The 62,666-nt window shown below is 48.0% G+C and overlaps 1 protein-coding gene across 4 annotated transcripts; it reads left to right on the top strand.

Moving 5' to 3' along the window:
* The first annotated feature begins 4,253 nt into the window (after nucleotides 1–4,253).
* On the top strand, nucleotides 4,254–62,426 carry FAM131A (family with sequence similarity 131 member A). 4 transcript variants are annotated; one of them, XM_081862734.1, is made up of 6 exons: nucleotides 4,470–4,605; nucleotides 23,279–23,418; nucleotides 39,783–39,876; nucleotides 46,575–46,757; nucleotides 56,000–56,128; nucleotides 61,471–62,425. In XM_081862734.1, the coding sequence occupies exons 1-6, from the start codon at nucleotides 4,575–4,577 to the stop codon at nucleotides 61,995–61,997; spliced, it is 1,104 nt and encodes a 367-aa protein (XP_081718860.1). In that variant the 5' UTR covers nucleotides 4,470–4,574; the 3' UTR covers nucleotides 61,998–62,425. The 4 variants fall into 4 exon arrangements, with proteins under 4 accessions (XP_081718858.1, XP_081718860.1, XP_081718859.1 ...); XM_081862733.1 differs by lacking the exon at nucleotides 4,470–4,605 and adding an exon at nucleotides 4,681–4,748; XM_081862732.1 differs by lacking the exon at nucleotides 23,279–23,418 and having other exon boundaries at nucleotides 4,254–4,605; nucleotides 61,471–62,426.
* Nucleotides 62,427–62,666: the final 240 nt, after the last annotated feature.

The following is a 62,666-nucleotide window of genomic DNA, read 5'->3' as shown; positions in this document are numbered from 1 at the left end:
CCATATAACACCAGTCTTGAAAGACCTACATTGGCTCCCAGTGCGTTTCCGAGCACAATTCAAAGTTTTGGTGCTGACCTTTAAAGCCCTAAACGGCCTCAGTCCAGTATATCTGAAGGAGCGTCTCCTCCCCCATCGTTCTGCCTGGACACTGAGGTCCAGCGCCGAGGGCCTTCTGGCGGTTCCCTCACTGCGAGAGGCCAAGTTACAGGGAACCAGGCAGAGGGCCTTCTCGGTAGTGGCACCCGCCCTGTGGAATGCCCTCCCACCAGATGTCAAAGCGATAAACAACTACCTGACATTCAGAAGACATCTGAAGGCAGCCCTGTTCAGGGAAGTTTTTAATATGTGACATTTTAGTGTACTTTTCATCTTTGTTGGAAGCCGCCCAGAGTGGCTGGGGAAACCCAGCCAGATGGGCAGGGTACAAATAATAAATTATTATTATTATTATTATTATTATTATTATTATTATTATTATTCTGTCACGGATGCTTTAGTTGAGATTCCTGCATTGCAGGGGGTTGGACTAGATGACCCTCGTGTACCTTCCAGCTCTATGATTCTGTGAGTCTATGAAATCCAGACTTGGTGCTCACAAACAAATATTAAAATAAGACAAATGTGTGAGAGTATTTATGCATTTATCATTCCATTCTTGTAGTTTTCCAATAATTTGGATTTTGTTCTTGCTATAAGAGCTAGGCTGCAGGGTAGCTGTCACTGATTCAAGAAATTCCTAGACTGAAAAGAGACAATCCAGCTACATGAGGAAAGACATATTCTCATTTGAGTCAGAGATATATTTTTATGCTCTCTGTTCTACCTCTAACATGGCAGGAATTAACAATTAGGCCAGAGCTGAACAAAACCTATTGAATTTCCTTGCAAAACTAGCAGTATTTTAATAAAATGTATTTATTAGGAATCAGCTAATTGCAAGAGCGAATACATTGAAAATAAACAGGAAAGCCATAATCTAGCATACAGCTAATTGTGCTTAACCCCATTATTACCGCATATTACTCAGGTAATACCATGGTGTCTCTGCACATGAAGAGAGGTCTAGAAGTATTTTAAGCATTTATGTTTTGTTCAGCGTGTTGTGGTTTAAATAATGTTGGATTATTCTGTAATGAAGGGCAATTTATGAATTTGGTTAAAATAAAAACCAAAACCAACAACAAGCTGTGTTAATAAAAGCCTGACAAGAAAGACATAGAACTAGTGGGTAAAAGTTGTAATTAAGCATCACTACACAAAAGTATCACAAATTCTTCAGTTAGGGCCTAGTTAGCCATGACAATGAGTCACATTGCCATGATTAACTATGAATATAGCAATAAGCCAGAACCACAGAGGTGCAAGGAGTATTGCAGTTGTATGACAATAAAAATGTCTGAACAGGGAAACCTGTTACTTGCATATTACAATACAAATATTTATTTTTAAAAGTCATATAAGCAAAGAATCCACCAAATATACAGTCTATAACATGGGTAGGCAAATTAAGGCCCAGGGGCCGGATCCGGCCCAATCGCCTTCTAAATCTGGCCCGCGAACGGTCTGGGAATCAGCGTGTTTTTACATGAGTAGAATGTGTGCTTTTATTTAAAATGCATCTCTGGGTTATTTGTGGGGCATAGGAATTCGTTCATTTCCCCCCTTCAAAATATAGTCCGGCCCCCGACAAGATCTGAGGGACAGTGGACCCGGCCCCCTGCTAAAGTTTGCTGACCCTTGGCCTATAATCACTGTGAAAACCAAACCAAATATTGTGGTTTCTTCCAATAACATCCAGTTTATGATTTCTACTAATTCCATGTTCTATTGGCAATCAATTCTGTCTCCATATTAGTATGTGGCTTGTACACCAGCCTGAAAAGATATTGTAGGTGTACTGAAGAATTAATCCAAATGCTTTATTGATCTACGCTCCACTGCTGTTCCATCAAAGGAAAAATCCCAGAAATGTTATTGATCCAATTTGTTTCTCCTTGACTCAACAGGGGTTTGAGCAATCTCACACCTGTTTCATACACACAGACTTATTCATGAACATGAGAGAAATCTCATAAAGAACTAACAATGTATGCAAGCAGTGATGGGGTTGCATTTTGTCTTCCTCAGAGGCTACCATAATTCATTGAGGGTCCTGGCCGTAGACATAATATTATGGCTTTGCCAGCAATCTTCTTGGCTCTCAGGTGGGGTCCATTAGGTGGGAGCCCCCAGCCTGCATTCTCCTTCGGTCTCAGATATTTTAGCTGCCTGTATTTAGCAGGCACAGTGGGAGTGTCTCTCACAGAGTTCTCTCTAGAAAGTTTGCAGGAAAACTCTGCGAGCTTCAGCTCCTATCATGTGCCTATCTAGCAAAACACGAATTGTTGGTTTGACTGCATTTTAAATATCACCCAACTGGGAGTTCTAAGGAGTTGTTATTTAAATAAATAGTGAAAACTTTGGCTTCTTGGGAATATGATACATTCCACATGACAATGCATTGTGTACTATGCTGCAAGGCCACTCCTGATGCCACTTCAACTGCAGGAGCATAGAAGGCTGACTTGTACAGAGACCATTGATTGTTCTAGCTCAGGCAGTGGCTTCAGGACCCAGAGAGTTGTCTTCCCCAGCCCTACTTGGCAGTGTCAGGAAGTGACCTAGGGATCAGTGGAGGCTGGTCCATTTGAGCAAATGGGGCACTAATGGCCACAAACCTCAGTCTGCCATCAACCAACTTTCACCTGCCCATCTTACGGTTCTCAATCAGTCCAAAGTGGTGGCTCTGGCTGTCAGCTTCCTCCTCCTTAGCATCAGTGTTTCCCTTCTAGAACTCAGCAGAGAGGAAGATGGGGACAAAACTTAAAACAGCTGCCTTTGCCTATCATTGGCTCTGGCTCCACTTATAGCTTATCTCTCTTCTTTCTGTCCCACCAGTACCAATGAGCACCAGCTACCACTACCTGAGATCTTCTGTATGCAATGGCTGTATTCGAGCACTGAGCTACACATTTCCATGAAGTGGAGTTGCAATGCTAATGCCAAAGCCTGATGCTTAAGGGCAGCTCCCTTCTGTTTTCTGTGTATGATTGCTTGGCCTCATTAGCTACTGCCTGCCTCATGGGGCTAGAAGGAAATGAAATTTTAGTTCTATCTCCCTTGTATCAATGACCATCATACATGTTGTCTTATGAAGTAACGTACCCTGAACCTTATGAGGGGCTGGCAGAACTGGCAGACACTAGACTACAGTGGCTTGGTGAAGGAGAATGTACAATTTGGCACCACCACAGCAGCATTCAGAAGGAGAACAAACTGTCAGGCCATGAGGCTTAAGAAATCTAGTACGGGACTTTTAAAATATTTTGCCAAGGGTGCTCAAACACATGACTTCTTGCAAAGTGTCATCCCCCCAATAGATGTTGATGAGTTGAAGCTTTGGCACCTTTCCTTTTTGGGGTACCATGTGCTGTGTTAGTGTGAATGGAGAGATGTGTCTTTGAACCAGAGGCTGCCAACTGGTGTCATTGCTGTATATAGTAAACAGCCTCCTTAGAACAGATGCTTTGCACCATTCCACACAATGCCCACAATGCCCTTTGGCTGAGCAGCAACCACATCACATATTATTGGGAACGAAGATTATAGAAGGAGCCCTGTGGCCATATGAGAGGGGGGCGGAAGAGTTTCCAGCAGAAAAGGATACTTGCCATAAGGTTGGGAGAAGGGGTCTTGCCTTTTGTGTGTGCTTGTGCATGACAAGGAGCAGGAGAGAGGGGTTGCCATGCCCGTTGCATCTTCTCTTTCAGGCATCACGAACCCATCTTGCTTGTGAAACTTGGGTGGGGATGGGAGAGCTGGCGTAGGTGATGTGAGAGCAGGGATTTAAGTCTCCCCAACCTACCTGCAGGACCCAGGAGCATTAGCACCTGCAAATTACAGATGGCAAACCTGGCACAGCAAGCCATTGATCCGCCCACCTAAGCAAAATCGGTTAGCTTCTTCGGCCCGCCCAGCAATTCAACAGACCCTTGGTTCCAGGTTCTAGTTCTGGCGGCGCTGGCCAAGGTGCTGAAATCGGCGGCGCCCGCCTAGAAGCCAGCTTTGCTGCTGTCCAGGGTGCTGAAGCCAGAGCGCTGTTCTTGGTGCTGAAGCCAGCTGCCTGTCTGCTAGCAGCTCGCTCGCTCGCTCTCAATTCTCCGCCAGCAGCAGTGACGTAGTCGAACGTGCAAGCGGCTCAGCCCCAGTGTCCCTGAGACGCCAGCTTCTCGAGGGGGCAGAAACTGAGGAGGAGGAGGAGGAGGAGACAGAGAGAGCCAGAGCGGTTCCTGGAGATCGTGTGTGTGTGTGTGTGTGTGTGTCTGTATGCGCGCGCGCTTCCTCCCTCCCCCTAATCTCCCCTCTTCTCTGTGTTGCCAGATCAACCCCACCAGCCAACGGGGGGGAAAAAAGAGAGAAGTCGCTTCTCCAGCCCACCGCCCGCCTACCAGCTCACAGCCCATGAGGTACTGTGGCAATGTGTGCGGTCTGGAGCAAAGGTTTACTGCCATCCTAAATTGCCCCCGACGATTATGGGCTGTATTGGCTCCAAAACCACCATCGGTAAGATTGCTTCTACCTGGCGGCGGCGGCGGCAGGGGGGAATGTGGGAATGAGGGAGTGTGTGGTTGCACCTCCGATGTGCCAGAACCAGCCGGAGTATGGGGGGATGCAGGTGCCTGGATCGTCCCTGGAGAAGAGATTGGGTGAGGCGGGGGGCGGGGGCTGCAGCGGAAGAGATCGCTTAATCGTTATAGCGTGTTTGTTTTCTGGAAGAAGGGCAGCAGGGAGCGTGAGCCTGTTCCCCCCCCCCCGGAGGGGGTAGAGAGGGGTGTGTGCATGTGCGGGGGGGGGGGGAGGTGCGTTGAGGCAAGGCAGGCTCCGCTCGCATGCTGCCTTCAGGAAAGGGCGAGCCTGGCGCCTCGGCTTCCTTAGCGTGGAAATCACGGCCGAGGTGTCGAGGCGGATGATCGCTCCGCTGGCTTCCCGGGGGTTGCTTGGCGCCGCAGCCTTCCAGCAGTTTCAGGGTTGTTTTTCCTCCAGAGCTTGGAAACATCCTCCCCTTTCCTCGGCTCTCTCCCCCCCCCCCGCCGCCCCCCGCCTCTCCCCGCACCCCGCGCCGACAGCAACGGCCGGAGCCCGGCGCAATTAGCATGCGAGGGCAGACTTGCTGTTGCCAAGGAACCACTCTCCTTAGCAGACCTTCAGCCTCACCGCCCCCCCTCCCGGCCGCCTTCTCGCCCCAATCTCAATTCGCATCCGAGAACCAGGAAGGAGAAGGAGGAAACACACCCAGGATTGGCCTCCTGTGTTAGAAGCCTGGCAGCCGGTTCAGCTTCTCCGGCTTGGGCGCAGTAAAGATGGGGGAAGAGGCAAGCAAAGGCTTCGGTCGACGCTTGTGAGACGAGTCCGGGTCACAGTCTGGAGCAGGAGCCTCTGGCTTTGCAGAGACACTCGGTGCAAGTTGCGTGGAGGGAGCAGGTCAGTTTCACAACTCGGCAGAGGAAGCCAAGGACTGCCAGGGGGAAGGGGACGCTATTCTTGAATCATGCTTTAGGGAGACGGTGTGTGGATCTGGCGAGCAGGACCCCCAGGAAGTAGTGGCAGAGAGGGCTAGCCTGCTGCCTTGGGCAATGCATCCCATATGGCGTTATTTCTGCTTGAAATTTGCTCCTAATCCCTTTTCTCAGGGGCTATACGCCCCCCCCCGCGCCATACACACACCTAGTTGTGAACAGCAGGTCGCTTCAACCCAGAGTCTTGAATTCATTCCTGGGAATAAAGTTCTGTTTTAAATCAATGGGATGCCTGTCGGCTATCTTCCCTGACCTCGTGCCCTCCAGACGTTTTGAGACTACTACAACACCCGCCAGCTGCTGCCACCCCAGAAGTTGTTCTCCAAAATATCTGGAGGACACCGGTTGGAAAGGCTGGATGAGAGTGCCTAGAGCTGGGATGCTAGATAGAGTCCAGGAAGCAGTAGGAAGAAAGTTTTCAGTAATGGGGAGAAAGAAGACCTGTAACTTAGCACAGCATGTATGCATTATGCGTTTGAGTGCTTCAAAACCTCCTCTTCTGCGCAGAGCAGCTTACAGAAAGATTAAATGTCATATAACAATGAAAACAGAAAGAACTATGAAAAATAACAACAATGCATTAAAAAAAAAAACAGTAGAGGAAGATGCCGTTGCCACACAAAACTGGCAGCTCTAAAGGCCTTTTAACCTGGCCCCAAACAGATATCAAATTTGGTGCCATGTTAAAAGGCCTGTGCATCTCTTCAACTGTGGGGGACCCAGGTCAGAGCTTCTGAGGATTATGTTAATACGTGGGCAGTTTTGTGTCTTGTGTGCTAGAGAAAGTGGGTGATATTAATAGCAGAAACTGACAATGCTCATAACAAGCACACATGCCCTGTTCATCTTTTGGGAAACTTCCCCTTCAGTATGTTTAGAGGCCTGTTCCATGTCCTGAGGCATTTCCCCTCTGAATATCTCGGGTGCTGGGTACAAGCAACAGGAGGGAGGGTGTTGTTTTCGTGCCTTGTTCATCAGGCGTTTGGCTGACTGACTGTTGGGAGCGTAATGCCTTTCTTTGTCTGCTCCATCAGTTGTAGCTTTTGCTTGCATTGCCTGTTTGGGCTAATAGGATGTCATTTTTGTCTCTGGTCCAGGCTTCTGTAATGTGCTTGGATGTGTCCACCTGTCTGAACTTCTCCTTTAATACCCGGGTTGAAGGCTCCAGAAAGACCCTCTGTTTGGCAGCACTATGCCAATATTGATCGCCCCCCACTCAGCAGTGGTTGGCCCTTGGGACTGGTGGGGCAAAGTGCAGGGAGGTGACAGGTGACAGGCAGAGGCATCACTAGTTTTAGTTTCTCCCCCATCCTCCTTCCTGCTGAGTTCTTACAAGGGCAAGACTGAGGCTCAGGAGAAGGGGAAAGCTGACAACTAGATTTGTAAGTAAGAAGGCAGGCAGGTAGGGGTTGTTTGGAGGCAGGTGGAGGTTGGTGAGGCAGTCCCCTATTTGCTGTAATGCCCAAATCCTCCTCCTCCTTCTGGATACCACATTCAACAGCAAGTTCCCTACATCTCTGTGTTCTCAGCCAACATACATGCAACCTTCGAAGAAAGGGATCCTACCTGTATATCTCATCATGCTTAAAATTACCACCTCCTGGGTTCCCTTACTGTGGCCAGTCTTTAATATGCTGGTGTGGTGGAAGTAGTTCTGTTCAGTCTGGAAGTCCCCCCCCCCCGCAACCCCCACACTATTATTTAATTACATGTGTATCTGACAGGAGTGAGCCAGCAGTAAATTACACTGGGCAAAGTGTAATAAAACTCTTTATTAGCAAACACAGGATCTGTGCAGCAGTGCCAGGCCTAATAAGCCCAGCAACTCATCTCTGGCAGGTCTTGTCCCCATGAAGCAGTAGCTGAGACTGAAGGTCCCCTCCTCCCCACAGCTGCCTAAATCCCCTCCTCTCCAAGGTTTTCTCCAAGCAACCTGAGACTATGCCTGCACAAAGCTAACTTCTCCCTTGCCCCTTTCATGCCTCTTCTGGTTCTGGGAGACTGGGGGAAAGGGGGCTTGTAGCAGGAGAGGGAAACACATGTGCCTCTTCACCAGCTGGACTCATCTCTGCCTCTTGGCCTCCCTTCTCTCCTGCTTCTGCTTCTGTTTCTGCTTCTGGACTGCTCTCTGTCAGAGACTCCCCTCTCTCACTCAGCCCTGTTACCTGTTCAGCTTCTGACACCTCCCTCCCCAGTCTTCTCCCTTTTCTCCCTTGGACCACTTATTATAATCTCACCACCACTTCCTGAGTTCTGAGCCTTCTTCTCTTGGGGTATTCCCAGCTGGTTCCTCCTCCCATTCCTCTGCCTCAAACCAATCAGTGACCATATCTTACTCTTCCAATGTGGGCTCAGGGCAGTATATATGGCTTTTTTATCCTCTGGAGAATATAACATATAGGCTGAGAGAAAGTGGCTGACCCAAGATCAGCACTTCACAAAGGACAATATTGACCCCACTTAGTTCATGTTCAACTGAGCTCTGGCATTGAAAACAGCTGTTAGGACCAAGCCTTGGAAGATTCTACATCCTAGGGTTTACAAAAAGTCCAGTTCACCTTATCCCAGGTGTCAGCCCCTAGACCTGTCAGTTCAATCTTTTCTTGAATGCCCTTATATGGGCATACAGTATATACACTGTGAATACATATAGTGTAATTCTAAGCATGCTTTTTCGGCAGTAAGTCCTGTTGGCTTCTGTGTGACTTAGTCTCTAGTAAATGAGCAAAGGACTGTTGTCCTAAATTGGTTTTAATACTCATTCCCTCTCTCTGGAATCCTGGAAGCTGCAGTCTATAAGTCGGCAATTCCAAAGCAACAGTTACAGGTCACAGGATTCTTTGAGGGCAGCTACGACTGTTATGCTGGTATAATTATCACATGGAAAGTTGTGCATATGTGCCCTTAATAAAACTCAATGTTCCCTAAACAAGAGTAGGCTTTGCTCACCCAACCCCGATCCTAACAATGTTAATTTGAGAATAAGTACTGCTGGTTTCAAGGGGACTTACTTTCAAGCAATATCACTTAGTGCTAGACAGACCTATACACCTTCCATGATAATACTCAGAATTTAAATAGTGCCATAGAATATTGAAAGCACTTGGCAAACATTAGCTCAGTCATCTGCACAAGGTTGTTGTTTAGTTGTTTAGTCGTGTCCAACTCTTCGTGACCCCATGGACTAGAGCACGCCAGGCACTCCTGTCTTCCACTGCCTCCCGCAGTTTGGTCAAACTCATGCTGGTAGCTTTGAGAACACTGTCCAACCATCTCGTCCTCTATCATCCCCTTCTCCTTCTGCCCTCCATCTTTCCCAACATCAGGGTCTTTTCCAGGGAGTCTTCTCTTCTCATGAGGTGGCCAAAGTATTGGAGCCTCAGCTTCAGGATCTGTTCTTCCAGTGAGCACCCAGGGCTGATTTCCTTCAGAATGGATAGGTTTGATCTTCTTGCAGTCCATGGGACTCTCAAGAGTCTCCTCCAGCACCATAATTCAAAAACATCAATTCTTCGGCGATCAGCCTTCGTTATGGTCCAGCTTTCACTGCACAAGGTAGCTGGTATTGTTATCCCCATGTTATGGATCAGACAGGATGGAGTAGTGACTGAAGCAGAAGTGAGGAGGAGGTTGACAAAGGCAACCTATTGAGTGGAAGGCAAAGGCAAGATTTGAAATGGGGACTTCTTGATTTCTCAGCTCACAATGTAATCCTATGCATGTTTCAACAGAAGTAAAATCTACTAAGTTCAATGGGGCTTGCTTCCTGGTAAATGCATTTGCACACTTTATTTATTTATCTAAAAATATATATCACATGCCCTATGCCACTTCATCTTGGGGAAGGGCATGTAACATATTTAATGCAATAATTACAAAATAAGAAATAACCAGCGCTGGCCTTGATGTAAAAATGCTTCCTTGATGCCAGGGCAGCTGACCTAAGAGGGGAAGGTATTCTGTAACCAAGGTGCCATCCAGGAGTGGGAATCACTGAACTCAGTGGGACTTAACTGGGAGTAAACATAGGATTATATGATGTCTCCTAGCCCTCTTGCTATAGTAAATGCAGCTGGATTTCCTCCGTAAGATTGAAGCATAAGAAATGCTTGGCACATCCCAAACCAGAATCTTTCCTCACAATATTTCCAGAATCCTTTGTTTAGATTTGCTGGGAAAATGGAATCCCAGACCATGAGAAAATGAAGCAGTCACCACTAGCACCTCAAACTGGAATGAAGATATCCAGTGAAATGGTCCAATGCAGCAAAAAGCACCAGCAATGCTGACCACGCCATGCTTGAATTTACATATCTTTGCCACCATGAGACCTAGAAACTTGCTTAATTGTTTTGGAAAACAAACTAGTTTCTTCATTGTTTTTGACCAGGGCTTTGAACTGCCAAAAGAGGGAGCGGAGGAGGAGGATCCACGTAGCCTGTGGGTCCATCTGCCTAGCCCATCTGTAGTGTGAGTATTTTAGTGTAGGAGCTTCAAGGCAGATGGATGGGATGTAGAAACCATGCTAAGCTCACCAGAAAGGTGGGTGGATATGAGGGAGAACCTCCTGCGCACATTTCACAGCCCAGAAGCTATTGGCATTTTGCTGTGGGTGGAATTATTTGTTTCTTTAAAGAAAGAAAAGAAACATTGTTTTTCCCCTTGGATTTTTATTTAGGAAAAAAGAATTGAACGAAAAAACCCATTACCAGTTCTCTCATGATGAATTTCGGCTTCTTGTTGTGAGCTGGTGATTTCCTTAGGGTCCTGGCCAACATTGAGCTTTATAGAAAAGCTAATTTGAGTGGTGAATGGAGGCTGTTGACTTATGAAGCTAATGCCTCATCCTGAATCAGACCATGGGGGTCTACTTCCTGATATCCTCTTGGACAGGCGACACCAAGGATTGAACCTGAGACCTTCTGCATGTGAAGCATATATCTACCACTCAGCTCCATTCTCCCTTGCAATAGGAAGCAGCAACCTTATACCAGGTCAGGTATCCATCTAGCCTAGTATTCTCTGCTCTGACTGGCAGCAGCCCTCTACAGATGCAGGCAGGAGTCTTTCTCAGTCCTGTTTCAAAATGTCAGGGAACGAACCAGGGATCTTCTGCTTGTAACCCATCTCTCTTGATACGCTTCATCTGGCTGCCAAAGTTATCGCTTCCTCAATGTACCCCTTCTTTGGAGAAAGGACAGGGAAAATGTCTCAGGGGGAGCCAAGCCAATTGCCCCCACCATTCGGTAAGCTAGTTTTTCAGTTTGTGCAGAACGTGCAGGTGGACAAGCAACAGCAATCCCCAAAAGCAGCAGCACACTCTCGCAGCCCCCATAAGGCTGCTTCTTGCCAGCTGGCTTAAAACACACCGTTTGTTTTCCTTCTTTCCCTCACTTTCAAACAGGGGAGGCAGGGTATTCATAGTTCAACACTAATTCAGGCAGGTAGGGAGTTCCATGAGGCACACATACCAGTCATCTAAGAGTCAACTGGTCATTCTTTAGATGGAGATCTTGTTGTTCACTCATACAACTTAGTGTCAAGTAGTACAAAAACCTGTGTTTGGTGGTGGTGGGCACTGCCTCTGTTTTTGGACAGGAGTCGATTACTGGCAAATTCAGGTCAATTTGGAACTCTTGTGCAACAAACAAAATTTGACTTTTTGTGATAAGTTAAAGTGCAGGGAAGATGCACGGACAATTGTGGAATAACACCTGCTTATTCCAGTGTTGTCCAACCTCCCAGGAAACAAATCAGAATGAATGCTCAATAAGTAGCCAATGTTGTCTCATCTCCCTGCAGACAAGTCAGACGATCAATGTCACCTCAATAAACAGGTGATCTGGAAGTGACCTGCAAATATTTAGGAAGAATTCAGAAAAATCAGTAACTAGGAACGTTGGAGAATTCAGTTGGAAACAGGAGCGGAAATTGCAGCAAATCACAGGTCTGCCCGAGGTCAGGAATGCAAAACATTATTAGCTGACTTTTTTTATCCCACGAACGTTTCATAAATAATTACATGGTTTCCCTTCCCTTGAAATTCACTGAGGTTAATGACATAAGTCATTACGTCCTTAACTATATGAGTTCCACCCACAACAGACAGCGAGGCAAATCGCCTAGGTTTTAGCAGAAGCCGATCCATGATGGAATGGAGACATAGGGCAAGAACTTGTGTGGAGCAGAGAGGCTGAGAAAGAAGGGATGAGGGAGGGGTATGAGGAGCACACAGCAGACCATTCCCTTTCCTACCCTTGGTGTATCCTTTGACTCCTACTGCTTTGGGAGACCATCAAAACCCTCCCCTTTGCAGGTGCCGTATTAAAAGCCACTCTGCAAAGGCCTCACTGGCAGCCCCTTTAATTCCCCCTTGCGTGCTGCTGAACCCTACAATTGTGGGGAAGTTGCTCAACCCCTTAGTCGTGGGCGCGTCATAACAGCCCATTCTGCCACTTCAGAGTCCTTTTCACTTTCGCTCACAGCAGTGTGTCCCTGCAGAGGTGTTAGGAATCCTGTTCCTTAGCAATCAGTGGCACAGGGCACCGTTTTGTTTTTTATGGGCATTGTGTGCGTTGAAGTTCTCCTCCTTTATTTCAGCTTCACTTGTTGCATCTTGTGATAAATTACTGACTTCATTGGTCAGTGGGTGGGTGTGTTTTTCTGTCTCTTCCCTGGCAAGAGGAGTCCTTGGTGTGATGGCACCAGAAAGAAAACCCTCTGCAAACATGCAGCAAAATCCCAAGCTGGAGCAATATACAGTCTCCCCTTTGCACAGAGTAAACATCCTGTGTAACCTTTCCTTTCCACAGAGGGTACAGGAAAATGCACATTCCTGCTTCCCATTGATTTTTTTGATATTTTTTTTTTAGCATCTCCTGTGAAACAGAGGGACCAGTTCTGCTGACTTTCTCTCCTTTTGCCAAGACTTTCTGCTAAGTCTCTCATTTCCCCAGCCTGCCAGAGTATCAGCATGAGGGTGTTCAGACATAGCTTTTGTCCCTGAATCTGTTTAGCTGAAACCCAACCGTTTTGCTCAGGAGTGGGTCTGGTCTCTTCCCATGCCTTTGTGCTGATGGGAAGGTGTTCATTATAGTGACCTGGTGCCCTCTAGTTCAGTTGGTAGAGCATGAGATCTCAAGGTTGGTGGTTTGAGCCCCACGTTGGGCAAAAGATTCCTGTATTGCAGGGGGTTGGACCCTCGTGGTCCCTTCCAAGTCTATGATTCTAAGGTTCCATCTAAGATATTTTGGACCACAGGTTCCATCAGCCACAACCAGCATGGTTATTCCATAAAGGTACTATCAGGCACCAGGCCATGTGGGAAGAGCCCAGGATAGCCAAAGATTGGGGATAGCCAAAGTGATGCCCTGCAAATGCTGTTGGACTTCAGCTCCCATCATCCTATTGGCCTGCTGGCTGGGGCTGATGGGAGTTGGAGACCAGCAACAACTGGAGGGAACTATGTTGGCATAGATCCTTTCTATGCTAGTGTGCTCTTGGATGCTGGAAGGGATGCAGCTGGTATGGGAAGGAATCACAGCGTGGGAGTTCCCCACACAATCTAGGCTTGGAAGGAGCTGGGATGTCATAAGGTCCCCAGCATCACTAACCTGGGGTTAAGCAAGGCTTTCCAGGGGACAGAATGGAGGAAGGGCAAATCACCCACCCTGTCCTTTCAATGTGAAGAACCTTTTAATTCCCTTCCCTTCCTCTTTGGTGCTCTCTCAGGCCTGATGGATGCATTCCTCTTGGAATGGGGTAGCCTGCCGTCAGTTGCCTGCGGTCTGCTCTCCAGCAGCTCCAATGCTGTGGGTGCAGAGGAACGGTGTGGGTCAGCCAAATGATGTGGCCAACAGGGCAATACAAGAGTAGGATGGAACCAGATCATTCTGCCACCCACTCAGGGAGTTCTTGCCAGCCTTTGCTGGAGCTCCATGAGTCAGGAGGACACAGCAGGCAACAAGTCCCACACTACTCCTATAACTTATGGACTGGATCACAGAGAGGACAGGACATAGTTTCAAGGGGATTCAGTGCTTCTTTAACTGAACCCATTTTCGAGGCTTGAAGCTGGAGGTCTTTGCTGGGGCTACCAGGCTTTCATACTACTAAAGAAATCTTGGTTTGTTGCAAGAGTTTCAGCTGATTGATTTCCCAGGCACATTTGAATAAATGTGTGTACAAGTAAAAACAATAGTTCTGAAGCAGAAAGCATACTTTTTTTTTTTAATGTTGTGTGTGATATGTGTTGTCTTAGCAGGAGCACATCCTTTCTGTATGTAAGAGAATGAGGCATGACTCTTTAAAGATGCTTTTTGCCTTCTGCATTTTCCTATACGTGCCCATAAGTACTCATTTTAATCTGCTGCCTCATTAACCAGGGTAGGGTTGGTTGTTTTTTTTTTTTTAAAAAAAACAATGCGGCCTTCTGCTGTGTTACTGGGAAGTTAGTCTCCCTGCATTCAAAAGGGGTTGAGCATGCCAGGGGTTGCAGCCCTGGCCAATCAGAAGTTAATAGACTGCAGCACAAGTCTTTTATTATTATTATTAATCTGCGCCATTGAAATGCAATCTCTATCATTTCCAGGTAGAATTGGCAATTTGTCCTGCCTGGAGCCCTGGAGAGCAGCTGCTGCTTAGTGTAGTCAGGGGTCAGCAAACTTTTTCAGCAGGGGGCCGGTACACTGTCCCTCAGACCTTGTGGGGGGCCGGACTGTATTTTTTTGGGGGGGGGGAATGAATGAATTCCTATGCCCCACAAATAACCCAGAGATGCATTTTAAATAAAAGGACACATTCTACTTATGTAAAAACACACTGATTCCCGGACCATCCGCAGGCTGGATTTAGAAGGCGATTGGGCTGGATCCGGCCCCCGGGCCTTAGTTTGCCTACCCATGGTGTAGATAGTACTGAACTGGATGTACCAATGTTCTGACTCAATATAAGGCAGCTTCCTCTCTTCCTGCCTTATGCTCCTTTCTGGACTCCGGGCAGGGCAAGCGTTTTCAGTCCCCTTTGCTAGCTCGGGGTACCCTCCCCATTTTGTGTCTCATCTATTTCTGGCAGAGAAAGGTCACATTGACACCCCTGTTTTTTGGCACTGCTGCAGTTTCAGCAGAACCCGGCCCTCCGGACTGTCCTTCTCATTGTTCATCAGAAATCTTTGCCTCCTGTCCCTTGCCAGTGCTGACGGCAGCCCCGGGACCGGTGATTGCTGCCCCTGCTCTTGATTGATGCTGAGTCTCTGGTTAAAAAAACTTTGACACACATTCTTTGATTTGTGTGTGTGTTTAATGTCTCAAAGTGGGAGGGAGAGAATCTGTGCTATTTCTGCAGAAGCTGCTGGCACCCCCCACCCCCTGGCATGATGGCAGCACGCTCGGAAATTAATGGCTCGCCTGTTAGGAACGCAGTGTCCCTTTCATGGAAGGGAGACTCACGCTGCCGGATGCAGTCTCTTCTTGGAAGGAAATCCTGGCTAGATTCACACATCCTTCCTTCCTCCTTTTCTGCACCTCTCTCTCTCTCTCTCTCTCTCTCTCTCTCTCCATCTCTTCCCTTCCCACTGACACAAAGTCTGTTTCAGTCTGTGTGCACATTACCATCCACTCTGGGACCAGTGAGCTCCCAGTACTGCTGGCTGTAGAATCCGCATTCCCCACAATGCAGAACTGGCTTGTAGTTTCTTGAGAAATGCTGTTTGATGCTTTTCCCACTCAAACCAGCTTCCAACTGGTTTGAATCATAAGCTACACTCATTTCACTGTTCAAAGATCCCCCTATTTTCCATGGACAGTCCCGGATTTACAGAAGCCATCCCGGTTTCTGATTTGATCCCAGAATGTTCCTGTTTTCCTTATGATGTCCCTATTTTCATTGGATAAATGTTGGAGGGTATGGAGTTATATGACCCCCGAGGCATCTGAAGGCAGCCATGTATGGGGAAGTTTTTAAATGTTTGATGTTTTATTATGTTTTTATGTATATTGGAAGCTGTTCGAGTGACTCAAGAAACCCAGTCAGATGAATGGAGTATAAATAGTAAAATGATGATGGTGATGTTGATGATGATAATGATAGAATGTCCCTATTTTCATCAGAGAAATGTTGGAAGGTATGGGTTCAGCTGAGGTGTGTACACTTGAGAAAGCCATTGCACATGTGCAGATGACTGCTTCGTGAATAGTTGTTTGGGGTTTGTAGGTGTAGGAAAAACCAAACTGGTAACGTCCCTGCTCTCGTTCTGGAGTGTGGGAAATGACTTCGCAGCAAATGGCCTTTTAAGCCCCTAATGTGTACCTAGCCTTAGTTTCCATAGAATCCCTGAGCCAGAGGGACGAGCCTCCCTTTCCCACGACAGTGACAATGCACAGCAAATGCTGCCTTTTGCAGGAACTTTGCCCCATTTATAGTCAGTAGATATTTAAGGCTGCTTTGCATGTTCCATAGTTTGCATGCTATATTGCAAGAAGTTCTTTGGCCTGCGTTCATTCATGCATTATCTCAGCAGTATGCTTTTCGCATATCCCAGGAACCGAAACCACATGGGAACATCTCTCTGCTTAGTTAACCATGAGCACGAAACAGTATCTATGTGATTTGGGCTGAATTTCACTTGTAAGTTTTATTGACTGGAAGGGAACTGGTTTCCACTATCCCTTGCTTAGGAGCTGAGCAACACTGTGAAGACCCTTGCATGATGTATTATTGGGGGTTGGACTGTACCACTTCAGGATGCAAATGGATGTGTGTGTGTGTGTGTGTGTGTGAGAGAGAGAGAGAGAGAGAGAGAGAGAGAGAATGATTATGCTCATTGATCACACTTCCTACCAAAGTATAGGAATGTAGGAAGTTGCCTTATACCAAATCAGACCACTGGTCCATGTAGCTCGGTATTGCTTACACAAACCGGCAGCATCTCTCCAGGGTTTCAGGAAGAGGCTTTTCTCAGGCCTACTTAGAGATGCTGGAAACTGAACCAGAGATCTTCTTCATGCATAACAGCTGCTCTGTCACTGAGCCACGTCCCTTCTCTCAAAATCAGCAAGGCAGGGGAAAAAAGCTAGCTTTGAACGTTCCCTTTGACTACTTTTGCATGCACAGTGATCCTTTAAAAAGACAACAACATTTGTGTGTGTGTGTAAATGTTCATATTCAAGCATTTGTTCCATCTCCCTGGAGGCTGAAGGGATACAATCCATCAAGAGCTGTACCACGTAATTCTGTAGTAGATCATGTACATCAGCAGACAGGCTGGAGACAGACTGTAGTTTGTGAATTTAAAAATCCAGACGATGGCAATGCCTTTTATTAGGCCAGCCGGAATGTCACAGAGGAAGTGCGCAAGCCTTTGGGTTCTCCAGAACTCTTCATCAGGCTTGATGCTGCTGCACAGAGCAAGAGGAAGGGCAGAGGAAAAGAGCTGGTGATGCCTCGGAGCTGGTGGCTGGTCAGAGGCTTAAGACGCAGCAAGGGAGGAGCCAGCAGCAGACACTGAAAGGAGGATCCACGAGGTGCTATGCAGGTCTCATTGCACCTAACACTGCAGCAGAGGGAAAAAGGAAAACATACCCTCATGTTTGAAAAAATAAAAATAATGTATTATATGTTCCTTTCCTACCCCGTGGCAGTGTTAGGTGCATAGAGCCTCACAGAGCCCCTTTTCAATGTCTGCAACCTGCAATCCCATCTAAAGGCTCTGACCAGAGGCAGACCCCAAGCCAACTTCCCTCCCCCCCAGCTTTGCTCTGGCCTGATGAAGAGACCCGTGGACCTGAAAGGTTTGCACATTATTTTGGGTTGGCCTAATAAAGGTATTGCCCTCATCAGTGGCAGACTTTGGGCTTTCACATTTTGGAGGCACCCTGTCTGATGCCAAAATCTGGCACCCCCTCCTCCTCCTCCTCACACCTTCCATTCTATATCATTGTTGCATTTCCAGATAATTTTTATTGGTGTTCATGTAAATATAAGGACAACATATAACTACAGTAACTTGTCCAGTGGTGCATTCTTGCTAAGTTTAATATGCTGTACACCGTACACGAGCAATATGTTAATTTATGCAATGTCGATTTGAATATTCCCTCCTACACCCCTCTTGGCTCAGTGCCCAGTGTGGGTGAACCCATCGTTCTCCCTGAAATCCACCTTTGCCCTCATTTGGTATTTAGACTTATATCTTATGGGCAGGACTTTACTTTCATTTTTAACAGAGCTTGAAAGTTTGAAGTGATTTGAGAGAGGTTTCTTTTTCATGGGGGTGGGGAAGGAGTGCAGACGTTTGCACACAGAGTTTATTTTGCCCTGAGGTCACTTCTGGTCAAAAGTGCTTTGCGGGGTTTCAAACAATATAGAAACTGCCTAGAGGCAGGAGTGGCAGGTGTATACACACCACAAGCAACAATCGCCTTTTAAAACAGCCTTCTACGCGCTGAAAAATACTATTCATAGCACTAAAAAAAACCCACTATGCTATCTCAAGTATAAATAGGTACGTGTGGGCAAGTATACGCTGGTAAACGTATTTCAAGTGAGTAACTTTTGTGGCATTAATTTCAATTCTTATTGAAGAGGTCCAGAGGATTCTAAGGATGTTTCCAGATGGGGGCTGAATATTGTTGTTAAAATATTGCAAACAGGTCATTGGCAAAACATAGCTATTCTTTAAATTCTTGCATTTCCCCTGGGGAGAAAATGAATTAAATAGGGAAGGGGGAATATGACTGTCATCTTGATGCTGGCAACAGACTTTGTGTGGAATCTGCAGAAAAACAACACCCCCCCCCAACCTTGCATTAAAGAGGAGCAGGGATCGCACAATGAACTGGCAGCGCAATAAACCTCAGCTAGATGGACAAGAAGAAGTCGTTTCTGCATTGGGACTGTGGCAGAAGCAGGCACAGGCAGCCCCACGGAGACTCACAGGCCCTCCTGCTGCATGCAGGGATCTGCAGGAGAGCTGGCATGCAACGGCTAAGACCGGCCAGAGCCTTGCTCTCAGGCTTGCGATAACAGGTGGACCCAACAGGCAGCTGGAGTGAGAGCCATGAAACAATTATTATTAGTGGAACGAGCTGCAGCCCAGCAGCTACCTAAGCATTTTTGTTATGGGATGCATGCACTGTTCCCATGAATGCTGACTGCTACAGAATTCTAGACAATCTGGGAGCAACAAATCCTAGCCTCTCTTTCTCCATGGGGAGTGTGGCACACACATATCCACTTGGGTCTTTTAGCCGTATATTTTGCTGTATTCAGGGACTGTTGTTTTCACGGAGGGGGACGGGCACAGATAGAATGGAACAGCCAGGATCCTGAACAGCAGCCCTCTCCACTGCAACGTTTTGTTGCAGGTACCACTTTTGTGAATCACAGGGCTGGACTGACTCAGCGGTCACTCTGACTTTCTTCGCCAGCTGCCAACCAGGCTGTCTTTGAGACCTTGCCAGAAAGGGTACGCTAGGCACCTGCAACTCCTGTCATTTACCCTCAGCATCAGATTGCCAGAAGTCCACATTTTCTGAAAACGGAGGGCTATTGTTTGGAGGAGAACACCACCACCTGATTCTCCTGGAGAGAGAGAGAGAGAGTGTGGCATGGGTGCCCGGGGGAAAACCTGGCAGCGCTCAGAGGCGGGAGGTGTGGATGTGTGTATCCTGTTCCTTTTGCTTGCTTAGGAGAGGGAGGCTGGCAGACACTTTCCCTTGGCTTTATACTCTGCGACTCTCTACACATCTCCCGACAAGCTCCTTTAGCAGTCCCCGAAGACTGAATGCAGTTCCTGGCACACAGCCCCATGCAGCCAGCCACTGTCTGCAGGGCTCCTTCGGAAAGCCCCAGGAAAGAAATCCGAGCAGCAGCAGAATAATGGAGCAGAGGAGAAACTTAATTCCTGCTTTCCCTGGCAGGTGAAAGCAGCCTAGGGAGCTAGGAGAGGTGTGGGGTCAGCTGGTAGCCCCCCACTCCATTCCTGGCAGGAGCTGCAGAAAGCAGAGGAGAGAGGGAGCAGCTTAGTGGTAAAGGATCTGCCTTGCAAGCCAAAGGTTCCGGGTTCAATCCCCCAGCATCTCCCGAAATCCCAGAGAGACGGTGTCAGCCAGTGTAGACTATACTGAGCAAGATGCACCAGTGGTTTGACTCAGCGTCAGACAAGTTTGCACTGGGTCCTGAAAGGATGCAGTTAACCACAATGGGTGGCGTTTGCTGTTAGGCATACTCAGAGCAGACTCATTAAAACCAGAGGACTTTAGGTAAGAAGCTAATTTATCTCTAGCCAGCTTGCTGGTTCATCTAGTCCAGGGCCCCCCAAACCTGGGTCACCAGCTGTTGTTGGACTACAACTCCCATCATTCCTAGCTAGCAAGTGGCCATGGATGGTGGAAATTGTACCCCAAAACAGCTGGAGGCCCAAGTTTCAGAAGCCCTGGTCTAGTCTAAATGGTGTTGGACTCCAGCTCCCAATAGCCCTAGTCAGCATGGCCAGCGGTCAGGGATGATGGGCTTTGTAGTCCACCAAAATATCCAGAGGGCTACAGATTCCCCACATGTGCTCTATTCTATGCTAAATGGCAGAAGCTCTCCGAGGATTCACACAGTGCCATCTTTGAGATACCACGGATTGGAACTGGGACCTTTTCCTGAGTACAAAGTAGATACTATACCACTGAGCCACAGTCATTCCTTGCAAGCAACTTGTTGATTTAGTTCCAATGGCTTGACTCTGCATATGACATGCATTTAAAGCACATCAAAAATGTATTTAAAATACCTTCCTCCCCTCGGAGAATCTTGGGAACTATAGTTCATTAAGGGGGCTGGGAATTGTAGCTCAGCGAGGAGGAAACTGCCATTGCCAGGGTTCTCTGGCAGATGTTGTGAGCTTTAAATGTGCATGGGATGTGCTTTGAATGTGTGATATGGCTGTAAAACCTTACAGTTATTCCAGTGAGAGAACAGAGGAATTAAATTCTGGTAGCAAAATCTTTCATCTGGAAGCCAACATGCTTTGCTCTAGGCAGTTAATATCTGCTTTTATCCGTTGGTATAACAGATGTATTTTTCCAGTTGTATTTTATTAAATATAAAAAATTCACATATATATATATATAAATATTCCAATACATAACATTTGTGTTTTGTTTTGTCTACTTCCCACCCCTTTTTCCATGGTGTTTTTTTATTTCTCCCCCTGGCTGCACCCTATCTTCTGTCTTTTATACCATAACAATGATACGATAACTTCTAATTCCTTCAGTTGCTCATAGTTCAAATCCTGCTTGCGAATTCATCGTACTATAATATTTCTTTAGACAGTCCGGAAAAAAGCTTCCATTCTTCCACAAAACAATCATCTTTAGGTTCTCCTATTTTAGCTGTTACCTTTGGCAATTCCACATAATAGTCAATCACATTACTTATCCATTCCTTTTTGGTGGGAAGGTTGCTATAACACAGGTAAAAATAGATCTAGGATGGGTACAGGGAACTTCAGAGCTGTGGGCCATATGTGGCCCTCCAGGGTGCTCCATGTGGCCCTTGGGTCCCTCTCAAGGCTGTGCCACTTCCTAGCATTGCTTTGCAACTTCCTTGACTGCAACTTTGCCTGGCTTCAAGGAGTCCTTGCACTCTGACAATGCTACTTGCTTGCTTGAATGGACAATAGAGAGGGGCTTGTGAGTGGAAATCTGCCTACTTCACTGAAGTGAAATGTGCATTCCTTCCTTCTCCCAATATTGTTCTTGGCTCTGCCTGCCACGGCCATGATTACGCAGAAGCAGAATGTTGCCCTCGAGTTGCAAAGGTTTCCCCACTGTTGATACAGAATGTGCCTGTGGATTGTGACTGGGGGAGGGGGGGGGAGAGAGACAGACCCCACGGTTTGTCCATGCTTCAAAATTCCTGCTTTTTGTCAGAATTGGAATCAGTGTGGTATGCGCTGTGGTCTGAACTACTGGGCCTCTTGGGCTTGCTGATCAGAAGGTCAGCGGTTCAAATCCGTGTGAAGGGGTGAGCTCCCGTTGCTTTGTCCCAGCTCCTGCCAATCTAGCAGTTCAAAAGCATACCAGTGCAAGTAGATAAATAGGTACCACTGTGATAGAAAGGTAAATGGTGTTTCCGCGCGCTCTGGCTTCCATCACAGTGTTCCGTTGCACCAGAAGCAGTTTAGTCATGCTGGCCACATGACCTGGAAAGCTGTCTGTGGACAAACGCTGGCTCCCTCGGCCTGAAAGCGAGATGAGCGCCACAACCCCATAGTCGCCTTTGACTAGACTCAACCGTCCAGGGGTCCTTTACCTTTTCTACCTTTACCTTAAATAAAGACTAGGCAAGTGAGAGTTCAAATCCCTCCCCTCAGCTGAGAGCATGATCTGGAGGCAGTCGCTGTCTCTCAGGCTAGCCTACCTCGTAGGGTTGTTGCAGGCATAAGAATGAGAGGAAATCCACTTGGAACTCCTTGGAAGAAGCATGGAATGAAAACGAAGCAGGTGCTTGGAATCCAAAGGCAACCAAATGCCCATGGAAAGCTCACAAGCGGGGCATAGCCATTGCCCTTCTCTTGCTGCCCATCTGCAGCTGGTTTTCAGGGTCAAAGATCCTGGATGTGCCATGAAGCCAGCTACCCACCACCAGGGTCACATCCATACACATAAAGCACTCTTTCCCCACTGTAAACAGTCAAGGCTTCCCCTGGAGAATCCTGGGAACTGTAGTTTGGGGTGCCAAGAGACCCCTCACATAACTGCAACTCCCAGCAACCTCAACAAACTACAGTTCCCAGCATTCTTTTTGGGAAGTGGGGAGCCGCGACTGTGAAAGTCGTATAAGAATGCTTTCAATGTGTGTGTGCTGGTCCCAGGGGGGGGGGTTACCATGAGGCGTGGTCAGAGTCCGGTCCTGGGTCGAGGGTCTGGAGTCTGTCCACCAAGGGCAAAGTGAGGTCCAAAGCAAGGAGCCGGGCAAGGTCGGGAACTCTGGAAGAACAGGTCTGGGTGCTGGCAGAAACAGGTTTCCAACGACGTTGCTCCCGCAACCTGGGACCGGGCTGACTGGCCTTTATCTTCTCTGAGGCCAGGGGCGGTCCTGGCCCACAGGTGACCAGCCTCTCCTGGCCTTAAGGCGAGCACTCCTCCTGAGAGAACCCAGTTCCCTCCGCCTCTCTGCCCTGAGCCTCTGCAGCTCAGGAGAGGCTGGAGGGTTACTGGACCCAGGGGGAGGCTCACCTTCCCCTGACAGGGCTGGGAGAGGCGCACCTGTAGGCAATGGGTCCTCAATCACCAGAGTGGATTCATCTGGTGTCTGCTCCTGAGGATCCAGCACAGGTGCAGGCCCTTCAGATTCAAGGCCCTGCCCCGGCTCAGCTGGCCCTGGAGGCGGGGACTCCTGTGCAGGCTAGGATTCCTCTGGTTCAGCCTCTGAATCAGATTCCCAGGCCATCACAGTGTGTCTTTCGGATGTGACCACAGTCTTCTGACCCACTTTGAAAGCCCATGCCTGCTGCCACAATCTCCCAGCCAGGGGGTGGTTCCATGAATAGATTATGTGCTGTGCAATGTGACGAGCCTGATTTTGGGTTGCAAAAGGGAGACCGCCTGCTTTTGCTCACTCCTTCTTGTTCCCCGGAGGTTGACCTCACTCTCTGCTCTCCCCTGCAGTGGCTGTGGACACTACTTTGCACGTGGAGTGGACCGAGGCGAAGTCCCTGCCCGCCCTCTCGCCCCTGGGCCACACCCGGACCTCCCTAGTGCGCAGGCTGGTTCGCCAAAGCTCTGTGGACAGCCAGGATTCTCTCGAGGTGCCCTTTTTCATCACTCTGCTTCTAGGCTGGCAGGACTGCGGGGGGAGATAGATGTTGCTGCAGCAACAGCCTTAAGGTGCATGTAGCTTAAGCTGCCGCATGGTGGGAGCTCCTGCGTGGCACGGGGGCGGGAAAGAAGGGAGACTTGTGCGCTATTGGTCCATTGGTTCTGTGCTTGTCAGCTCCAGCCTCCCCCGACCTGATGCTCTCCACTGGTTTGGGACTACAACTCCCATCAGCTCCAGGGTTGTTGGGAGTTGTAGTACATTTTGGTTGCCCTTTTCTGAACATTTTCCAGCTGTACAATATCCCTTCTGAGGTCCTGTGACCTGAACTGTGCTCTGCATTCCAAGTGTGGCTGTAGAACTATAGATTTGTATAACATCATTACGATATTGGAGGTTTCGTCTTCACTCCCTTTCGTAACATTCCCCAGCACGCGATTCACCTTTCCCAAAGCTACTGAGTATATTATTTAGCATTTGTACTGTACCACTAACGCCCACAGTGTTCCACACTGAAAAGTGGTCCCTGCCTTGAGGAGCTTACACTCTCAAGCTTTTCCAAAGGAGAAGCGTCTATCAGAGGAGAGGAAGACAGGGTGAGGGTAACAGGGAAAAGATACAGGCTCAGTTCAGTTGTGTTTCGTGCACAGCAAAACAGGGTGATGTGTGTGTGAATGCGCAAAATAAGGAGTGTGACAATTGAACTTGTTGGGATGGATTTGGAGGGTAGGAGAGGCTCTATTATTTATTAATTAGCCTTCCTCTTATTCACTTGAGGAAGATTAGTGTTTAGTTTAGCAGAGTTAAAAATATATCATCCTTTGCGGTATTAACATGGAAACTGGAGACAAAGCTGCATGGCTTTGTATAATTATCCAGGATGCCTTTGGCAGTCTGGATTCTCCCTTTATTATCCCTCTAAACAAAACAACCACACAGAAGTCCTTAATGTAAGGATATAAAAATATTGTTTACTTACATAAAGCTGCAGACTCAGTTCAAGCAGAAAATAGCAATGAAGTAAGGCAGGCAAGAAGACAGGGCGAGGGTACCAGTGGAAGGAGGCATGTTCAGTTTTGCTTTATACACAGCAAAACTGTTATATGCATATGTAAAATAAGGAGGGAGAAGGTTGACTTACCTTGCTTCTGATGGCAAAGCCCTTCAGAATTCATATTTGAGAATCAGGTAGGTAGCCGTGTTGGTCTGATGCAGTCGAAATATATATAAAAATTAAAGAATTGTCCAGTAGCACCTTAGAGACCAACTAAGTTTGTTCTTGGTATAAGCTTTCGTATGCATGCACACTTCTTTAGATATGTGCATGCACATGAAAGCTTATACCAGGGACAAACTTAGTTGGTCTCTAAGGTGCTACTGGACAATTCTTTAATTTTTTAATATATTTCATATTTGAGAAGTCGGTGGTTTCAGTAGGATGAGGTTTCTGCCTCTCCCCACCCCCCACTCGCCTGCATAGCTTCTGCATTTTTACCAGGAGCAAATTATGATGGAAATTCAACTGGTGCAGCCTGACCAGGACATGAGATGCATTGATGGGCAAAGGTATACCTGTTGAATTCTTAAATTTTACTGTCCTTTATGTTGCTGGTTTTGTTTGACCTTGATAGCGCAGTTGCTTAAAGGTGCAGAACATCTGTCAGGAAGAAAAGTCACCCATCCTACCCAATGCAGTCAGCTGTTAAAGATCAGGCCATTAAAGAATCTCATCCTGCACTTCCTACTCCCTGGGAGCTGTCCCTGTCTGACTTTAGCAGCTTCAGGGTTTTTTACACACTCCAGGGGGGGCCTTCTTTCAAATGCTGGGATTAATTCAATTACCTCGCCCCGGGTGGTCCCTGCTCCTAGCATTCTAACTAAATGGGTAATAAGTCGAAAGCAGTAGGTCTCTGATTTGGCCTGGCCAGAATTATGACTTTTCCAATGACTTGCTCACAAGGGAGCCAGGAAGCACCAAGGGTTGTCAACTGACCAAAGCAAACCCCTGGCTGGCCTGCTCCTACGCCTATTAACAGCAGCTTGGTCTGCAGACACTGGCGAAGCTTTTCACAGCACGGAGCATGAAAACCTGTAAATACTCACAGGTAATAGAAACACGGGACACGGGTGGTGCTGTGGTCTAAACCACTGAGCCTAGGGCTTGCCGATCACAAGGTTGGCGGTTCGATACCCTGTGCTGGGGTGAGCTCCTGTTGCTCGGTCCCTGCTCCTGCCAACCTAGCAGTTCGAAAGCACGTCAAAGTGCAAGTAGATAAATAGGTACTGCTCCGGTGGGAAGGTAAACAGCGTTTCCGTGCGCTGCTCTGGTTCGCCAGAAGCTGCTTAGTCAGTCTGGCCACATGACCCAGAAACTGTACGCCTGCTCCCTTGGCCAGTAAAGCAAGATGAGCGCCACAACCCCAGAGTTGGCCACGACTGGATCTAATGGTCAGGGGTCCCTTTACCTTTACCTTTAATAGAAACACAGGTAGCTGCTTCACATTGGGTCAGATTATTTGCCTACTCCCAACAGGTGGTGATTCCTTCATCATAAGAACTCAGGGTGGTTCACAAAATAAAATGCAAGATAAAACACAAGTAAATAATTAAATCGAAACAACAGAACAATAACCCCTCCCTTCCCACAGACACATTTTATAGGCTGTAGAATATTAATCAGCCAAAGGCCTGGTTGAATAGGAACTTTTTGGCCTGGCGCCTCAAAATGTATCATGAAGACACCAGGTAAACCTCCCTGGGGAGAGCATTCCACAGACGGGGAGCCACTACAGAGAAGGCCCGTTCTGGTGTTCCCGTGCTCCAGACCTCACGTAGAGGAAGCACACGAAGAAGGGCCTCAGATGATGAACGCAGAGTCCAGGACGGTTTATATGGGGAGAGGCAGTCTTTGCGGTATTGCAGAGCCATTTAATGCTTTCCAGATCAAACCCAGCATTCTGAGTTTGGCCCAGAAACTAACTGGCAGCCAGCGCAGTCAGGGCAGGATCGGTGTAATATGCTCAAACCGTCTTGTCCCCGTGAGCAACTTGGCTGCCCAATTCTGCACCAGCAGAAGCTTCTGAACTGTCTTCAGAGGCAGCCCTACGCAATTGAGGCTTGCCCATTGGGGTACTGCCCCACCAACTGCCCTTTGTCTGCAACCAGCCCCTGCCGACCTGCCTTCTTACAACCAAGTGCAGCAGGTGGTCCTGGCTGTCCATTTCCTCCTCCCTTGCAGAACTCAGCAGGGGAGAGGATGGGGGAGAAAGCAATAATTAGCTGGCTCTCTCTGTCTTCCAGCTCCTTGGGTACCAGCTGCCACTGCTGGAGATGCTCAAAGCTGTGCTCTATCCACTTTGTTTTGGTAGTTTGATGGTCCATTGGGTGTGTGTGTGTTTCAGATGAATATCCGCAGGGTTGGATTTAAGATTGCTGTTTCAGCAGTGAGAGGGTACTCCTGAATCCTGCAAAACAGGGGTGGCTACCCTGTGACCCTTTATATGTTGTTGGACCCTGCTTTGTCTTTCTGAATGGCTTTGCCCTGCTTCTTAGTGGGGCAGAGCATCCTGTTAGAACGGAGCCATCCCTTTGCTCCATGTCTCTTGGAGGCCTCAGAGAAAGGGAGCCCCAATCTTGGATTTGCTCCTCGGGTACTATGACAACACCCTCGAACAACAGCGCTGATGCCGTGTGCCTGAAAATGGCAGGTTTTATAAGCGAGCCGGTTTTGTTATTGTTTCCCTGGCAGTGCTGCTCAGAGTGCAGGTGGGGGGGTGGGGGTGCTTTCCAGAAAGCACCGGGGGGGGGGGGGAATGCAAGAATGGCAAGACCTGTGCGGCTGCTACCATGCAGCCAAGTCCCACCAAATGCTGCAGAGATGGGCTCTAAGGCTGTGCTGCTAATTGGGTAGCATCCAAGCAGCCTGCTTGGAGAGAGCAACTGCGTCCCCAAGACTGGGTTCCTTTCACCTTTCTCTCTCGCCAAAGCAAGTGGCGTGTTCTGAGGGACAAGCCAGCTGTTGGTCTGCAGTCAGGATAACTTTATGGGAAGTGGCTTAAATCTCGTCTAAGTTCTCAGGAGGTGAGAAAACGAGGCCAGGTGCTGGTTGGTGAAAGTGGGGCAGAAGAGCCATGGGGCTCTCTGCCTGGCCCTTAGCCACACACACCCCTCACTCCAGGCCACACCCCTCAACAAGTCCCGCACCACACCATCCCTATTGTTTTTGCCTGGCTGTGTCGTCAAACTGATTATGTCTCTTGCTCATCTGCACAGAGGATGCATTGCTCTCTCTGTGTGTGGACTCAGCTATACAGCTGCAAATAAAACGTTTTAAATGTGTTATGAAGTGCAATACACATATGTGACACTAGATGGCAATAGTGAGCTATGCCAAACTCAATGTATTTTTCAAAGTTTTTTTAATAAAAAAATAGTATTTTCACAGCGTTTTTTGTATGTGTGTATCCACCTGTGTGTGTGTAGAAACAAATTTCACCAAAGTAAAATTAACATTCATTGCTCTGCCAACTTTAGCCTCTGGCTCCGACAACACTGGCATATGGCGCTTGCAAGGTTGCCCAGAAAGAAATGCAGCCCTCAGGCTGAAGTAGATGTGTCCGCCCCCTTGTAGAACCTTAGATCACATGGGAAACATGTCTCTGTGCCCATGTAAATACACCCCCATACCCAAGCAACTGTATGGTCCCTGTAACTGTTCCTTTAAACAGCAGGAGGATAGCAGCAATGTTCAAGTTAGTTGCAGCAATGAAGAGCGTCACCTCAGCTGATGATTTCTACATATCAAAGCTCTCTTAATAGCTCAGGAGCAGCCTAGGGGTGGATCTACACACAGGGGAAAAGACCCTATAAATCAGTCAGAAATAAATCATTATAACAAAAAAAAAGCACTATTGAAAATCTCAAATAATTTATTTTTGCTCTCCATCGCTATCTGGTGTCGCATGTTTGTAACACATTCAAAACACTGTTTTTTTAAACTAATGTAGCTGAGTCCTAGGTTGCTGCTTTTTTTCTAGGTTGCTGGAAATCCTACCAGGCCAGTATCTAGAATTGCCAGCATATTTGGGCAGAGGGTGGTGTGTGTGTGGCTGGGGAACCCAGTCAGATGGGTGAGGTATAAATAATAAATTGTTGTTGTTGTTGTTGTTGTTGTTGTTGTTGTTGTTGTTGTTGTTGTGTGTATGAGAGGAGAGAACCAAGCCCAGTTGCCAGAATGTTTTGTGTAAAAGCCAGAACATTGCAATTATTGCCAGTATGTTCTGAACAACGGTGAGAGCTTTTGCATGAAATTTAACTGTAAAATTGGTGGAACTCCTTGCTTCAGGAGCTTTGGCTGTGTCCCACCCCCTTGCCACTCTGTATTTTGACACCTCTTTAACAATGTTGCAGATGGGGGGGGGGGGTTGGTGGTGGGGGGAGCTATCTGTTGCTTGAGTGGGAAAGCGAGGCTTTCTATTGTGTTAATTTTTCCTCTACTGCTTCATTTTTGTTCCGCTGTAATAATTTTTTATGGTTATTGTTTGGACTGTGTTTTATTAATGATGTGAGTCACCATGAACGCTCCCTTAAGAGCCGAAACGGCCGGATAGAAATAGTTATTTATTTGCTTGTTTGTTTACTTGCAGATCTGATCCTCTGCTCTTTAGTATACGCCCAGCGAAAGAGTGCCAGCAATACTAAAAGGATAAAATAATTTAGAATGTGAACGCCAGATTGCAGTAGAAAAATCTCTTTAGGAAAATTGTTTTTAAATTGGGTGTGCATTTGCTGCCTGCAAGTACACCCCAAGTAGGGTGCCTGAGCTCAGCCCGAGAGCACCATTTCACATGCCCGGCTTTGAGGGACTGCAGAGTGCACGGGTTCAGGTTTTCCAGAGACACCCTACAAATGCGGCAGAAGGCAAATCCTTTGTGGACAGAAAGTCCTGGGTTCAATTTCTTAAATGTCCAGTTAAACATATTGGGGCATCGATGAAAGACTTTGAAGCGTGGTTGCAGCTCCAAGTAGACATAAAGGACTCAGTGTTTCTCAAACTTGGCTCTGTGCTGTTGGACTACAACTCCCATCATCCCTAGCTGGCAGGACCAGTGGTCATGGATGATGGAAGTTGTAGTCCTACAACAGCCGGAGAACCCAGTTTGAGAAACACTAAGCTAGAATCTAGTGAATAAGGATAGGTCCTACTGCAGGATGAATGCGCTACACAGGGAAGTTGAGGTAAGGCAGGCGTGGGGGACCTTTGATGCCCCCCACATATATTTTTGCCATCAAAACATCCATAATCCTGACCATTTATTTCACAAAGTTTATATACATACTGCATGATTGTAAAAAGAAGCCCTCAAAGCAGTTATGGCTGGCTGAACTGGTCCCAATTGGCCTTGCTGGCTGAGGCTGATGGGAGCAAGAAGTCCAACAACATAATGGAGAACAACAGGTTTCCCCCTCCCTGTGCGGCATAATGGTTAGAGCAGAGCATTCCAAACTTTTCATGTCGGTGACACATTTTTAGACCCGCACCATTTCGCAATGCAGCAATTTAGTTTTACTAGCAAACCAGAGCTTAAACTAACCCCTTTCTGGTGGGGAGTGTTTGCATGACACACCTACACACTGCAGCTGGCACACTAACGTGTTGCGACACACAGTTTGGAAAGCTCTGGGTTAGAATGTTGGATTGGATGTGGGAGTGCAGGGTTCGAATCCCCACTCAGCCACTGCTCAGTTTACTGGGGTGACCTTGGGCCAATCACCATCTCTTCGCCTAACCTACTTCACAGGGTTGTTGTGAGGATGAGATGTGGAGGAGGAGAACCATATACGCTGCCTTGAGCTCATTGGAAGAAAAAGGTGGGATAGAAATGAAATAAAAAAGAAAGAAAGAATTCCTGGCAGACACCTTAAATGCAACAGATGCCTGATTCTTAAATGGGGTTTCTCCCAGAACCAGAGCCTTAGACCCAAGTCCTGCGCCCACATGACTGGACGCTGCTCTGTAGATGAACATTCCTTGCCCACAGAAAGCTAGCCTGCTGATGAGCCTTCATCCTGATATGCTAGCTTTCTGTCTGAGAGGATTTTCAAAAAAAAAGAGTGGTGCAGCAGAGCATTCAGCCATACACAGGGCACCCCCAGCTTGCAGCCTAACTGTCCAGAGGCAAGCTTGCCACCCTGTGGAGAACGAGCCCCAAGCCCCTATCCCCTTGACCCCCTCCCCTTCCTCCCCACACAGCCCCAAGCTCCTGCGATGTCCTGTCTCTGTGGCTCGCTCGTTATACTACGTCTCGTGCTGCGCTGACGTCAGTACAAAGCCAGGCCTGTATCCTGGGAGAAATCAGTCCATGGTGACTGGTTGCCATGGAAATGCACCTCGTTGCAAGCTACAAGTCCAGAACCGCTTCGGAAGGAGCCCCTGGCGGTGCCTGCGAACCGCTGGCGCTGATGCCGCGCCAGGAGGGAGAAGCCGGAAGGGGCAGGTAAGGGTCCTCTAGGAGGGTCACTCTTCCCTTGCAGAAGGACAGGCCAGGATCTGGCTCCAGGAAGGCTTTTATTCCGTGCAGGAGGGACTTGGGGAGAGGTAGGATGGAGCCTGCAAATAAACCTACATGCAGCCATGAGAATAGGGTCCAAAGTGCAGGGCATCCCCCTTGCTTTTCCTGGCTGCACATATAGGCACGTGTCGTGGGGACGGACAGCCGATTAAACGTTTCTCGTAGCAACTTCAGCGCACCTTATCACCCGTCTCCCTGAGCTGCACCTGTTGCTTTGCGCAACCCCTCATCCTGAAGACGTTTACATGATGGGCTGCTGCTGCTGACCTCACTGCAGGCTGGGAATGGGCCCTGCGTGGGAACTTTGCCCCATTTGTCATGCACGAGAAGGCGTCGTGTGCTTGTGCATGTGTGCGCGAGGCCCAGCTTCACAACTCCACAAAGCCATCATTTATGTAGCGTTTGGGGCTTTGCGTCCTACTTCGTAATTAATTTTTTTGAATAGTTAATGTCGTTCTTGTAGTTTTCACTTATTTATCAGAAGCTACCCGGAGATCTTTATGTGACGGGGCAGGCGAAAAATGCCTCAGAAGCTAGGTAAATAATAGATTGTGCCGTTTCCTGGGTGAGGGGTTCTTTTTTAAAGATATGGTGATGGTACCGATGGATGAATAGATCTCCTGTTTGCTTCATTTTTATTTTTATTTGATCCAGATTGGGGGTGTGTTCTCCAAATGAAAATCCTCCTTGCAGGGACCATTTTCTTTGTAGACATGTATGGGAGTTCTTTCCAAATAGAAGACGGGACAATTTTCATTTGTAAGATGGCACAGCACGAAAGGGTTTAATTCCCTTTAGGAAGGGCTGCAGTCAGTGGCAGAAAACCAGTCCCTCCCAACCAACTCCCAATATCTTCAGGTACGGCTAGGAGTGTCCCCTGTCTGGAATACTGGTGAGCCACTGCCTGTCAGTGTATACCAGGACTGGATCTAGACCCATCCAAGAAGCATTTCAGTTAAAGGCGTTGCAAACTTTGTATGAGAAATCGGGTTAGCCAAAACGGAACTCCATATCGCCATCTGGTGTCACCGTGTTAGAATGCACAAACAACGCATATAAAGCGTTCTTTTCTTTGCCGGTGTAGCTGAGTCCCACCAGATGTTGCTGAACTACAACTCCCACTGTCCCTGGCCATTGATCACACTTGCAGGGGCTGATGGGAGATGCAGTCCAGCAAAAGCTGGAAGAGCATACTCTGTGTAGACAATATTGAACTAGATGGAACAAAGTTATGACTTGGCTACTGTAAGAACAGGATGCTGACCCAGGTGGGCCATTAGCCTGACCCAGCAGGCTCTTCTGCTCTCATGGTATAAGGCATGGGTAGGCAAACTCAGGCCCGGGGGCCGGATCCGGCCCAATCGCCTTCTTAACCCGGCCTGCGGACATTCTGGGAATCAGCCTGTTTTTATATGAGTAGAATGTGTGCTTTTATTTAAAATGCATCTCTGGGTTATTTGTGGGGCATAGGAATCCGTTCATTATTATTTTTTCAAAATATAGTCTGCCCCCCCCCCCAGGTCTGAGGGACAGTGGACTGGCCCCCTGCTGGAAAAGTTTGCTGACCCCTGGTATAAGGAAACTTCCTATTTTGCTTTCTCCACCATTCCTGATCTGGATCCCCTCTCCCTCTGGCTGCAAAGTTTAATCAGACCTGAAAGCTTTTTATTTATGTATCACAGTTCTCATGTCTAGCTTGTCTCTTACGTTCAAGCACACGGCTGTTGGTTAGAGGAGGAGAACTATCAAGTATTTTGTATGTTGAAAACTGGGAGGAAATGAATAGTCAGAAATTGTCAGTTTGTGAGCACTTAGAAAAGGATGCTGCGATTACTAAAACCCGGCATGGGTTTCTCAAAAACAAGTCGTGCCAGATAAACCTCGTTTCTTTTCTTGATAGAGTTACAAGCTTGGTGGATCAGGGGAACGCTGTGGACGTGGTGTATCTCTATTTCAGTAAGGCTTTTGACAAAGCCCCCTCCCCATGATATTCTTGTGGAAGAGCTGGTAAAATGTGGAGTGGACGAGGTAGCTGTTAGGTGGGTTTGCAGCGGGTTGGCTGACCGAAGGCAAAGAGTGCTCACTAACAGTTCCTCATAATCCTGGGGGAAAGTGACAAGAGGGGTGCCTGCAGGGTTCTTCCCTGGGACCCTTGTTGTTCCTCATCTTTATAAGCAACTTGGATGAAGGAATTCAGGGGATGCTCATGAAATTTGCGGATGACACCAAATTGGGAAAGGTAGCTAATGCCGCAGAAGGCAGCTGTCTGTAGCATTTGTAACCTATTCTGTTCTTTTGCTACAGATAATTAAGGCACCCTTGTCTTGTGGGTTTGAGCTGACCCAAACGTTCCACAAGTTTCAACCCCTGAGCTGTTCTTCCCAGACAGAGGGTGGGCACCACTACGTTCCACACAAGAGAGAGATGCACGGCTTAGCTTCATTTTTGCTAAACCTTCTCTGCACCACTGCAGACGCTTCTTCCAGGGCCCATGTGTCAAGATACTTTAATGACTGAAGCATTACCCATTATTGTGCTTTCTGTTTTCCCTTCCATCATCCTCAATCGTTCTGCCACACAGAGAGAGAGAGTAGGTGTCTTGTTTCCGTTGCGGTCCCTGATAAAAATCATCACAGCGCCTTGTGCATTATACCCAGCTGCCTCTCCACCCCAGGGACTGGCAGCTTGGCAGGTACAAACACGGAGCACCTCGGCTCCTTTCCTTGCCACTTTCTGCACATCAAGCTGAGCAGCCACCCACTCCATCTTCTTGGGCTGCTTTGAAACAGCAGGGTGCTTATACGCAGGAGGGGCTCCATCCCCAGTTCAGCGCTGTGAACATCGTGCTGTAATTTATCCTTCCCTCTCCTCTCTTGGCCCTCCTTCTGTTGTCCTCTCCATTGTCAAAATTTAGATCGTAATCTACCCGGGGTCAGGGACCTGTCATATTTTTTTTTTACTTATGCAACTCTCCAAAGAGACACATACAGTGATATTATTAAGTTGTGGCAGTGTGGAGTGTTGTTCTCTTGACATCTTCAGTCACTCCATTCCATTCCCCCTTGCCACTGATTTTCCATTCTCTCTCACACCACCCCTCGCAGTCAGGAAGAATTATGTGCCCTCTGAGCATGCTTAGTCCCAAATGGACTGTTAAGAATCCCCCCTTTCCCTATTTTGGGGTTGGGTGCGAAAGTGTGGGATGGACACATTGGTGACGCTGATTCCCATCTACATGAAAATCTTGGATTTTGCCACCGATTGTTACGGACAGTTCTTGCATCGGTCCCTGGAGTAATTTCTTTGGCAGAGGGCAGTCCAGACTCAGAGGCAGAATAAGAAAGGGGCCAGCGGACACAGATGAGACAGGCTGCTGAAGAATCCAGGGGATCCCCCTCTCCTGCTGTGACCAGCTCCCCTCTCCCCTGGTCTCCCAGAACACAGAGAGAAATGAAGAGGGCATAGCAAGGAGAGACAAGATGACAGAGCCTTAGGCTGCTGGGGAAGGAACAGAGGGAGGAGACTTAGGGAGCACTGGGAAGTCAGGGACCTTCAGTCCCATCAACAGCTTCATTGGGGCCAGACCAACTGGGAGGAGGTGCTGTGACTACTAGGCTTGCTTGTGTGCAAGGGTCATTTGCAGCTTGCTGCTGCTGCAACTCATGCATTCTTTACCCGCTATTGCAAATCATTCATGAAAATGGATCCTTATGTCAGCCTCTTTGAAATCAAGAAGGTGCAAAGGGTCTCATCTTGATCAGGGAGCCAAACCCTGGGTAGATCCAGGCTTCTCTAACTGCGTTGCATAAACCAACAGTGCCAATGAGAGATTTTGCACACTGCAGTGAAATATATGATCAGTAGGTGGATAATCATTAATGGGAAGTTGACACATGAGATGAAAGATGTTTTGAACATTGCCCAGGCAATATGCCTTGCCCTCAAGCAGAGAATATGCACAGGGACTGGCCAATCTGCACATAGCCAGAATGAGACTCTCCATTTGTGCACATTGCTCTCTGGGGTCACTTGTCCATGGATTAAATGGGCTGTGGGTTAAGTCTCCTGGCCGTGCTCTGAGTGCATGCCCATTCTCCCCTCTTGCATGTGAAGGTGTGCTGGTTTCTATTTACCTTTCCCACTCAGCTAAACCACCGAGCCTCTTGGGCTTGCCGATAGGAAGGTTGGCGGTTCGAATCCCTGTGACGTGATGAGCTTCCATTGCTCTATCCCAGCTTCTGCCAACCTAGTATTTCAAAAGCATACCAGTGCAAGTAGATAAATAGGTACCGCTGTGGCGGGAAGGTTACCTTTACCTTTACCTAACCATAACACATATTTTTGCTGGCTGGTCAACTTTTGTTAAACTGATCCATGATAAACTCTCAGTGAGTGTCCCTGGAATTAACAGAAGAAACTCAAGGATCCTTAATCACTAGCGAAATCTTTTTCCTGGTCGCCTTCAGAAGGGGACACCCTTTGGAGCAGAGGTTCCCAAAGTGGGTGGTACTGTCCCCTGGTGAGTGGTGAGATTACCTAGAGGGTGCTAAGAGGCAAGGGAGCAGCAGGGGGCCAATGAGGGTTTGGATGACTATTGAAATTTGAGAAGCTGCTAACTTGGGATCAAGTTCATCAGTTTACCTGAACTTATTAAACTAAATAGTTAGCAGTGCAATTGAGTAAGAACAGTAAAGAGCTGTTTAACAGTGGAATGGTCTCCCTCAGGAAGTTGTGGACTCTCCTTCCTTGGAGGGTTTTTAAAAAATGTATTTTTTAAAAAGATTTTCTTGATTTACAAAGGTATGTGCAATGTCTCTCTCTCGTATTTTTTCCCCATGTAACTTTTTTGTTTGTTTGTTTTTTTACAAATTGGTTTCATTTGTTGAGACATTAGGAAGAACAGGGGGAAAGAGGTGGAGGGGGGCAAAAGATGAGTGGGGGTGGGGTCGAGTGGTGATGTTTCTATTTTACTTTATATATGTAAATATATAAATATATGTAAATATATAAATATATATATTTATATATATTTATAAATATATTTATATATAAATATATAAATATATATAAATATATGTAATACTTTATATTACTTTATATAGTGCCACTGTATTCTGCTCTGGTCAGACCTCACCTGGAGTACTGTGTCCAGTTCTGGGCACCGCAGTTCAAGAAGGACACTGACAAACTGGAACGTGTCCAGAGGAGGGCAACCAAAATGGTCAAAGGCCTGGAAACGATGCCTTATGAGGAACGGCTAAGGGAGCTGGGCATGTTTAGCCTGGAGAAGAGGAGGTTAAGGGGTGATATGATAGCCTTGTTCAAATATATAAAAGGATGTCACATAGAGGAGGGAGAAAGGTTGTTTTCTGCTGCTCCAGAGAAGCGGACACGGAGCAATGGATCCAAACTACAAGAAAGAAGATTCCACCTAAACATTAGGAAGAACTTCCTGACAGTAAGAGCTGTTTGACAGTGGAATTTGCTGCCAAGGAGTGTGGTGGAGTTTCCTTCTTTGGAGGTCTTTAAGCAGAGGCTTGACAACCATATGTCAGGAGTGCTCTGATGGTGTTTTGTGCTTGGCAGGGGGTTGGACTCGATGGCCCTTGTGGTCTCTTCCAACTCTATGATTCTATGATTCTATGATTCTATGTGGGGTTTTGTGTCAGCGTTGCTTGTGCAGGTTCTCTGCTGTTCACTTGTGTTCCTTTGGTGGTGAGAGAGGTTGGGGTTGGTCCAGGGTGTGGTTATTCATTTGTGGTTGGCTGTGGTGGTCTTTGTTTTCATGTGTGAGGGGGGTGGGTGGGTGTTTTGGATCAGGTTAGCCATATTGATTTGTATGCTGTTGGTGGATTATTGTCATTGTCTTGTTGGGCTGTGCATGTGATCAAGGGGAGCCATACCGGGGTGAAGGCGTCTTCTTCTATTTGTCCCTGTGTCAGCTTCAGTTTATTGGTTAATTTTTCTAGTAAGGCTGTTTCCCATACTATTTGGTACCATTGGTCCATGCTTATTCCTGACAGGTCTCTCCATTGTCTGGTTATGGTGTTTCTGGCTGCTGAGCGTAGGTGGGTTACGACTTCTTTGTGATGTGAGTGGGCATTGTTGTCTTGGAAGAGGCTTAGTAGGGCCAATTCTGGGGTGATTTCTAATTTCCTTGGAGGTTTTTAAGCAGAGTTTGGATGGCCATCAGTCATGGACACTTTAGCTGAGATTCCTGCATTGCAGCGGGGTTCGACTAAATGGCCGTGGGGTCCTCCCCAGCTCTACAATTCTATGGTTCTGTGATTGTTACTATTTTGAGTTTTAGAATCACAGAATTGGGAGGAACCCTGCAAGTCATCTAGTCTAACCCCCTGCAATGCAGGGATCTCAACACACAGTCCCCCCATCCAATTTGAAATCATTTTTTGTGTTCTCTTCCTTAGTGGGTCGTGCAAATAGCTATCCTGAATAATGCCCTTTGTCGTGGAGGGCAGGAAGCACTGGGAATGAGTTTATGGAGTTGGGGGTGGTGGCTAAAAAAGTCTGGGAATCACTGCTTCAGAACTTCTTGGCTGGGGTTGAGAGGCAGAGAGAGGGAGAATAGAGTGCCTAACTTCTGGCTGACCAGCTTAGTGCCCTCCAGATGTTTCAGTTGGACTAAATGACCCTCAGGGACCCCTTCCAATTCTAGGATTCTAATTCCCATCATCCGCAGCCAGTATGGCCAATGATCAGGGATGATGGGAGATAATAATAATAAATAAATAATACATTTTTTATTTATACCCCGCCCTCCCTGGCCAGAGCCAGGCTCAGGGCGGCTAACACCAATAAAATTACAATAAAACATAATGGGGGGGGGGGAACCAACCAACAAAAAACCCAGTTTATTAAAATATGGGTTAAAATACAATTTAAAATGCAGCCTCATTTTAATAGTAGCCCATAAATCAAAACCATAAGGGGAGGGAAACATAAGGGTCAGACTGAGTCCACACCAAAGGCCAGGTGGAACAGCTCTGTCTTGCAGGCCCTGCGGAAAGATGTCAAGTCCTGCAGGGCCCTAGTCTCTTGTGACAGAGCGTTCCACCAAGTCGGGGCCAATGCTGAAAAGGCCCTGGCCCTAGTTGAGAGCAATCTAACCACCTTGTGACTTGGGACCTCCAAAGAGTTATTTGTGGACCTTAAGGTCCTCTGCAGGGCATACCAGGAGAGGCGGTCCCGTAGTTCAGAACATCCAGAGAGCAGCATTTAGGCTATCCTTGGTCTAAGCTGGAGTTAGCTGAAACTGGGTGGGCAGCCCTATGGAGGGGCTGCAACAGCTGTTCCCCGGAGATCTGTTGAGTGTAGGAGCCCGTTTGCTTCCAGCAAGCTGTGCTTGTACATCTGTATACTGATATTACAAAAACAGCTTAAGTCTCTCCAGGGCTCTTCTGATCTAAATGAAACAAAACCCTGTTAACCCTGCCACTGTGGATTGTCCCAGGGAAGTGAAGCGGACACAGAACTATATATTCAGATTTATGTATTTTAAACAGGGTTATGACCTTTAAGCAGTTTAATTAATAGATTAATCAATTAAAGCTTCAATTGGTGAATTAATCAAGGCTCTGCTTTGCTTAGCAAAGGCATATTTTAATCAATGGGGCCAAGGGTTCACAACATGTTTATTTATTTCTCCTTGTGCTATTCTGGTGTGCCCCTGTAGGAAGTATGGGCGAGGTTTCGGTCCTTAAATTTAATCTGTTGATCAATCAGCTAAAGTGATTAATCAGCATCTTTCTTTTGTAATTGGTTGGTCCACTTGGTATTGAATGTGGTTCATAAATACAATTAACAGCTGACCCAAATAAACAAAACCAGGACCAGGTCAAGTTTTGATTTGGGACTTTTTCTTTGGGGCTGTTGCTGATCAACATCTCTTTTTTTAAAAAAAAATCCAAAGACGTACACTTTAGGCAAACAGGAAACTTTTGCACTGGACTGCACCCCTACTTCCTGGTACCCTGGGTGCATGTGGTGCTGTGGTCTAAACCACTGAGCCTCTTGGTTTGGCGGTTCAAATCCCCATGACGGGGTGAGCTCCTGTTGCTCTGTCCCAGCTTCTGCCAACCTAGTAATTCAAAAAGCACACCAGTGCAAGTAGATAAATAGGTACCGCTGTGGCAGGAAGGTAAATGGTGTTTCCATCATGGTGTTCTGTTGCACCAGAAGTGGTTAAGTCCTGCTGGCCACATAACAAACGCCAGCTCCCTCAGCCTGAAAGCGAGATGAGCACCACAACCCCATAGTCACCTTTGACTGAACTTAACCATCCAGGGATCCTTTACCTTTCTTAAAAAAAACAACACCCCCGCCCCCGGAGTATTCTGGCTTCACCCCCAAGGCCCACCCAGCTACCAGAATTTTTTATTTCCAGAGTTGTTGGTGAGGCTTATTCCAGTGGTTCTCAAACTACCCCTCTCTGCAGACCAGCCTGAAATTCCTGGTGGTCTTGCCAGGCCACTTAATGGTTTTTCTGCCTGCCATTGATTTTGCCACAAATTACAATGCACTGAGCTAGATGCTGCATGATATTCAGCTGTATTTTTATTGCTGCTTTTATTTTTTACACATTGCATTTTATTGTATAACAGTTTGAATTCCGTAGAATATCCTCCTTCCTGCTCTATGGAAAAACGAACCACGCTATACGCAGACACACAGGGAGGGCCACAGCCACCCACCCCTCCTACAACTAGACATCTGTCTGAGCCCTCTTTGAGGCAACCTCTGACCTCACTGTCCTTTTCTCTTGAAGGTAAATGTTGAAGACACTGTCGAAATGTTACCCAAGTCCCGGCGAGCGCTCACCATCCAAGAAATCGCGGCCCTCGCCCGGTCCTCATTGCACGGTAAGCGGCTAGGAATGGAGTTTGATGAAAGTGTCTCCATTTTGGGGGGAAACAACAACAGTGGGCCTCATTTCAGTCACTGTACACTCTGTATTTCTTTCCCAGTGGAAGCTGAAAGCAACGAGCAGCATCCAAGCAACAATAAGGCAAGCGTAAAACTCATTTAATCCCACTGGCTCGACTTTCCTTCTTGATGGGCTGCTTCCAGGTGTCTTGTTTATTGAGCACCCATCCTGATTTGTTTACAGGGAGATTAGATGACTAAGCAAGCGCAATCCTATGCTTTAAAGTATTTCACTGTCACTGCAAAAAGACTATTTTATTTGGGGGGGGGGGTGGATTTTTAGTGCAAGATGTCCCAATCCACTATAGGTGTGCAAAATTGAATTTGACGGCTTGTGATTGAATCCTACTTGAAAATAGAGACTTACTGTGGATACACACCGTACATTTAAAGCACATTTCATTCCCAGAGAATCCTGGAAACTGTGGTGTACAGTTCCCAGCACCTTTAACAGATTAGCGTTCCCAGGATTCTTGGGGTGGGGCGGAGATGTGTTTTAAATATATGTTGTGTACACTGCCAAAGTCTCAGTTGCAATCATTAGGGGTTCTGGAGGGAATCTGCTGCCCCCTGCTCCCCTTCGCTGCTTTCAAGAATTGGACAGCCAGTACAACCTTGAATTAAAACTCTCTTCTGGCTTGTGAGTAAGAAAGTCCCAGCCCTTTGGCTTTCAAATACAGTGGTACCTTGGTTCTCAAACTTAATCTGTTCTGGAAGTCCGTTCCAAAACCAAAGCGTTCCAAAACTAAGGTGTGCTTTCCCATAGAAAGTAATGCAAAATGGATTCATCCTTTCCAGGCTTTTAAAAACAACCCCTAAAACAGCAATTTAACATGAATTTCCCTCTCTAACGAGACCATTGATCCATAAAATGAAAGCAATAATCAATGTACTGTACTATAAAATAAATAAGACAGTATTGTAGATGATAAAAATTAAAATTAATTTTTTTACTTACCTGCACTGGTGATAGTCATTGTTTGGATGGGGGGCTTTTATCTATTTCCGCAGTCACACAATCAATCAATCAATCAATCAATCAATAGCTGAACTGGGTTCCACACATTCACAAAAAACAAATTAACTGAAAAAGCCTCGAAAACAAAAATACAAAATAAATAGCAAAAACTAAAGTGTCGAACTTAATCCATTCCGGAAGCTCATTTACTTCTGAAATGTTCGAAAACCAAGGCGCAGCTTCTGATTGGTGCAGGCACCCCGGAAACAATAGCTGACAGCCACATCGGATGGTCAGCTTCCGAAAAACGTTCGAAAACCAGAACACTTACTTCCGGGTTTTCGGCATTTGGAAACCAAGGGGGTTGAGAAGCAAGGTACCACTGTAATAAAATATGTTGCCTGCATTTGTTCTGCCTTCCCACAGCAGCCCAAGCTGAAATGAGAGGAGGATTAGCATGAAGGAGTGAGCTGGGGTCTCCTCCAGCATGGCTGCCTTGGGTTATTTTAGAAGTTAACATGGGCAGAAGCCCTATGCAATAATTAGAGTGAAAAGCTCCCTTATCTCACCATAGTAATATGCAGATTAGATCCAAAATTAAGTCTGTACTGGATTACGGGGAGTGTTGCCAATATAATTGCCGGCCTCCATGGTGAAATGTACATTGTAGTTGCAACTCCTTGGCTGTACACCCCTCCTTGAAATGACTCTGTGCCACAATTTGTCTTGAAAAGAGACTTCTATGGGCTAAAGAAAGTTTATTTCAAGCCAAGTTTCAGCAGGGGGGTGGGCCATGGAAGGCCTCTGCAGACAGACACATGTCAAGAGACCCATGAGATAAGGAGTGAGATTCTTCCACTCCTCCCACCCTGCTCTCCTGCAGGTACTTCCTCAAGGCAGGAGGAGTTCTCTGTTTGTCTCCCTTGTCTATTGGATGGTCATATATCTTACCTTGACGCGAGTGGCGCTGGGGGTTAAACCACAGAGCCTAGGACTTGCCGATCACAAGGTCAGCGGTTCGAATCCCCATGACGGGGTGAGCTCCCGTTGCTCGGTCCCTGCTCCTGCCAACCTAGCAGTTCGAAAGCACGTCAAAGTGCAAGTAGATAAATAGGTACCACTCTGGTGGGAAGGTAAACGGCGTTTCCATGCTCTGCTCTGGTTCGCCAGAAGCGGCTTAGTCATGCTGGCCACATGACCCGGAAGCTGTGTGCCGGCTCCCTCGGCCAGTAAAATGAGATGAGTGCCGCAACCCCAGACTCAGTCATGACTGGACCTAATGGTCAGGGGTCCCTTTACCCTTTTACCTATATCTTACCTTACATGGTACAGTCCTCAATTTGAGAGGCAAAAAGAAAGAATGTGAAGGACTTACTGAGCATGCAAACAGCTCACATGGCCACCTTCTTCCCCACGATGGTAGATGCATTGCATTTCTGTTTGAATCAATGTCAAGAACCTATACAAATCAGCATTCTATTTTATTTGGTAATGCATTTCCACTTTTGTTTTGCAATAACCTACTTGTCAGTGGTCCTATGTCAAGCAAGGCCACAAACATGTGGGCCACCATCAATTTGTTACCCTTAAGGTTTCCGCAGGAGATTTATCCTTCTTTTTGCAGCAACACGTTCAAAATGGCTGCCTTCCTAGCGCCCTTCATTTTTCCGGAGTCTGCTTTTGGCTGCGTGATTTGCCCCGGCAGTTATTTTCCTGCCTTGAAGACAGTCCAGAGGCACATTGGCACTTTAATGATATTGTCATTGTTTTTACTAAGAATGCAAATTTTCTTAAAATTGTACCACCCATCTTCTGACCCCCCAGGAAACCCTTTCTGCATAGATTGGTTTGCCATGGAAAGATTCATCTGCCAAGACTCCAGAGTCCCTGTACCTTTTTCTTCTTCTTTTTAGCATTCTGGAACATGGTCTAATTTCAGTTAATACTGAATAACTAGTTAATACTGGAGGATAAACAGAGGTGTTAGGCCTACCTGTTTGCCCCCCCCCCCATTTGAGAGGCCTCCTACAATGCGCTCATACTCTCCCATGTGCGAACATTGCAGTGGGACATCTGTAATGGCCTTTTGGGCATCTTGCCCACCATTATTGAGCTTCTGGGCTCTTGATAGGCTTCTGAGAAAACCTAGGATTTCATAGAACACAGTTTGAAAAACACCAAATCAAATCATTCCAAACACATTAGGCCAGCATTTCTCAAAGCGCTTTCCTAGGGGCTGTGCAGACCACTTAATAAACATCTTCTCTTCAATGGTGATAGCAACCTCAAAACCAGGGCTGCTTTATGAAAACTGTGGGCCTTGAGTTTCGGAGATAGGCCTCTAACTAGTAGAGTTTATGGAAAAATTAGTACACTCCACAAGTATCCTATTATGAATATCACAGGCCCTATGACCAGGACCTTAGTGGTGTATTTGGGCAAAATAGTCAGAATCTTCATTGTCAGAGAAGAAAAAAATCCAAATCCAGGGCCATTTATCAATCTTATCAAGTGTTCTGCAGACCTCTTGAACATAGCTGTCAACCTTCCCTTTTTTTGCGGGAAATTCCATTATTCCCGCTGCTTTCCACTGCTATTCCGGATTGTTAGATATCCCATAGGCTGTCCCTGGGACAGGTGAGGCTGGTGATCCCTTATTTTCAAATCTGAAAGTTGACAGCTATGCCCTTGAAACACCTGAGGACCACCAGTGGTCTGTGGATCAGTTTGAGAACCTCTGAATTTACAACCCAACTTCCATCCAAGGAGCTCAAGGTGGCATTGATGTTCGCAACTGTGTGTCTCAAGAGTGCGCCTCCTAAAGTGAAGTCAAGCCACTGCATTAGCAGCAGTGAAGTGACCTCCCCAGGCCACAAGCCTGACCAGTGTGTCTGGAGGTCCTGAGCTGCCCAGATGACAAGACCCCCCTCTGATCCTCACTGATGTGGTCCAAAGGAAAGCAGAGCAAGATGTTTGGCACCAGCTTGGCTACAGGAGTTGCTGGAAGGAGGCATACAAGGCGCCACACAACCATCTTAGGGACTCCACTTCAAATTTGTGTGATTCAAATTTACTTCTCCCAAAGATATCCCACAAGGCAGTGGATGCTTAGGGTCAGAGTTTTCCTTCTCCTAGATGGGCTACCTTCCCAGATTGACAAGCCCCACCTGCCCCTCACTTCCCTCTACAGCATGTACAGAAACTGCCTTCTTGACCATAGCTGTCTTTACTCGGGGGGTGCAAGGGGTGCGGGGCACCCGGGCGCCGAATTCTGGGGGGCCCCAGGTGCCTGCTGCTGAAGCCGCCTAAGCTCTTAACTATCTACCTGTTATGAAATACTAAATAATTCTGATCAAGCTAGAAAAACAAAATACATATATACCTAGGTATTACCGAAATGTATACTGTACCTACTGTTTCACTAAAGGGCTTTCGACTTTGTGCACTCATTTGCCAAAGACGCGCTGCACCAGCTGTGCTTGACTCAATGATGACACTTGTCATTCTCAGCGGCGCTCTGCATGCAAAATTAACTCTTACGTCATAATAAAAGTTAATTTGGGCAGCATTGTATGGAACTTTGCACCCCTGTGGGGCATATGCTAAAGACGGTTCATGACGGTTGGACCCACTATTGATCACTGCTTGTTTTATTCTCACAACACCCCTGTAAGGTTGGTTAGGCTGAGAAGTGGTGACTGGCCTCCTTGGCTAAGCGTGGATTTGAACCCTGTCCTCCCAGAGTCCTAGTCTGGCACTATAACCATTATACCACGCTGGCTGTACCACTCTCAGAACTGAAAAGGACAGGCCAATTCCCAGTCAAATAAGGGCACCCAAGTTAGTTCTGAACGTTATGGGACCCCTTACAAATGTTGCTGAGAGTTTCAGCTCTACATAGCTTGATTTCTCTGTTTTTTACATCAATCAACCAAGGGCAAGTTGCGTGACAAAGAGCCGGTGAATTGTCAATGAGCGGAGTTCTCATGTTACATTATCCCGCCGATCATTACGTCTCAATGGATGTGTGAAGCTGCTATAATCAGTTATTGCAGATCACTGCCTCTTAAATACGCCCAAGATAATTATCCGGCAACGGAGAAGGCAAGCCAGGGAGGTGATACGCCAACTGTAGCTCGTCTGTCACCTATTACATGATAGCTGTCACTGGAACTGAATGTGTGACATCCCAAGTGGCAAACACTTTCAGAAGGGATGTGCATAGGCTATAAATTCCAAAGCGTAGCTCAAAGTCAGATTTTCATGGCTTGGATTTGCCAAGCAAGGGGGCTGTAATCCTTCTCAGGCTGAATTGTGCAGCTCTGAGAGAGGCTTGGGGTACATGCGCAGCAGAATGAAGTGATCAGGGAGGGAGGCTGAGCTGTTCCCCTTCAGGCTGCATGGCCTGGACCAGCTTTTGCCCTCCAGGTGTTTGGGGCGACAAAATAGTCCTCTGTCAGAGGCAGCATGCCTCTGAATACCAGCAACTAGACACCGCAGGAGGCAGAACGGCTCTTGTGCTAAGACCCTTCATGAAAGATTCCCACAGGGATCTGCTTGGTCACTGTTAGAACAGGATGCTGGACTACATGGGCCCCTGCTCTCCACAAGTTCTTATGCACAACTCCCATCAAGCCCAGCCAGCACACTGCTGGGAGTTGGTGCCTTCTTAATTTTATCCAGGTGGATAGCTCAGCTGGTTAGAGTGTGGTGTTGATAACACCAAGGTTGCAGGTTTGATCCTGGTACGGGACAGCTTCATTTTCCTGCATTGCAGGGGGTCAGAGCAGATGAACCTTGGGGTCCCTTTCGACTCTACAATCCGTGATTCTATCATCTGCAGAGCACCAGTCTGGGGAAGGCTGATGTGGATGATTGCATTTTTTTAAAAAAAGTTCCATTATATTGAAAAGCAAAGACACACAACTTATAAAATTACAGTCATATCTCACGTTACGTTTGCTTCAGGTTGCACGCTTTCAGGTTGCGTACCGTGGCGACCCAGAAGTACCGGAAAGGGTTACTTCCTGGTTTCGGCACTCGCTCATGCACAGACGTGCAAAATGACATCACGTGCATGCGCGGAAGCAGCTAATCGCGACCCGTGTGTGTACAGACGCGGGTTGCGTTCTTTTCAGGTTGCAAACGGGCCTCCGGAACAGATCCCATTTGCAACCAGAGGTACCACTGTATTTAGAAATAATAGCATCCCCTGAACTCTTCACAGCTGCTTCTGCTGTTCCTAAAGTCATAGTTTGGGAAAGGCTCCTAGGGCTGGAGGGTGGGGGAAAGGCAAGTTGAAAAAGCCATTGCCTGATGGACAGCAGAAAGTCTCTCTTTCACAACCACCCACCCACCCACCCACCCACCCACCCCAATGTGGGTTTCCTGCTGAAGGCCATTGCTACATGTTTGGGGCAGCAGGGGATAGTTGGGATGATTTAACATGTGACGGAGCATGACATCTAGTTGGCTCTTTTTATAAGGATGCCCTTTCAGCCATTCCTTATCAGGGAACTCTTCAGTCACGGGGTCTGGCTTCCACCCAAGGAGTGTGTGTCACGGTGTGTGCCAGCATCTCCATTTGCAGAATGGAGAGTTTCACCGCAAAGTGGAACTACGGATCATCTCAGCAGCTCTGGGGCATCCCCTCTAACCCTGCTTGCTCCATTGCAGGTATTTCACAGGTGGTGAAGGATCATGTGACCAAGCCCACGGCCATGGCTCAAGGCAGGGTAGCCCACCTCATCGAGTGGAAGGGCTGGTGCAAGCCCATGGACTCGCCGGTGGCTCTGGAAAGCACGTTCAACTCCTATTCGGACCTCAGCGAAGGAGAGCAGGAGGCCAGGTTTGCTGCAGGTAGGAACCGTCTGCGAGAGAGGAGAAAGTAGGCGGCGAGGGGTGTGGCGTCAGATTGGGGATTTATCTGCTGTACGGACACAGAAATAATGTGCCTTTCTACCCTGAGGCTGCAGGGCAGGGAACACTCATAAAGAGAGCCTGCCGGATCAGGCCAATAGCCCGTCTTCTGCAGCATCTTGTTCTGACAGTGGTCAACCAGAGGCCCATGGGAACTGCAAGTAGGACTCGCAACCTATCCTGTACTGTGCAGAGGAGGGTGACCAAGACAATCAAGGGTCTGGAAACCAAGCCTGATGAGGAACAGTTGAGGGAGTTGGGTATGTTTAGCCTGGAAAAGACAAGAGTGAGAGGAGACAGGATAGCCACCTTCAAATATCTCAAGGGCTGTAGCATGGAGGATGGAGCAAGATGGTTTTCTCCTGCTCCGGAAGGTAGGATGTGAACCAATGGCTTCCAGTTACAAGAAAGGAGATTCCAACTTAACTTTCTGACAGTAAGAGCTGCTCAACAGTGGAATGGACTCCCTCGGAAGGTTGTGGACTCCCCTTTGTTTTTTAAGCAGAGGACGGATAGCCATCTGTCAGAGCTGTGATCCTTGCATCGCAGTGGGTTGGGCCAGATGACCCTCAGGGTCCCTTCCAATTAAACAATTCTGTGGTACTACATGTGATGGGGAAGGCCAGGCAGAGACACGACTTCCAATGCACAATCTGCAGCCTTAAAGTGCACTCCTGATTATGCCTTGCAAGGGAGGCCTGCCATCATCAACTCTCAGTTGATTGGCACTCACTTCAGCCCACTGGGATGGGCTGAGTTGGAGTACAGTGGATGCTTGGGTTGCGAACGTGATCTGTGCGGGATGCACGTTCGCAACCTGCAGCGTTCGCAACCTGCAGCGGCGCATCTGCACACGTGCGGGTTGCGATTCAGTGCTTCTGGGCATGCAGAAAGCGCAATTTAGCACTTCTGCGCATGCAGAAACCCGGAAGTAACCCATTCCAGTACTTCCGGGTTTCGGCAGTCCGTAACCCGAAAAAACACAACCTGAAGCATCTGTAACCCGAGGTATGACTGTACTCCGCAGCCAGCCAATCCCAGCAGAAAGCAGAGCTTGAACTTGGCATCTGTCAGCTGGTCAGCACTAACTCCAAGCCCAACTTGACTGGACTTGGCTCTTCCTTTGTGGCCCAGCTTGCTGTTCACCAAAGAAAACATGAGTCCCCTGAAGCCATAGTGACCTCAGGTCAAAATGGCTTTGCTGGGGAAAGGGCAGGATCTTGCCCAGTGGCTGGTACATAGGATTATGATGAGCAGGTAGTCACAAGGGGGTAAGGGGTGAGAGTGGAGAAAGGCCAGTGTAAGCTTGCTTGTGCAAGTCCTTCTCCGCCCGACCTAAATGCCAATTTGTACACTGTGGATCGGAGATTTTCCTGCTTCTCTGTTGGCCAAACCCCAGGAGCCATGGACACAGCACAATCAAAATGTCTGTCTGCTTTGGAGAGAAATACATAACGCCACATTTTGGCACCAGGCGAAGCTGCTGACTGTGCACCAAAACCCCGCCTCTGTCCGCTCAGAACCCTCAATTCACTCCTCTGTTTTCCAGATCATTTTCAAAGCAATTTCTCCATGCATGCGTAGGGACATTTCTGCTAGTCTCTCTCAGGGAGCAAAGGTTTTAAAAGTGGGTTGGTGGCGCTACAGGGATGGGTGCCTCGGGGCCAGCGTTCGATAAGCTGTGCTGGCCCTAGGTGCAACAGCTGCTGTGTCATCCCAGCTGCCCCCTTGATGCCACCTCCTGAGCCAGCAGCGGAGGCCGGCTGTGTCCTTGTAGGAGCTCAGCTGAATGCAAGGCCAGGAGCTGAGTCACCCAAGGGATCCGGAAACCAGGGGGAAAGAGCTGGTGAGAGGGAATGATTAGCTCCCTCTCACCCGCTGCCCCTGTCCATTCACCCTGAGAGCTCTGCCCTTCGAGGGCCTGGCAAAGCAGAGTAATCATCCCATACAACAGAGCGGTCGTCTTCCTGCCCGCAAAGTCCCGACTTTGGGAACAAAAGGACTGTCACATGACATGACTATCACCCAAGTGCCTGGCCTGCCTTTGGGGCTGAGCTGTTCACTTTCTGACAGCCAGGGAGAGACAGGCGTGGGGTAGGATAAACAGTGACAGATAAGATTGCTGCCAGAGCAACTCGGCTCCACTGTCCTGCCTTTGAAAGAGCTCGTGTTTTCTAGAGGAGGGTTGACCACAGAACCACCCCTGGGGAAGCTCTTCTCCCTGAATTTGCTCATCCTTTTGGGAGGCCGCCAGCATGGGCATAATTACCCCTTTGCCATAAGGGCAATATCTCCCTCTGAAGATGAAAGAAACAGCCATGTCACGAACCTCAGTGTCATCCGGCGAACTCCAATGCACCCTGGAACCAAGGAGGGGTTGCAGGATAGTGACGGAGGAAGAATCAAGGCTGCTGACGAGTCAAGGAAGCATCTTCTAAGGTGAAACGGTCCTTGCAATCTCCAGTAAAAAGCCACAGGTCAGGAATAGCTTGCAGAGAACATTTTCGCTAATGTACCACTTTTCCTGGGTCGCGTCAAGCCAAGGGCATCATGTCAGGCCCAGGTCATGTTGGTATGCCAATGGGCCTATGAGGAGTGATGCCAACTCAGACCCATATCACTTCAATTGGATTTGAGCTGGCCAGCTTACAGAGCGGCTTGGTGAAACGAACTGGGATGCTCAAAGTTACTTAGACCCTGGGCTTTGCTGTGATTTATTCTTAGAATCACAGAAGGGACCCCAAGGGTCATGTAGTCCAGCTCCCTGCAATGCAGGAATCTCTACTAAAGCATCCATGACAGATGGCCATCCAACCTCTGCTTTAAAATCTCCAAGGAAGGAGAGCCCACCACCACTGTCGAGCAGCTCTTACTGCCAGAAAGTTCTTCCTGATGTTGAGTCGGAATCTCCTTTCTTGTAACTTGAACCCATTGGTTCTGGTCCTACCCTCCAGAGCAGGAGAACACAAGCTTGCTCCATCTTCCATGCTACAGCCCTTGAGATATTTGAAGATAGCCATCCTGTCTCCTCTCCTTCCTTGGAACTCATGCTGTCTGGTCTTGTGCTGTGCCTTTGTCATTGACAGTGGAAGAGCCCTGCTGGATGAGACCCAAAGCTCATCTAGTCCAATATTCAGTTTCCCACTGTGGCCATCCAAATGCCTCCTGAAAAGACCACAAGCAAGAGATGAAGACAATAGCGCTCTCCACCACCCTGGTGTTCAGAGTCATGTGCCTCTGATCCTGGTGGTGTTGTGACTAGTGGCCACTGATAGACATATTCTACCATATGCATCTAGTTCAGGGATTCCCGAACTTGGGTCTCCAGCAACTATTGGACTACAACTCCCATCATCCCCAGCTAACAGGGCCAGTGGTTGGAGAGGATGGGAGTTGTAGTCCAAAAACAGCTGGGGATCCATGTTTTGGAAATCCTGATCTAATTAATACTACCAGAGAGCCAAGGTGGACAGTGTTCCTGTTCCTCAGGGATATGGGTAGCTTTGTGGTCTAAACCACTGAGTCTCTTGGCCTTACTGATCAGAAGGTCAGCGGTTGAAATCTGTGTGATGGGGTGAGCTCCCATTGCTCTGTCCCAGCTCCTGCCAACCTAGCAATTCAAAAGCATACCAGTGCAAGTACATTAAATAGGTACTGCTGTGGCAGGAAGGTAAACAGTGTTTCCGTGCACTCTGGCTTCCATCACGGTGTTCCGTTGTGCCAGAAGCAGTTTAGTCCTGCTGGCCACATGACCTGGAAAGCTGTCTGTGGCCAAAGAGGGCTCGCTCAGCCTGAAGCGAGATGAGCGCCGCACGCCATAGACGCCTTTGACTGGACTCAACCATCCAGGGGCCCTTTACCTTTACCTTACTCTATTTCTCACTCGTAATAGTTAGAAGTTCTTCTCCCTTAGTTTTGCCACAAGCTGCACCTGCTTAGAATCCTGCAAGAATTAAATGCAGAGCAGCCTTCTCCTCCTCTGCATCTGTTGGTCACCTACTTTTGCCTCCATCAGTGGTGAATTGCTGTGTGTCCTTCAGCCACAGCTTGGGCTCTGATTCAATCTGAGCTTCACAGGCGACTCTGAGCTAATTGTAATGGTTGGAGCCTGAAGCTGGGAGTGTCTGCCTATCCCCCCCTCCTCCCCCCCCCCAGGAGGTGACGCACACAGGCAGCTGCAGCCCCAAATTAGCCACCCCCAGGCCCCCATTTAACAACAAGCGTGGCTGCTTTCTGACAAGTAAAATTAACAGATATCCAGCTCAGTCCAGTTGTGTGCTCCAGACTCTTGAGGGTCCTGCAAATGACTCATGTTTGCAAAAAGAGATGTCCACGGGTTGTGTGAGCTGACTCCAATGGTCAGTCTGCACATGTTCCGGGCTGGTGGGGAGAGGGTGGGGCTTGGCTGAGGGATCAATGGCTGCTAGTATTTATAGCTACATACTAACTCCAGGATCCGAGGCAACTCACTTGCACCCCCTGCCTCCTCTGGACACATCAGTCTCTGCCCCTCAAAATCCGTTTATTGGCAGGAAATATCAGACTCAGTTGCTGCCCCCTCTCCTCCCCACCAAGAGTGAGACCCTAATCTAATAAATAAACAAATCTTTTCTTTGCAATAAGACATGTAAATTAGGTAGCGCCATGCTAACTTTCCTGATTTGCACAATTTACCCAGCCGAGATTGGGGCTTTTTTCAGCTTCGCCTTGGGCCATCTGCAATCTAAAACGCGAACATATTTGAAGGCGATGAATATGTGAAAATCGCTTGGCAAGGTGAACAGGGAGGGTTTCCTCTGAGACTGTTGACAACTTGTCTAAATTAACCTTGGGATAATAATCTCCCTTCTGGGAATTTTCTTGGGAATAGGGTTAGCAGATGGCAACTTGGAAATCCTATCTACTTCCTTAAATATTCAAATGTGCAAGAGGATACAAAGGCAGCTCCTTGCATACCTTCCCTCCCTGGACCTGTTCCAGACCTCCCTCCCTCCACCAGCTGCCTGGAGCCCAGGAGTCTTGCTTATTAAAGCCTAGATGGACGAGGAAGGCCAGGTGAGAGGCCCAAGGAGGGAGCAGGTGTATGAAGCTGCAAGCTGCCTTCTTCCCTCTTTGCATCAAAGATGTAAAGGTATTTGCATGTGATCCGCCCGCCACCTGGCAAGTTGAATGGGTGGATGGAGGAGGTGTAAGCCTTTTGGTTTCTGCTGCCACACCATACGGACTAGAACTGTGCTCCGGAATCTTGCATTCATAATGAATTCATGTTCCTAGAATCATAGAATTGCAGAGTTGGGAGGTACTCCAAAGCCTATCTAGACCAACCCCTTTGCAGTGCAGGAATTACAGCTAAATTATGAGATTGCAATCCAGCCTCTCCAAGGAAGGAGAGTCCACCACCTCCCAAGGGAGTCCGTTTCACTGTCAAATCGCTCTTACCATTAGAATGCTCTTCCTAATGTTTCATCGGAATCTCCTTTCTTGTAATTTGAATCCTTGGATTGGGTCCTACCCTCCGGAGCAGCAGAAAACAAGCTTGCTCCATCTCCCACATGTCAGCCCTTAGGTGGTGATTCTTCCCTACTTTTGCAAACAGGGAACAATGGATGTGAGAGGTGTCAGCTTGTCATAAATGTTAGGAAGTGTGCAGTTTCCATGCAGTTTCTATGTGCCATGATTCCTGCATTGCAGGGGGTTGGATTTGATGACCCTCATGTTCCGTTCCAGTGCTGGTGGCGCTGTAGTCTAAACTACTAAGCCTCAAATCCCCACGACGGGGTGAGCTCCCGTTGCTCTGTCCCAGCAAGAGATGAAGACAATAGCGCTCTCCACCACCCTGGTGTCCAGAGTCATGTGCTTCTGATCCTGGTGGTGTTGTGACTAGTGGCCACTGATAGACATCTTCTACCACATGCATCTAGTTCAGGGATTCCCAAACTTGGGTCTCCAGCTGCTATTGAACTACAACTCCCATCATCCCTAGCTAGCAGGACCAGTGGTCAGAGATGGTGGGAGCTGTAGTCCCAAAACAGCTGGAGATCCATATTTTGGAAATCCTGATCTAATTAATACTACCAGAGAGCCAAGGTGGCCAGTGTTCCTGTTCCTCAGGGACATGGGTGGCTCTGTGGTCTAAACCACTGAGTCTCTTGGGATTGCTGATCAGAAGGTCGGTGGTTCAAATTCATGTGACGGGGTGAGCTCCCATTGCTCTGTCCCAGCTCCTGCCAACCTAGCAATTCAAAAGCATGCCAGTGCAAGTATCACTGTATAGGTACACTGTGGCAAGAAAGGTAAACGGTGTTTCCGTGCGCTCTGGTTTCCATCACGTTCTGTTGTGCCAGAAGTGGTTGAATCATGCTGGCCATATGACCCAGAAGGCTGTCTGTAGACAAACGCTGGCTCCCTTGGCCTGAAAGCGAGATGAGCGCCGCAACCCCATAGTCACCTTTGACTGGACTTAACCGTCCAGGGGTCCTTTACCTTTAGCTTTTTTTACCATGTTCCCTTCCAACTCTACAGTTCTATGATTCTTTGATACCACCACCCCTTTTTAGGGCCTTCTCTTTCACACAGAGTCATGGATGCTCTCCAGAATTTGGCACTCCAATGGTTAACAAGGACAATAAAAAAGATAAATCAAAAGTAAATGTTATTGTATCAAAGGGGAATTAGCATACTTATTAAGGAATACACGGAGCAGATGTTAATTGACACAAGCCCTTCCTAAAACAGCGCTCTTAACAATAGGCTAACTAGTTGCAGCTAATCATACAAGCTGTCAGTTCTAAAAGCATGCCTGAAAACAGCAGAAAAAAATTAGGATGCAGTCAAATTGGTCAGTGAAAAGAGGTAAGGGGGGTGGAAGAAGGATGCTGATTGAAACTAGAAGAACGAGGTTTGGCTCAACGGGTGAAGGTGGAAATGAATGCTGCTTGCTTTAGAAAAAGAAAGCAGAAGGAAGGAAGTTGGATGGGTGGTTTTCTGAGGTACTGGCAAAGGTTTTAAGGCAAGAACCGGAAAGAAAGCAACTGGAAGAGAATAGGCTTGGGAGCAAAGAATGGGGGATTTTTGGACAAAACAGCTGAGAAAGAAGAGGAAAGCACAATGAAGGGGAGAGAGAGAAGGTCATTCCAAGAAAGAGGCGACTGATTGGGCTTGAAAGTAGAAGATGGGAGAAGTGGAGGGAGGGAGAGTTTGACCAGCTGGTGGACTTTCCAGAGAGGAAAGGGCAGAGGGAGTTAGTGCCTGTCCTTATTTTGAGGAGGGCAGTTCTTCAACAACAGAAAGTGACGGGAAGGGAAGATTGGAGCTCATCCACACTTTCGCTTGACATATACTTTTAAAAAAATATATATAATTTTTATTCTGATCTTACCTGCTAAACTGAGGCTTCCTTAAGCAAAAAACTCCGCTCAGATATTCTACACATCTGATCAGGTCCAATTCAGTAGCTCAGATTGGATTTTCTCAAGGCACAGACATGAAAGAACGACAAAAGCTTTTGGACCCAGGGAATTAATTGGTACACTATATGATCAAATTATGGGTCAAGCAAAAGTGTAGATGAGCCATGAGAAAAGTGTGGGGGGGGGGGTCGATAGAAGAATTCTTGTGCAGAGGAATGTGGCTTCTTGGGGATCCGAAAGATTCCTCATTGCTAAGGTGAAAAGAATTGCAAAGAATCTCAAGTGGTGCTTAAAAATTAAGTGGCATTCCATTAAATTTTATTCAAAGTAGATCCATTGAAATTAATGAGCATGACTAAGTATGGTCCATTCATTTCACAAGATCTGCTCTAAGGGGAAAAAATTACTCGAAGGCTACCCAAAGGCTACAAAAACGGCCTTTCATGGCTCTCAGGGTCCAGAAAGGTGTGATTATAAGAGGTGTGAATCTGAGAATAAACTGCCATAAAATACCTCTTCCTCATGTACCCAGAAGTTAAAAAATAAATAAATATTCAGCTGGAGCAATGCTTCTGGATAAATTCCAGGTGGGAAACTTAAGGCCTGATTTCTCAGCTTAGTAGGTTTTCCAGAGGGGCCCAGTACATCAGGGATTAAGAGAGGTAGTGTGGTGCAGTGGTCTGAGTGTCCGACTAGGGCCCAGGAGAGACCAGAGTTCAAATCCTCACTCTGCCATGAAGCTGCCAAATCTTCCTTTTTTGCCAAAGGCTCCCATGCCTTTAAGAGCTGCACAAAAGGGAAAGAACCAACAGGTGCTTGCTCTATATTTGCAGTTTTGTGAGATTAGAAACCTGCAATGCTTAAGGGCACCTTCCTCCAGAAAGAAGTTGGCAGCATTGGCTGGAACATAGTGGGTTTGGTTGTGGAACATATTCCTAGTGTCATTGAGCCTTTTGACAGCTGTTTGGTAGCCTAAGATTCATTGAATCCTAGTAGTAATAGTAATAATTTATTATTACGGTCAGAGGCCAGTTCAAGAAGCACAACTGAGACTGCTTCCACAAGAATGAAATAGAAATTTAAAACAAGATACAATAACAGCTTATAGAGTAAAATTATAATAGTTGCATGAACGCGAAAGGACCTAAGGTTAAACTAACATGCAAATTGCCCCTGGGACGCCCAGGAGGCTGGCTACGGCAGCGATCTATTTATTCCAGGGGGTGTTCTACACCTACAAATCTGCGCACAGAATCTAACGACCATCCGGATCATCTTGTGATTTTTGCCTAAGAGGAGAAAATAAGCCTCACCAGATGGGGGTCGATGGTATCTCTACATGCCTCATCATAAAAAGGACATCTAAAAAACAAGTGTTCAGGGCTTCCTATTTCCCCTAATGGGCAGGCGCAAAGACTCTGAGCGTATGGGACTTTTCCAAAAGATCCTTCCAGAACCGGCAAGGGCAGAGCCGAACTTCTGGCAAGAGTAAAGGTTCTTCTTGCATTTCTGGATATGAGGAAATGGAGGTATGTTGCCGGGACAGCAACATATCTCTCGTGTTCTGCAAATATTGAATCATAGAATAAATCACAGCTAATTCAACAGGGGCATTTTATCCCACTCATCACTGTATCCCTATGACTGGGAGAACCTCAAATTTCTACCTGTCATGCACAGCAGTATCTCTTGCCAAGGATGTTTTGTGGGATACGCTGTTACCCTCAGGTTCTGTCTCTCTTCCCCTGACTGACATCTCACCCTCCTTCCTAGGTGTGGCTGAACAATTTGCCATTGCCGAAGCCAAGCTGAGGGCCTGGTCTTCGGTGGATGGCGATGATTCCAACGACGAGTCCTACGATGAAGATTTTGCCACTTCCACCGACACAACACAACCAGCTGGTGAGTGTGTGTGTGAGGGGTCATAGCCAGTTGCACCCAGCAGGGTGTGAAGTCCACGTGGCAGAGTCCCTTACGGACGCTCCGAAAAGCCCCTCATATTTCAAGGTGAGGAGGGAGAAGCGTACATCATATCTCCCTCAACTGTCCTGATAAAACCAAGATGTCCTGTTTCTTCGTGTGAGAGCATGGCAGCCATTTTGGGCACTGTGCTCTCATATGGCCTTGCACCAAAAAAATCCATGTTTTTTTCAGAGACCCAAAATGTTCATTTTTAGGTGGTGGCCCCAGAAAAAAACACCTCTTTTGGGGTCATGATCTCATGTGGGTCACACGACTCACCCCAGAAGATAGCATCCCGATTTTTCACCATAACATGTCATCAGGGATGTGCAGCATGAAACCTATGGCCCTCCAGATACTGCCGGACTTCAGCTCCCATCATTCCTGACTGCTGGCCATGCTGGCTGTGGCTGATGGGAGTCCAACAACTTCTGGATCTCAGTCCCTGGCATCGGGGGTGGTTGTTGCCCATGGGAGCTGGTAGGGCAGAAGGCAGGGAGCCCAACCGTCGGCGGAGCCCAAACTGATGATGGTGGAGCCAACCATTTCTTCATTCTCCTCCCCCCTGCTGAGTTGTACAAGGGCAACCCTGAGACTGAGGGGGAGGCAGGGCCGTCTTAAGCATATCCGGTGCCGTGGTGCAAAGATCCCTCCGGCGCCCCCTCCATTTCCCAGAATTTAGAACTTGGGGCCCAACTCACGGACCACCTCATAGCCACCACCCACAGAAAACGCCGCCAATGTGGTGGATGCTGCGCGGCTGGCCAGACCGCCAGAACCCCACTCTCGCTTGCAAGGCTCCGGGGCGCCTCCTCCTCCTCTGCTGCCTGACAATGGCAGCCCACCGCCGGCACTCTCGCTGCTGCCCAGTGGCCTGAGGGCCTGAGGAGCAGGAGGCGGTTGCCACGCCGTTGCCTGTGCCTCAGGGAGTGGGGGGACGGCAGGCACCAATGACACGGAGGAGGCCCCTTGGGAGCCACTCCTGCCACTGCTGCTGCTTCCTCAGATGACAATGACAGCGGCTCGGTGGGCAGTGGCTGAGGGGATTCCCGCGGTCGAGGGAGAGGAGGTGGTGGCAGAGGAGGCGGAGGAGGCGGAGTAAAGGAGTGGCTCCTCATCCGAAGCAGCCCGTGCTGCTGCTGCCGAGCGCTTGTGAGAGCAGCACAAGCAGCATCAGCAGTGCTAATGTGCCTGCCCTCAGAGGGTGGTGGGCTGAGGAGGGTAGGAAGGAAAGATGGTTGGCAGCATGCAGGGAAAGAGGAGGCCGCCGGCAAAGTCGCGCAGCTCCCCCACTCGCTGGGGCGTCCCTGAGAGGCCAGTGCCCTGGCGCAACGAGCCACTAAGCCCTATTTGAAAGATGGCTCTGGGACGAGGGGGCAGGCAGCCTGGGACACCCTCTGAACTAGCTCTAAGTAAAAGGCAGGAAGATGGGGGATGGCTGAGGGCAGACGGAGATTACTAGGGCAGCGTCCCATTTGCCCTAATGCACCAACCGCTGCCTGGTGTGCATGTTGGCATGTGGTGCCACACCTTGAATTCTGAGTCAGATCTCCCAGGAAAGCCCCAAATGGTGCAAGCAAAGTAGTTTCAGCCACAACTTGTCTCTCAGCTCTGGCACTAGGAAATCAGATGTGTTACTGAACATACAAGCCCCGCGGCCAGCAGTTGTGGCTGATCCCCATGGAAAAGCCTCTCCTGTGGTGTTGGAGCTACAACCCTCTTCCTCCAGCCTCACCCCTTTAGTACTATCGCCTTTCACTTTGGTTAAATCCCTCCTTGGATCAAACAGATATGATGTCTTCTTATTTAATCCAGCAAATGCACTTAAAATTAGGGAGCAGGCTTTCCATTCAGTGACAGGGGTTGCAAAAAATGAAGCAAAACCTCCCCATTAATTAACAGCACTCTGAGGAAACAGCCCCCCAATATTTTTTTTTTACAATTTCCCATAGGCACTCTGTACTCTGTACTGATCTTCCCAACTTATCCTCCATGGATCTACAAGCATTGTATTGCATGTGGTGTGATTTTGGGTGATGGCGGGACATTCCACCTCCTGGAATTTGCAGAGCAGCTACACTTTGAAATCCAGCACCTTTCCTAACTCTTAAAATAATCTCATTCCAGTGTCAGGGCAGGTGGAGGGATTGTGGCCATTAGTTAGTGAACTGAAAAGTGAGAAAAGATGGGTTGAACAATAGGATAACATTTATTGTGCATCACAGCTAAGGAGCAAATTTAATCAAAAGATACAGGCACAAGAGAGACCCCATTAACGTGGACCTCTTTTTAAGGGCTTAGAGAAACCACATGGGAATATGGGGCTAAAGAAAAAAAGTCTACTGCGCCTCTTCAACATCAGGATAAAGGGAGGGAAGAAAGAAAATGAAGGAAAGAGGACCCTCGAAAGGCTAACAAAGGAAGGCAAATGTGATCAGATGCTCTCAGGAGGACTGGAATCTTTTCTTTCCCTTCATTTATTTAGAAACACAACCTGAATTCAATGTAACTGAGATGAAAACCTTCATCATAATAGCAGTCTAAAAGACTCAAACTCCTTGTGATCTTCCACAAATCTGAGGTCAGGCAGCCTCTTCCATTCTTCCAAGGAAGACATGCACACCACTCCCATGTCATCCGAAGCTGTGGTTCCCAATTAGCTAAGTACTGCAGACACCCAGTTTATCAAAAGCCAAGCCATGGACCCCCTACTTTTGAACATTTTGATAACTCTGTGGTAGTTTTTGTTATGTGAATGGTGCCGTGGACCCCTTGGAGTCCCCACCAGTTGGGAACCACTGCATTAAAGAATGACTTTCAGATGGCCCAACTGCGATTCTGCAATCAGTTCTTCAGCTATTACAATAGTAAGGAAATGGGATCTTTGGGTTTAGCAAGATGACTTGGGTGCCACTTGAACTCACCTGCAAGATTGTGCCAATATTGGGGCACTAGAACAGTGTTTCCCAACCTTGGGCCTCCAGCTGTTTTTGGACTACAACTCCCATCATCCCTAGCTAGCAAGACCAGTGGTCAGGGATGATGGGAATTGTAGTTCAAAAACAGCTGGAGGCCCAAGGTTGGGAAACACTGCACTAGAAGACCAAATTCAAGGTCTTGAAAAATGGTGCTGGGAGGTGCTTCATTTTGTTACATATTCTAACGTGCCCAAAACGTCCCATGTCTGGACTTGCAAGCGGGTGAACCAAAGTGGGTGTCTTCTGTCTCCAAGTGAGTGAGGCTCATAATTAGGTGTAGCAGATAGAAATGGCAGCCTGTAACAGCTCCCTTCTTGCAAAAATGGCAGCCCCAACAGAGAGGGGTCCCCAAACGTAGCAGGATTACTAGATGATGCTTGTGCCTAAGGTACAGCTGGAGGATGTTTTCAAAAGTTATGACTTCCGGGTGTTTGTTTTTAGAATGTTGCTATAGAATTCATTTTGCTTAAGTTGTGTGTCTGTTTGTTGCCCTGGGCTCCTTTGGGAAGAAAGGCAGGATATACAGTAAAAGTAAAATGTAATAACAATGAAGCAGCAGCCACTGAATTGCTCAGATATATGAACGTCCCAGTTGGCGTGCTCTGGGCTGTGCCAGCCTCAGCCACTGTGTTTCCATTTGAACACTGGCTAAGATTGAAAGACAAAATTGCCTTTGCAGAAAGGGGGTATATGCCCCCATTTATTGTCTGTTGGGCTACTGGCCTTCCTCACCTGCTGTTTCCTGCTTACCCCTTGGCATGGTGCCACGGGTCGCAGGGCCTTCTGCGCCCACGGAGAGCCCGCCAGCTGGCACCCGTGTGTTGGCAGAGTGTGTAATCTGCGTCCTTCTTGCGCAGACAAAAGCTCCCTTTTTCCTACAATTAACTGCCGACGAATCGGGTGCTATTTGCATATCAAAGAAAGTCAGCGGTAATCTGTGGTGCGGCATCTAAAGAAAGTTCTAATTACTCCTCTGTATAATTAGAATGAGTGGGCAATGGAGAGGAGGAGGAGGAGGCATAGATGGGAAAGTTACCTCTCTCCGGTTGCAGGAACGAACGTCACAGGGGTAGCCAAGGCAAAGAGCCACCTGCTCTCCCATGATGGGGAGGGCTACTGTAAGCCCTGCTAAAGTGTATGTGTGTGTTTTTAATGGCGCTGTGGGTTAAACCACAGAGCCTAGGACTTGCCAATCAGAAGGTCGGTGGTTCGAATCCCCGCGACAGGGTGAGCTCCCGTTGCTCGGTCCCTGCTCCTGCCAACCTAGCAGTTCGAAAGCACATCAAAGTGCAAGTAGATAAATAGGTACCAGTCTGGCGGGAAGGTAAACGATGTTTCTGTGCGCTGCTCTGGTTCTCCAGAAGTGGCTTAGTCATGCTGGCCACATGACCCGGAAGCTGTACGCCGGCTCCCTCGGCCAATAAAGCGAGATGAGCGCCGCAACCCCAGAGTCGGTCACGACTGGACCTAATAGTCAGGGGTCCCTTTACTTTTACCTTTAGCTAGCTTGCTGCAAATTTTGGGAAACTGAACAGGCTCAAAAAGTTTTCAGGGTGAACTGTCTCCCCCAAATTCACATTGATGATATGGGGCAGAGCTGCACCATTTGTGTTGGGATATGATTAGATGCTAGGAGACGATATATTTGTTAGATATTATCCTTCCCTCCTCATGTTTGTGAGTTCAGCAGAGTGCCACCCCTTTGCAGCTTAAAAGGGAAGCTTAGATAGGCTAGTTTTAGCCTTTTAGTTTTAATAATCCAGGATGCTTTAAGACAGACTGGATTTTCCTGGTATTTCCTCCTTTCCTCCCCCTTAAAACTATAATCACTCACAAACAGCCTTGAAAAAGGTAACAATAACATTCACCCACCACCAATACATTTTAAAGAGTAACAGACACAGCAGCTTCGTTCAGGCAGGCTGAAAATAGTGATTGAGTTACTAAGGCAAACTTAAATCTAGCTTAAAAATGGAGTCTGAGCTGGAGCTCAGACTTGCAGACGTTCTCACATTGTAGGCATGTTGGAACTGAGTTGGGAAGACAGTGCGTTCAGGGAGGGAAAAGCATAAACAGCTACGCCTTCTTCCTGCCAGGGCACAAAGGGAAGGGTTCTCACCAAGTTCTCTCTAGCAGTTTTACAGGAAAGGCCAGGCATCTTCACTTGGCCTCCAGTGGCCGATAACCAAGTGCAAAACGCGCCTGGCGCCTGGCTAATTTCGAACACTGCTTTGGACCTTGGGGCCCGTCCCCTGTGTCCCTTGAATGCCGCGCTGCTCACGCCCTCGCATTGCTGTGTTGCAGATGCCGCGAACCAGCTGCCCCCCAGCACGCTGCTGAAGGGTTTCCTGCACAGCCGCTTGTGCCAGCTGAATGCCCGCCAAGGCTCCTGCGACCCAGAGAGCGACTCCTCCCAGACCACCATCTCTCCGGAGACCTTGTGCTCCAGCCTCTGCAGCCTGGAGGACAGCCTCCTCCTCAAGGAGCTGGGCTCGCCCTCAGAACTGGCCGCCAAGCTGCTGGGCTCCATGTCGGGCGAGGAGGAGCTCCTCCTCTCCAAGTTGCCCCCACAGACAGCCGGGGAATGTGCCTTCCGGAGCCTAGCGCAGCTCGAGTGCCTGGACTCAATGTACTCCATGTCCTTCACTGAGTCCTGCCTTTCGCCCACCGAAGACGAGGGCATCCCCTGCAAGGACTACAAGGGTCACGAGGACAGCTGCCAGGTCCGGAGGAAAGTGTCCGATGTGGCTTCTTCAGGCGTGGTCTCCCTGGATGACAACGAGGAGGAGGAGGAGGAGGAAGAGCAAGAGGAAGACACTGGCGAGCAGTGAGACCCGCTCTCGCCGCGGCATGCTTCACCTGCCATTTTTCTGTCCTGCTCCGTGGCATCCGCCCTCAACCGTGCTCCGTGGCCCGCCTGTCGTCCTGGAGCGGGGGCTCCCCCTTCCCTCACCGGGTGGCGGCCTGGCTGTCTGCAGGGCAGGGGGGAGGCGGGGTGGCAAGCCGACCAGCGCCCCCCTGCCCTGCCCTGCCCTCCTGCCTTCACCTCCACTGTGCCATCTGATCCAACCATTGAAGCCTGAGGGGGGCCTCTCCCACGCGTGGCTCCGTGGATTTTGCCTGCTGCATTTTCTCTCTCTTTCTCTCTCTCTCTCTCTCTCGTGGTCTGTTTCGTTTTCTTTGCATGAGAATGTCTTGAGGGTCGGGGTGGGGGTGGGGGAAGAATCAAGCAAAGCGACAGAACAAAAGCAACAGCGGGGCAGCTGGACAAACCCCCCACCCGCCCACCCCCCAAATCCAGGGCCTGTTGGGAGCATGCTGTGCTCTCCCCGATCTCAGTGCCCCCACCCAGGGTTGGTGCGGGGGGTGGGGGGAGAGAAGAGGCCCGTCTCATGCTGTCCAAGTGGCATGGCTAAACTGTGATGACGACGACGACCCTTAAGACAATTTAACTAATATATATATCTATAAATATATATGTATATCTCCGCGCCTGACCC

This window comes from Podarcis erhardii (assembly GCF_964252035.2).
Source record: "Podarcis erhardii genome assembly, chromosome: 5".
Taxonomy (NCBI): domain Eukaryota; kingdom Metazoa; phylum Chordata; class Lepidosauria; order Squamata; family Lacertidae; genus Podarcis; species Podarcis erhardii.
The sequence above is the reverse complement of the archived record's forward strand: the minus strand, read 5'-3'. Positions and strand labels throughout refer to the sequence as shown.

Coding starts and splice junctions, on each gene's coding strand:
- FAM131A (XM_081862732.1), top strand. CDS start 4,369: ATGCGCGCGCGCTTCCTCCCTCCCCCTAATCTCCCCTCTTCTCTGTGT. Junction 46,758..55,999: donor GGAGGCCAGGTTTGCTGCAG/GTAGGAACCGTC, acceptor CCTCCTTCCTAG/GTGTGGCTGAACAATTTGCC. Junction 56,129..61,470: donor CGACACAACACAACCAGCTG/GTGAGTGTGTGT, acceptor GCTGTGTTGCAG/ATGCCGCGAACCAGCTGCCC.